Source organism: Arachis ipaensis, chromosome B6 (assembly GCF_059453495.1).
Source record: "Arachis ipaensis isolate K30076 ecotype BB chromosome B6, ASM5945349v1, whole genome shotgun sequence".
Classification (NCBI taxonomy): Eukaryota; Viridiplantae; Streptophyta; class Magnoliopsida; order Fabales; family Fabaceae; genus Arachis; species Arachis ipaensis.
In genome coordinates this window covers 135,385,414-135,457,502 of record NC_142441.1, presented here as the reverse complement: position 1 = coordinate 135,457,502, position 72,089 = coordinate 135,385,414, and the positions used below count along the sequence as shown (strand labels likewise).

Here is a 72,089-nt window from a genome sequence, read left to right as displayed (position 1 = left end):
AAATTCCACTAATTCTATCATTATACAGTAAGACAGATAAAAGTGCAAGAAGATAGCTTATGAAAGCAGGGAACATGAAAATTCAAGCATTGAACACTCACTGATGATGTATGTACGCTCTAATCTCTCTAGTGTATAGGGTAATCACTCTATCCTTCTCTAATCATGCTCTCTAACTTTTGTTCTTCTCCTAACCAATCAACAACAGTTAATATACCAATGCAAACATCATGAGGTCTTTTCAAGGTTGTAATGGGGCCAAGGTAGGTAGGGATACATGTATGGTCAAGTGAGCTTATAAATTGAATCTTTAATTAACCCAAGCTTCAACCTAACCTATATAACTTGCATAACCTTAGAATTCATACCTAGCTACCCAGAATTCCCCTTTTACATTCCATACTCATGTATCAACTTTTTATTTTAATTTTTATCATATGTGCATTGATCTTTGAATTCTCAATTCAGCATTGGGGTAATTTTGTCTCCTTATTCATTTATTTATAAATTTTTTTTATTTTTTTATTATTATTATTTTTTTTAAATAGAAGCAAAAATAAACATAACTTATCAATGCACATAGATTTTTAATTCTTATAGTTTCACATGAGTAGGTATCCAAATTCCCATTAAATTATCATGACACATTCCCTTAATAACTTTTGTTCCCATAGTTTCCCATACTTAACTAGCACACACAATTCTATCTTAAGCTAACCAAAGATTCAATTTGGGATATACAATTATTTTTCCGCTTAAGGCTAGTAATATGGTGAAATATAGAACAAATGGGATTAGAGGCTCAAAGTGGTTAACAAAGGTAATTGAAAAGGGTAGGCTTAATTTGGATAAGTGAGTTTAAACAAATAATAGCCTCAATCATATGCAAGCATACAAATATACTAAATATTAGACATATAAGATAAAACAAAATATAGATTACAATCATAGAGAAGTAAACACACAAGAATAAAATAATTATGGTTAAATAATGTAACCATGCATAAAGGCTCAAATCTTCACAGGTTGTGTGTTCTTTAGCTCAAACATCATGTTACAAATACAACTTCAAGCAAATTTATCATAAAAATGTTTTTTTAAAAATTAGTGAAATTTTGTTCCAAAGATAGAGTCTTAGAAGAAACTTATTGTCTTTTCAATCAAGTAGAGCATGCATGCAACTAACCTATTACTATGCAATTTATCATATTTTATAAAAGAAAGAAAAACTAACTAAAATATCCTAATTTATTGGTGCTAGGGAAGAGAAATTACCTCCGAAAGTCAAGTACTGATCGACCTCCCCACACTTAAGGCTTTGCACCGTCCTGGTGCCATCTGTCAGGAACAGGGGTGGGCTGGTTGCAGTATCTCCACAGTTGGGACCATCATGGCTCCCTGTGCTGGTAAAAGAAGTGGAGTTCGGGGTGTCTACGTCCTTGAAGTGTCCCTTGAGTAGCTCCTTGAGGTGTTTGAATTGGCGCTCGTTACGGTGCTCTCTTAACTTTGCTTTCTGTTCTTGCCGATCCAATCTTTTGATTATCTGCTGGAGCAGTTCATCTGTTGTAGGTGCTTGTGGTGTTGAAGAAGGAATATCTTCAACCGGAGCAGTGGGAAGGCTTGTAGTGGCTGCTGGAAGTCTGAGGTACTTCCCGTTGGGGACATATTGGTCATCCCGTGGTAGCATGGCTTTGGTGTCTCCAGCTCTGTAGGAAACTCCGGCTGCTGAGACAAGATCTGAGACCAAGGCGGGAAAAGGTAAGTTGCCCACAATTTATACGTGTCCCATGGCATTCCGGATATGTCTTGGTAGATTCAGAGGCTGGTCTGTAAGGATGCACCATAGTAGAACGGCCATGTCTGCAGTGAAGGAGGACTCGTGAGTGCTCAGAAAGACATAATGGGACATGATCTGTACCCATACGCGAGCCTCCAAGGTAAGTGCTGAAGCTGATATTCCCTTAGGGCGGGTACGATGGTATCCGTAGATCCAACGGCTGCCAGGTAGTGCGATAACTCTGAGAACAGCTTCCCAGTCAAATTGGTACATCTGGCGCTTGAGTGCAGCTTCTTGAAAAGCGTCCAATCCTTCTGGAATAGGGGGAAGACTCAAAGCTTGTCGAATAGCCTCTTCTGTAATGGGGACTTGCTTCTGACGGACAAAGACAGACTGCAGGGTAGGCAGGTAGAAGTTAGAGTAGAACTCGACTACCCAAGAAAGATTGACCTGCTTCTATTGTCTCTGTAGGAAACCCAATTGTCTTCGTTCAATTTGCGGCTCAACAAAAGTAGCAATATTGGGCGGGAGGATAAGCAGGTGTTCGTTGTTGTAACTCCTTTCAGCCAGAATAGGAAACATCTGCTCACAGTAGCGATTTGGAAATCGCGCAGTGTCCTTTGCTGGAAAGGCTTTCTCCTTTTCATCAACCTTGATAATACTCTTAACTCTTTTTGTTGAGGGCTTGACTGCAGTTGAAGAAGGCTCTGCCACTAGTGCTCTTTTAGTTCCTCTTCTTACTGGTGGTTTGGGAGTAGCTTTCTCTTTTCCTTTCTTGGTGGCCATCCTGAAAAGGGAAGAGAAAGTAGATTGAATTCAAAGAGATATATAGCAATGAAGAGAATGAAAAAGGATGGTTGTAAATGCATATTAAAAGGTAAATGATGTCAACACATGCTCATGAGTACATGTGAAAGATCATTAATGGAAAATAGTTAGTGCATATGATGACAAGTGAATGCAAGGTGTTTATTGGCATGCCGGCAAAGGGCATGAGTAGCATAGACCAAGCATTACTTTGTAACAAACCATCACGTTTGTATTGACAATTAAATTCAATTAATATAATAGTAAAGGGAATTTGTGAAAAGCAAGCATTGAATAGTAGAATAACATAGAGAAGTGCATAATGCCACATGGGCTTTTTCACAAACACATAGCATGCATGGTGAAGAAGGTATAGAAAGTATTAAAGTGAACATGCAAGCAACCCTTTAAAGAAAATAAAATATAATTGTCAAACAATTTGCAACAATCCACAAGCATATAATGAAAAATAATGACTCAAATAAAATTCTAACACCATGTAAAAAGGAAAGAAGAAGGAAGAAAATAAGAATAATGAAGAAAAAAAAAAGAAAAGAAAATAACATATAAAATAAGAAGAATGATAGAAAAGAGAAGGATGAAGAAGAAGATAAAACCTTGTTAATGGAGGTGAGGGAGAGAGAGTGAAAGGTGAGATAGAAGGAAAAGGGGAGAAGGAAGAGATAAGGAGGGAAAAGAAAAAGTAGGATTTGGAGAAGAAAAAGATATGATAATTGGAAAAATTAGATTGAGCTGTGCGGCGCAAGCGACGCAATCGCATGGGGTACGCGGTCGCGCGACTTGCGCTTAAGGTGAGGGACGCGGTCGCGTCGGTCAGTCTGCGCCAGTGGCGCGAGGGTTGCCTCGCACTCGCACAACTCTCTGTTCAAAATCATTAAATGCCAAATTTTAGGTGACGCGATCGCATGGGGCATGCGATCGGGTGAGTGGGCAGTTTATGGGGTACGACGCGGCCGCGTGGGGCACGCGTTCGCGTGAGGGGGATTGCGCGTCCAGCGCCAGTCCAACACCACTCTAGCACAACTTTCAGCTGTGCACTCTTTCTATGTCGAAAATCAGGGCACGCGGTCGCGTGGGAGGTCATTATGCCCATACGACGCGGACGCGTCGGTGACGCGGTCGCGTGGGCTGATTTGTGCCACTGGCACTCCTCCAGCCACGCTCCAGCATGACTCTCTGTTCGTTTTTATTTTTCTCTCCTCTCCTTGCCACGCGGACGCGTCGCTGATGCGGTCGCGTCGCGTGGTACCTTCCTCTCTCTTTTTTTTTTTTAAATATGCAGATGCAGATGCACGAAAGTACTGATAAAGAGAAGAGTTATTGAATATGAAAAACTAAAAATAAAGAAAAGAACGATCATACCATGGTGGGTTGTCTCCCACCTAGCACTTTACTTTTACGTCCGTAAGTTGGACGCTCCACTAGCTCAATCTTCTGCTATGTGGGAATCTTCCAAGAAGAAGATCTCAAGCTCCTTGTTTTTCTGCATCTTCTCGCCATGGTATAGCTTTAGGCGTTGTCCATTAACTTTGATAAGTTCAGAACTTGAAGGATGACTTAGGTAATAAACTCCGTACGGTTCGGCCTTCTCTACTCTATATGGACCTTCCCATCTGGATCTCAACTTGCCTGGCATGAGCCTCAGACGAGATTTGTAAAGGAGGACTAAATCTCCAGGTTGGAACTATTTCCTCTTGATGTGCTGATCATGTGCAGCCTTCATCTTTTCCTTGTATAGTCTTGAGTTCTCATAAGCTTCTAGGCGAAGGCTTTCCAGTTCTTGCAGTTGCAACTTCCTTTCAGCTCCGGCGTTCTCCATCCCCATGTTGCACTCCTTGACTGCCCAAAAGGCTTTGTGCTCTACCTCAACAGGGAGATGACAAGCTTTTCCATAAACTAAGCGGAACGGGCTCATCCCAATGGGTGTTTTGTATGCTGTTCTGTATGCCCAGAGTGCATCTTGTAGCCTGGTGCTCCAGTCTCTTCTATGAGGTTTGACTATCTTCTGCAAGATACGCTTTATTTCTCTATTTGATACCTCGGCTTGCCCATTGGTCTGAGGATGGTATGATGTTGCAACCTTATGAATTATCCCATGCTTCTTCATTGGTCCTGTTAGTCTCCTGTTACAAAAATGGGTGCCTTGATCGCTCACGATTGCTCGTAGGGATCCAAAGCGACAGATAATATGGTTTCTCACAAAGGAAACAACAGTGTTAGCATCATCAGTGCGGGTAGGAATTGCTTCCACCCATTTGAAAACGTAGTCCACAGCTAATAATATATAAAAATAACCATTAGAATTTGGAAATGGACCCATGAAGTCAATGCCCCAAACATAAAAAATTTCACAGAAAAGTATAATTTGTTGAGGCATCTCATCCCTCCTGGATATATTACCAAATTTTTGGCATGGGGGGCAAGATTTACAAAATTCAGCAGCGTCTCTAAAAAGAGTAGGCCACCAGAATCCACAGTCCAAGATTTTTCTAGCAGTTCTTTGAGGGCCAAAATGTCCTCCACTCTCAGATGAGTGATAGGCCTCTAAGATGGACTGGAATTCTGATTGAGGCACACATCGTCTAATTACCTGATCAGCGCCACATCTCCATAAATATGGGTCATCCCATATATAATATTTAGACTCGCTTTTCAGCTTGTCTCTTTGATGCTTAGAAAAGTTAGGAGGAAATGTGCGGCTAACTAGATAATTAGCTACAGGTGCATACCAGGGAGATACCTCAGATACTGCTTGCAGGTTATCAAATGGAAAATTATCATCTATAGGAGCAGAATCATCCTTAATGTGCTCAAGGCGACTCAAGTGGTCTGCCACTAAATTCTGGTTACCACTCCTATCCTTTATTTCTAAATCAAATTCTTGTAATAGCAGTATCCAACGAATAAGCCTTGGTTTGGACTCCTTTTTAGATAATAGATACTTTAAAGCTGCATGGTCCGAATACACCACTACTCTAGTACCAAGTAAATAAGCTCAGAATTCATCCAGAGCAAAAACAATAGCAAGAAGCTCTTTCTCAGTAGTAGTATAATTGGATTGGGCAGCGTCTAAAGTCTTAGACGCGTAAGCAATAACAAAAGGATCCTTACCTTCGCGCTGAGCCAGCGCTGCTCCTACTGCATGGTTGGAAGCATCGCACATGATTTCAAACGGCTGGCTCCATTCTGGTCCTCTCACAATTGGAGCTTGAGTCAGGGCGGCCTTCAGCTTATCAAACGCTTGCTTGCAATCTTCACTGAACTCGAACTCAATATCCTTCTGTAGTAATCTGGATAAGGGAAGTGCTACCTTACTAAAGTCCTTAATAAATCTCCTGTAAAAACCTGCATGGCCAAGGAACGAACGGACTTCCATCACAGAAGAGGGGTAAGGTAAACTAGAAATAATACTCACCTTTGCTGGGTCTACAGAAATGCCATTATTAGATACTACATGTCCTAATACAATCCCTTGTTTTACCATAAAATGACATTTTTCAAAATTCAATACAAGGTTTGTATTAACACATCTATCTAATACTCTAGATAATCCATCTAAGCAAAGGCTAAAAGAATCACCATAAACGCTAAAATCATCCATAAAAACCTCCATACAGTACTCAATAAGATCAGAGAAAAGACTTATCATACACCTTTGGAAAGTAGCTGGTGCATTGCACAAGCCAAAGGGCATTCTCTTGTAAGCATAAGTCCCAAAAGGACATGTAAAAGTGGTCTTTTCCTGATCCTCAGGAGCTATATGAATCTGAAAATAACCTGTGTAACCATCTAAAAAGTAATAATGTGATTTACCTGACAGGCGATCCAGCATTTGATCAATAAATGGAAGTGGGTAGTGATCCTTACGGGTAGCTTGGTTGAGACACCTGTAATCAATGCAGACTCTCCAAGTATTCTGAACTCTAGTTGCTATGAGCTCTCTGTGTTCATTCTTCACTGTAGTGACTCCAGACTTCTTGGGCACCACTTGTACTGGGCTAACCCATTCACTGTCTGAAATGGGATAGATGATACCTGCTTCCAATAGTCTGGTCACTTCCTTTTTGACAACTTCCAAGATAGTGGGATTCAATCTTCTTTGGGGTTGACGGACAGGTCTTTCTCCCTCTTCTAAAAATATTTTGTGCTCACATACTTGAGGGTTGATGCCTACTATGTCTGCCAAACTCCACCCAATTGCTTTCTTATGCCTCCTCAGTACATCAAGTAGCTGCTCTTCTTGTTGGGAAGTGAGTTCCCGTGCAATGATAACGGGGAACTTCTGCTCATCTTCAAGATAAGCATATTTGAGATGTGGAGTAAGAGGTTTTAATTCCAACTTCTGATCATGGGTAGGCTCTAGATTGTCTGGAGCTTGTGAAAATGCTGAGGTGCCCTCATTGTCAGTCAAGAGGGTTCCCACACTTGGACCTTGTCCAATGTGCTTCTCTTCTAACTCTTCCTTGTGAACTTCAGCTACGGTTTCATCTATGACATCACACTGGAAGATGGAATGATCTTCTGGAGGGTTGTTTATGACTCCATTCAGATTGAAGATTACTATGCGGCCATCTATTTCAAAAGAGTATGTTCCTGAAAAAGCATCCAATTTGAATTTTGATGTCTTCAGGAATGGTCTTCCAAGTAGGATTGATGATGGCTTATCTGAGTCATTATGGGGCATCTCCAAGATATAAAAATCAATGGGGGAATGTAAGCCCTTTAATGTTCACTAAAAAATCTTCAGCAACTCCAGCCACTATAATAATGCTTTTATCTGCTAACACAAAACGAGCTGCCGACCTTTTTAAGGGAGGGAGCCTCAAAATATCATATATAGACAAAGGCATTATACTAACACATGCTCCTAAATCACACATGCAATCATAAATTACTACACCACTAATAGTACAACTAACTATACAAGGACCTGGGTCACTACACTTCTCAGGTAATCCTCCCATTAAAGCAGATATGGAACTACCTAAAGGAATAGTTTCTAATTCATAAATTTTGTCCTTATGTATACATAGATCTTTTAGAAACTTTGCATATTTAGGTACTTGTTGAATAACATCAAAAAAAGGGACGGTTACCTCAACCTTTTTGAATATTTCTACCATTTTGGGATCAGGTTCCAGCTGCTTCCTGGGCTTCCTTGCAAGTTGTGGAAATGGAATAGGAGTGATGTTTTCTACAGTGTCTGCGCCTCTTGGTGATTCCTCCTGTGGTTGGGCTTCTTCTTTTTCAGTTATGTCCTGTATGTCCTCTTCCTCTTCAACATCTTCTATTTCTACGACCTCTTCAGCTGAGGCGTGTTCTGGTGGGCTTGGCTCCTCCTGATTCCTCTTCTGCAGTGTGGTTCTGGACCTTAGGGTGACGGCATTAATGCCCCCCTTCGGATTGGGTAATGGTTGAGAGTGAATTCCAGTGGAACTTGAAGGTTGGTTATTGGAATTTTGCATTGATCCAATCTGTGAGACAAGAGCTTGTAGAGTAGCGGTCAGACCATTTAGGCTGGCATTAATGTTATTTTCCATGGTCTGTTGACTTCGCTCAAAAAATTTTAGTAACTCTTCATTAGGAGATGAAGAAGGGTGAGTAAATTGAGAGGTTTGCTGTTGGGTATTTTGTGGTCCTTGGGACTGCCTCAGGTGAGGTGCTCTGTAAGGTTGGTTCTGCTGCCTGTTGTTGTTATTATTCCACCTCTGATTTCCCTGATTATCTCTGCCTCCTCTATTATTGTTGTCCCTCCAATTCTGGTTAGAATTGTCCTGTCATCCATGGTTATTATTTCCACCTTGATTGTACCCTTGGTTGGGGCGATCATAGAAGTTATGAGTGGATGCCACCATGTTGTCTTCCCGTTGGAGTTGCAGGCATTCATCAGTATAATGACTATAATCAGCACAAATTTCGCAAACTCTCTGTGGGACTAACTGTTGGTTTTGCTGTGGTGAAGGAGGTTGAGCTTGCTGAACTTGTTGTTGATTCAATTGCATCTGCTTCAGCAAGTTGGTCATTTCACAGATACTCTGAGTTAGAGCAGCAGTCTCTCTGCTAGAGGATACTTCTGCAACGGCTTTTAAACGGCCTTTTTTCTGTCTGTGGTTCCTAGTAGATTCAGCTAAGTCGCTGATCAATTGCCATGCTTCATCAGTGGTCTTGTACTTCTTCATAGACCCATTGCTAGCACTTTCCAATGTGGTCTTATCTTGGGGCCTCATACCTTGTGTGATATAGCTGAGCAACACTATCTTGTCGATCATGTGGTGGGGGCATGCTTCCAGAAGATTATTGAAGCACTCCCAGTATTCAAAAAGAGTCTCGTTGTCATCTTGAACAATCGTGGAAATGTCTTTTCTCAGTTTATCAGTGACTTCAGATGGAAAGAATTTCTCCAAAAACTCTTTTCTGAGTGTATCCCAGTTGGATACATTTGCTAGGGGTTGAGTGTAGTACCACTCTCTTGCTTTTCCCTCAAGAGAAAATGGGAAAGCTTTCAGCAGAATTGAAGTTTCATATGTACCATCTCGCCTGACAGTAGAACAGGCTGCCTGAAAATCTCTCAAGTGCTTGATAGGCTCTTGAGCAGGTAAGCCATGAAACTTGGGCATCAAATTGAGCAGTGCGGTCTTTATTTTGAAATCTGTAGCCACTGCTGGGTGATGCGCTTGAAACGGTTGCATTGTAAAATTAGGGGCTCCTTCCTCCTGGATGGTAACTCTCCTAGGTTCTGCCATGTCTTCTGCACGTGAATCAACCGAATCAGTAGAACGGAAGCTGGTTTCTTCCTCAAGTGCACTTTCAGATCCGCCCTCAGAGCGGACTAACTGACGCCGAGCTCGCCTTATTCGTGAAATAGTCCTTTCAATTTCAGGATCGAATATTAGCAAGCGCGGATCAGGAAGTGAACGCGTCATTTGACGAAAAAAATAGGCAGCTCATAGTAGCAAAATAAAATAAAATGCAAATAAATAAATTCTAATTAATAACTTTAGCACTCTATTGCAACTCCCCGGCAACGGCGCCAAAAATTGATGCGGGTAGAAATTAGCGAATTAAAAATTGTTAAAATATATACGTTGCAAGTATAGTTCTTAATTCGCCAGAAATCCGCCTATCAATTTAGAAAGGTGTCACAGAAAATTGAAATTAAAATACTGGGAGTATGAATCCCATGTCGTCTCCCAACGAGTTGCAGAAAAGTGTGCTATTCTATTAATCAGAGGTTTTCAAAAAGATTTGAATTGGGCAAATAGGAATTTAAATTGATGAATTTGAATAATGTAAATAAAAGCCTTGACTGGGAATTGATTAGTTAGAATCCCTATTATTGTTGGAATGCTCTCAGAATTAATTGACAATTAAAGGTTATCCTGTTTAGTTATCCTTCACTAGGTGAAGGAAAGTCAAACAAGTTGGAATGCTACGTCCATTCACAAGTTGCAATCCACTTAATTAAAAGGGATTGGTGTTAGTGATTGGGAGGCAATCCAACTATAAGCCCAATTACAATTTTTCTTTCAAGCCTTCCAACTCAAGGGTTCCTTTCAATCAATTCCCCATCAAGTTAGGGAACTACTCGCTCATTGTGAATGTAAAATTCATAGCATATAAAAAGGAATTAAAGGAAGACATTGTAAATAAAAATTAAAATAGTCAATTAAAAATAAAGATGATCCTTGTATTAAATAATCCTAAGAATATTCCAATGGTAAAATTAAACAAAGCAAAGAACATGGAAGAGTAAACCAAGTAAAGAAAACGAACTAGAATGACGAAGTCTTGATGAGGTAATAACTCTTCTCAGTGTTCCAATGCCAAAAAAAAAGTAAGAGAAACTAAAATCCTAAGAACTATGAATGTGTAGAGAGAAAACCTAGAGGAGGAGTAAAATCTAGACCTAAAAACTAAAACTGTGTAGAATGAATGTTGTTTTTGGTTTCTGCATGTTCTTTGGCTCTAGTCTGCTATTCTGGACCGAAAATTGGGTCAAAATAGGGTCCAAAATCGCCCCCAGCGATTCTGCAAATTATGCAGATCGCGCATGCCACGCGATCGCGTCGCTCATGCGGACGCGTCATTCGCGTTTCGCTTCACCACACGGGCGCGTCGTCCACGCCTCCGCATCGCTCGTGCTTTTCCATTTTGCGCGGTCGCGTCGTTCATGCGGCCGCGTCGCTGCGATTTGATCTTCTTCGCGTGGTCGCGTTGTCCATGCAGCCGCGTCGCTTCTCGCTGGTCATCCCCTCAATTTCTTGTGTTCCTTCCATTTTTGCTAGCTTCCTCTCCAATCTCCAACTCATTCTTGCCTTATAAAGCATGAAACGCTTTACACACAGATCACGGCATCGAATGGAATAAAGGAGAAGTAAAATATATAATTAAAAGTCTCTAGGAAGCAGTTTTCACTCATGTAATAATTTCAGGAAGGAAATATAAATGCATGCTATTTTAATGAATAAGTGGGTTAGGATCATGATAAAACCACACAATTAAACACAATATAAACCATAAAATAGTGGTTTATCACTCAACTCAAAGTTAAGATAAGATAAGATAACTAACTTATCTTATCTAAAAAGGTCACTCTACACCATTATAAATACACTGGAGCACCCAAGTATAACTCATACTCTGATTCTACTAAAAACCTGTTTAATACCCATGCTAACTTAAGCATCGGAGTCTCTTGCAAGTACCCCCCCACCCTCCGGTGACCAAGGATGAGCAGTGCAGCCAGTCCAACAAGTTGGACACGACAGCTCCGGCCGCCACCCACCAGCCGGACACGTCATTTCCGACCAGTACAGAAGATCTCGTCCGAGATCGACCTACAGTTTCAGGTAACCCGCGGAACATTGGCGCCGTTGCCGGGGACCTGGAAGTCATCCCATCACCATGGCGGACGACCATGACAACGACCACGATTCAGATCTAGAGGATAGAACACCGCATAAAAACGCGGACACTACACTGAAAGATACCCCGGAATCTAACGGGGACAAAAACTCATCAAATCCGGGAGTGATAGAAGCGCTTTAAGATCGTTTAAAACAACTTGAAAAAGAAACCCGGCATCAACGAGAAGTCGGGAAGGATCTACAGAGAGAGGTAAGGCGACGTCGAGAATTAGAAGATAAACTTCTAAAACTCGAAGCCGATCTCAAAGCCAAAGCTACTCGATCCACCCCTGAAGATAACTCACGCAAAGATCAAGATCCATTCACTAGGGAAATCATGAAGACCAAAATTCCTAATGACTTTAAAATTCCGGACATGACCTTGTACGATGGCACTACAGATCCCAACCATCACCTCAGCAATTTCAGAAGTAGAATGTACCTCACCGACGCCTCAGATGCAGTTCGTTGCAAAGCTTTTCCAACAACTCTCACAAAGACAGCAATCAGATGGTTCGACAACCTACCTCCAAAGTCCATCTCAAGCTTTGATGACCTAGCCAAAAAGTTCTTGGCCTGATTCTCTATCCAAAAAGACAAAGCTAAGTACACCCCCAGTCTGCTAGGAATCAAGCAAGGAGATTGGGAAAGTCTTCGCAACTACATGGAGAGATTCAACAAAACATGCCTAGACATACAAAGCTTGCCAACAGAGGCCGCCATCATGGGCCTCATCAATGGTATACGAGAGGGACCTTTTAGCCAATCCATATCAAAGAAGTACCCCACATCTCTGGACGAAGTGCAAGAACGAGCGGAGAAATACATTAACATGGAGAAAAATTCTCGACTAGGAGAAACCTCAAAATCCGGATTCACCTACCGGGATAAAGATAAAGAGTCCAAAAAGAAGGAAGATCGACAAGGGAAAAAAATTAAAAAATTACACCCCCCTTTGAGTGTCTCTTGTGGATGTGTACAAGGAAGTCTGCCACACAGAAAAAATTCACCCAGCTTGACCACTCAAAGGCAAAAGAGGAGGAGGAAACCGAAATGAGTATTGTGAATACCATCGTGTCCGTGGACATTCCACCAACGAATGCTTCGATCTAAAAAACGTCATAGAAAAGTTAGTAAGAGGAGGAAAACTAGATCGGTATTTGGCCACCCGAGACGATGAGCAAAGAAAAAGAAGGAGGGACGAAGAGGTCGGGCGAACCGAGCGATCACCTCGTACGCCAGAAAGATATGTTCATATGATACACGGAGGATTTGCAGGAGGAGGAATCTCCAAATCATCCCGCAAAAGATATCTTAAAGAAGTATATCATGTCGAAGGAAAGGAGGAAGCGCCCGACATCCCTGCAATTACGTTCACCAAGGAAGATACATCCGGTATCATCTCGGGACACGACGATCCCATGATCATCACCATCATACTGGCAAACGCCAATCTCTACCGCACATTAATAGACCAAGGGAGCTCCGCCGACATCTTATTCAAAACTGCCTTCGACAAGCTCGGCTTAGAAGAAAAAGAGCTTAGAGCATACCCGAACAGCCTGTTCGGACTGGGAGATACCCCGGTACAACCATTGGGATACGTGCCACTACATACAACTTTCGGAAAAGGAAATCAATCCAGAACACTCAAAATAGACTACCTCGTGGTCGACGTGAGTTCATCCTACAACGCCCTAATAGGTCGGACAACATTAAATCAACTCGGCGCAATTGTTTCAACTCCACATCTATGCATGAAATTCCCAACTACAGAAGGGATAGCTACAATAAAAGCAAATTAGAAGATGGCGAGCCGCTGTTATAACGAAAGTCTAAATCTCAGAGGCAGAGGAGAAGAATTCCACACAATCGAACTTGGTGGAGTTCAGAGGCGAGAAGAACTCCGTCCACAGCCCGAAGGTGAAGTAGAGAAAGTTCAGATCGGAAACACCTCGGACAAAACAACTAATATTGGCACGATCCTAAAAAGAGATGCAAAAGATTCACTGGTACAGTTCTTACGAGATAATGTCGATCTCTTCGCATGGAAAGCTGCAGACATGCCAGGCATAGACCCCAAACTAATGTGCCACAAGTTGGCGGTCTATCCAGGATCTCAGCCGATACAGCAGAGACGAAGAAAACTTGGGCCAGAACGATCTCAAGCTGTGGAAGAATAGGTACAAGCGCTACTGGAGGCAGGATTCATAAGGGAAGTTAAGTAACCACTATGGCTAGCCAACGTCGTCTTGGTGAAAAAATCTAATGGGAAGTGGCGAATGTGCCCCGACTACACCGATATCAACAAGGCCTGCCCAAAAGATCCTTATCCACTCCCAAGTATCGATGCACTGGTAGATGCCTCATCCGGATATAAATACCTCTCGTTTATGGATGCATATTCTGGATACAATCAAATTCCAATGTATCCACCTGATCAGGAAAAAACCTCGTTTCTAACACCAAAAGCAAACTATTGCTACATCGTAATGCCTTTTGGTCTTAAAAATGCGGGGGCAACTTATCAAAGGCTAATGAACAAAGTCTTTTCAGACCATATCGGAAAAATCATGGAAGTCTATGTGGACGACATGTTGATAAAGACACAAAGTGAAGAGACATTATTGTCCGACTTGGTCCAAGTGTTCGACACTATAAGGAAGCATGGCATGCGACTCAATCCTACAAAATGCACCTTTGCAGTAGAAGCTGGCAAGTTCTTGGGTTTTATGCTCACACAAAGAGGAATCGAGGCAAATCTAGATAAATGTCAGGCTATACTCAACATGAAGAGCCCAACTTGTGTCAAAGAGGTACAACAACTCAACGGGAGGTTGGCGGCCTTGTCCAGATTTCTAGCGGGATCAGCAATAAGGTCTCTCCCCTTCTACGCCACTCTAAGGAAAGGAAAAAAGTTTGAATGGACAACAGAGTGTGAGCAAGCCTTTCAGGATTTCAAAAGTCTCCTGGGACAACCACCTATCCTAACTCGACCACGAGGGGAAGAGCCACTCGTATTATACCTCGCGGTAGGAAGTCGGGCAATAGCCTCAGCATTGGTTCGAGAGGACGACAAAGGGCAACAACCTGTATACTTTATTAGTAAAGCACTACAGGGATCCGAGCTGAACTACCAAAAAATAGAAAAATTTGCCTATGCACTCATACTAACATCTCGACGTCTCCGCCCGTACTTCCAAGCTCACACTATTAAGGTTCGGACCAACCAGCCCATAAAAGAGATATTGCAAAAAACAAATCTAGCAGGCAGAATCCTACAATGGGCAGTCAAATTGTCCGAATTCGACCTTCAATACGAAGCTCGGACAGCCATTAAATCACAATACTTAGCCAACTTCATTGCAGAATTTACAGACACCCCGGAGACCCCCATAGAATGGAATATTTATGTGGATGGTTCCTCGAATAAAACTGGAAGCGGCGCAGGTGTGATAATTGAAAGCAACCAAGGAACCCAAATTGAGCTTTCCCTCAAATTTGGGTTCCTTGCCTCAAACAACCAGGCGGAATATGAAGCACTACTAGCTGGTTTGAAGCTGGCTAAGGAGGTTGGAGCTCAAAAACTCATCATCTTCAGCGACTCACAAGTAGTCACCTCTCAAATAACAGGGAGCTACCAAGCCAAAGATCCCACCATGAAAAAGTATTTGGATAAAACCAGGGAACGGCTCGGACAACTCGGGGAATATGAGATCCGCCACATACCCCGCGAACAAAATGTCCGAGCTGATGCACTCTCAAAATTAGCCAGCACCAAACCAGGGGGCAACAATAGAAGCTTCATCCAGGAAATGCTACAGAACCCGTCAATCTCGGAAGAAGGAAAAATCCTAGCCATAACAAGTCAGGATCAAGGATGGATGACTGATGAGAGGACTTTTGCGTGGTCTAGAAATTTGCGTATAAATCCTCGTTGCAAGTATAGTTTCTAAACCTTCAAAAGTTCTTTCATATAAACGTTTTGGTTGTCACAAGTAACAAACCCCTTTGAAATTGATAACCGAGTATTCAAACCTCGGGTCGTCTTCTCAAGGAATTGCAGGGAGGTATGTTCTTATTATTGGTTATGAGTTTGTAAATTGGGGTTTGGAAGTAAGGAGGGAATATGTTATATGACAAGTAAAATAAAATAATAATAATAAAATCTCTTGGCAAGGTATAAGAAATTAGAGGTCCTATCCTAGCTATCCTTATCAATGATGATGAAAATTGAGTCTTAATTCCACTTTGTTAACCTTTACTAAAGCAAAGGAAGGTCAAGGGACAAATTGGTTTGATCTTCGAATCCTATTTATTTCCTAAGAAAAGATTGGGATTATTGAAGTTCAATTCAATTGGCAAGATAACAATTATCAATTATGCTGTTGAATTGGATAACTCCTGAGTTACTGATTTCTTAACCAAAACCAAAAGGGAAAAAGTAATTCTACTGGAATAAAAATGCCTTCAGATGGGAAGCAATAATCATGTAAATAAAAGAAAGCAATAATAACTGAAATACCTCAAATAACATTAATTCAAAGAGTAATATGTAACATAGAATAATTCATAAATAAAATTGGGAAAATAATAAAAAGAACATTGAACCTGGGATTGAAAGTCACTCCTAAAACTAAGAGAAATCCTAAATCCTAATCCTAAGAGATAGGAGAGAACCTCTCTCTCTAAAAACTACATCTAAATCCTAAAATTGTGAATATGAAAGCTTGTTTTATGAATGGATGCATTCCTCCACTTTATAGCCTCTAATTTGTATTTTCTGGGCCGAGAACTGGGTCAGAAACAACCCAGGTTGCGAATTCAAACATGCTGAATTTCCATCACTGCGACGCGGCCGCATGGAGCACGCGGTCGTGTCACCTAGCCTCAGAGAAACTATAGAATATTATATATCAAATCGAAGCTCCGGACGTTAGCTTTCCAACACAACTGGAACCGCGTCATTTGGACCTTTGTAGCTAAAGTTATAGTCGTTTGAGTGCGAGAGGGTCAGGTTGACAACTTTGCAGTTCCTTCAACTTCTTGTATTCCTTCCACTTTTGCATGCTTCCTTTCCATCTTCTGAGCCATTCCTGCCCTGTAATCTCTTGAAAGCACTTAACACACATATCAAGGCATCTAATGGTAATAAGAGAGGATTAATATTAGCAAAGATAAGTCCAAAGAAACATGTTTTCAATTAAAGCACATAATTAGGAAGGCAAATGTAAAACCATGCAAATAGTATGAATAAGTGGGTAAAGAGTAGATAAAAACCACTCAATTGAGCACAAGATAAACCATAAAATAGTGGTTTATCAATGACCCCCATAATTAACTACCTCAAAACAGAAACACTCCCCACAGATGAAAAGGAGGCAAAGAGGTTAAAACGGGAGCCACAACACTACACTATCATAAACAACACCCTATACAAAAGAGGGATTTCAATACCATTATTAAAATGTGTGCCGACCTCCAACACAAGGGAAGTTTTAGAGGAAGTACACAGTGGCATTTGTGGCAATCATCTCGGAGCACAAGCTCTCACCAAAAAAGTACTTCGGGCGGGATTTTATTGGCCAACTCTACAAAAGGAGGCAACAGAGTTTGTAAAGACGTGTCCACCATGTCAAAAACATGCCAACTTTTACATCGCCCCGCCAGAGGAGCTCATCAACGTAACCTCACCTTGGCCATTCGCTAAATGGGGACTCGACCTTCTCGGACCCTTTCCCCAGAGATCGGGACACGTTAAATTCCTCATAGTAGGGGTAGACTATTTCACAAAGTGGATCGAGGCAGAACTCCTAGCTAACGCCACTGCTCAAAGAAGTCAAAAATTCCTATATAGGAACATTGTCACAAAGTTCGGGGTTCCATACTCCATCACCACAGACAATGGCACCCAATTCACAGATGCAGGCTTCAGAAAATTAGTAGCCGACTTGAATATAAAGCACCAGTTCGCCTCTGTCGAACATCCTCAAGCCAATGGACAAGCCGAAGCTGCTAACAAAGTCATATTGGCCGGGCTAAAATGGAGATTACAAGATGCAAAGGGAGCTTGGGCCGAAGAACTTCTACAAGTCCTATGGGCATATCGAACAACGCCACATTCCACCACAAAGGAATCACCCTTCCGATTAGCATACAGAACGGAGGCAATGATCCTGGTAGAGATTGAAGAAGGGTCGCCCAGAGTGGTTCATTACAATGAAGAAGCCAACCCCCAACTTCAAAGGGAAGAACTCGACCTACTTCCTGAAATCCAAGAAAGAGCTCGGATCAGGGAAGAAGCACTAAAATGTCGAATGGCTTCCAGATATAATCAAAAGGTAGTACCAAGAAGTTTCGCTGAGAATGATCTCATCCTAATCCGAAATGACATTGGAACAACTCGACCTGGAGAAGAAAAGCTGGCAGCAAACTGGAAAGGACCCTACCGAGTCATAGAAGTACTTGGGAAGGGCTACTACAGACTGTCCGAACTCGACGGGCGAGAACTTTTTAGGTTGTGGCACGCCTGCAACCTAAAAAGATACTATAGCTAGAGAAGGTAAAAGATCTCATCATAGGATGCACTCTTTTTCCTGAAAAGGTTTTTTAATGAGGCGCCAAATTGAGATCCAGAAATTGTCCGACTCAAAAGGATAAAAACTCTATATGTACATATTTTCATTTTCTTTTAAATAAAATATATTAGACGTTCTACAAAGTTTTCAAGATGCATTAATCTGAAATATTCATCGTCCGATTATAAAGCGACAGATTGGCAGAAAGTGAAGAATAAATTCACTGCACGATCACGATAAAGACCAACAAAGATGAAAACCAAATTCATCTAAAGGTCGACTAAACGAGGATTTAACCCACCTTCTACAAATCGGCAAAGATGAAAACAGAATAATGCAAGAAGTTATCGAAAGTGATCCGGAGAAAGGACCTGACGAGGTCCTGATGGATTGCTAAATAATAACTTAAAAGACTGGCCGACGTTAAGAAGTCGGACCAAGTCAAACCAAGTTATAAGTAAACCCTGGAAAGAGGTCTAGCCAACCCTATAAAAGAGGATTACTTTAACTTAAAAGGGCTCGACATGACGAAGTCGGCCCAAAACATAAAGTTATAGAAGTAATCCCTGAAAGAGACCTGAACAAGGTCCAAGAAAGAGGATTACAAAAGTAACTTAGAAAGGCCCGACATGACGAAGTCGGCCCAAAACATAAAGTTATAGAAGTAATCCCTGAAAGAGACTTGAACAAAGTCCAAGAAAGAGGATTACAAAATAACTTGATCCGACATGACGAAGTCGGCCCAAAACATAAAGTTATAGAAGTAATCCCTGAAAGAGACTTGAACAAAGTCCAAGAAAGAGGATTACAAAATAACTTGATCTGACATGACGAAGTCGGCCCAAAACATAAAAGTTATAAACGTAACCCCTGAAAGAGACCTGAACAAGGTTCAAGAAAGAGGATTACAAAAGTAACTTAAAAGGGCCCGACATGACGAAGTTGACCCACATAAAGTGCGAAGGCTACAAAAAGTAATACTTGGCAGAGACCTCACAAAAGGTCCAAACAAAACAGGATTTTTGTTTGCCTCAAAGGAATCAAAGCCGCAAGCACAAAAGCAACTCAAAGAGATCGAGCAACAAGGCTCCAACACTACCAAAAGCCTAGAAAAAGTGCCTAGACGAGATAAAGATCGACATAATACTAAAGGCGCAAAGTTGTGATAAAAGACAAATTCAAAGGGGCTACCCAAATCAGCCCCAAGAACTTGGAAGCTATTCTTTGTTTTTCAACCTAAAGTTGCTAAACAAGCAACTAAACAAGTGTCAACAGTCAGCAAAATGAAATTTACAAAATAAAGAGTTTACAAGCCCACAAGTCGGGCTATCTACACAATCAAGATAAAAAAGTTCAGTTAAACATCAGAAGTCTTCTCGATAGCATCAGCACGGGGAGAAGGAGGACGAGTCTGAATGGGCACAGCCTCCACGGTCCCATCATCTCGATTCAAGATTTGACAGTCCGGATCGGATACGGGATGACTGGCCTCAACTGAAGGAACTGTAGAAGTTGACACTTTGGCGGCAGGCGCAGGGGGAGGTTCGACATCATCATCATCCGGGTCGTCAGGGACAATCTTACCATCCCTCACAACATTGTCCAGGCTGAAGAGAGAAAGATCGACCTCGGGAGCCAGAATTCGAACCTGCTCCTTCAGGCTCTCATAAGCAGCATTCACGCTGCCGACAAGGTGACCTTAGAGCTCGGAGTAATCAGCTCGGGCAGACTCCAACTCCTCCCTCAGACGCATTACCTCCCGATAGGATGTAACATAGCTATCTTTATGCCTCAATGCCGTGTTCTCGGCCAACCTCACAGAATCCGCCAAGACAAGGGAGCTAGCCTTCTCGCTCTCCAGCTCCTTCTCCAATTTGGTCACTTTCACTTCAAGCTCCTCCTTCAAGCCCTTCATCCGATCAAACTCCTGTTTAGCCTCCTCCATGAAGGCTTTGGTGGCATGAAGAGGAAGATTTTGGGCAGTTCGGTACAAGGCAGCTCCCATGTGCACCATCTTAACACTACTCCGAGTTATAAAGTCCAAATGGCGAAGGAGTGATACATCATCCATAGGGAGGGCACCGTAAGGACCGATCTGCTGATCGACGAACTCGACCGCGTCAAAATCAGGGGCATCAAAGTTGAAAGGCTCAATGGTTTTTTGCTTTTTGTTGGGAAGAGCACCAGAAGTAGCAACAGAGGCTTGGGGAGGATCAATCAAACGAACCCGGGGAGTCGGGATTACCTTCCTCACCCCAGGTGAGCTCGGAACGGCCGGCTTCGACTGAGCCTGGGATGATCCCTCCCCGGCTGCCTTGGCCGAGTCGTTTTTGGCTGCGGTAGCTTTCCTTGCCCTTTTGAAGGCCTTCATAGATTCATTATCCTTAATCATCTCTGCAAGCAAAAAACAACAGTAAGAAATCAATTAACAAATCGGAAAAGAGCTTGCAAACAATATAGGAGCAGATAAAAGAGGAAAATCAAAAAATTAACTACCCAGCTCAGTTCAGAGGAGAGAGGGATTGGTTAAAAATTTCTTTGTGTCGAGATGGGGAGGCTGACCCCAGGTCTCTTCCAGAACAGTCACGAAAGCTTGCTCAGCCTCATCCAACATTTCCCATGAATATCTAGATACCCTCACATCCTTTTGCCATTCCAAGGAAAAGGCAGGCTCGTCATTTTCATCCAGAAAAAATGGCCGAGCTCCTTCAACAGCTCGGACTTTAAAAAAGTAATTTTTAAAATCACGGAAAGATTCATCAAACATAGAGACGACCTTTTTTCCTTGGGAAGCTCGGAAAGAAACCCAAGCGGCTTTCTTCTTAACTACCCCAGGCTTCGTCAAAACAAAGAGATATAAGAAAAGGGATTACGAAGCAGGAATACCGAATCCATGACACAACAATTGAAAGATTTTTATGAAACCCCAGGAATTAGGGTGAAGTTGGGAAGGAGCAACATTACAGGACCATAACAGGTTGGTCTCAAAATCGGTAAAAGGAAGGGTGATACTCATCTGGCCAAAAAAGAAATCGTAAGCATAGAAAAAAAGGGCGATCTCCAGCAACCCGAGTAGAGAAACAAACTCTCTCTTTAGAAGTGGAAGGTACAAGCTCGTAATTCTTTTCCTCACCAACACTACTACAAACCCTATGAAATTGCCTAAGCTGCTGACAAAATTCAGCATCAACCAAAGAAACACACAAAAGAACCATCGAATCCACCCAATCAGCCATGCCCTCAGGGACCTGGGAAGATGTCTCAACAATGTTCTTGCGAGAAGACATGAGGTCAACTAGTCCTACAGCAAGAAGAGAAGAAAATATATTACTAACCCAAAACATCTCGGATAAAAAAACAAAGCATCTCAGAACAGCTCGAACAAGCACGACACGGAGTAATACAAACAAAAGAAAACCCCAGGATCCGCACTAAAGATCCAGGGGCATCCTTTTGGGGGCAAGTTAGGGAGCGAGGACTCAAGGAAACCTACAAGTTTACATCTCCACACGTCCTAACAGGAAGATAACACTCCGAGAGGAAAGCCACGAGTTACAAACCAAAAATCATCAAAATAATTACCTCCCAAAATTCACAATCTCAGACGGAACTAACAAGCAAACAAAGCATCAAGAGGAAGTCAAGAAAATGCACTCCGAACAAAAGGCGAAAATCAAATTATGGGTATCGTCATCCCCTACAAAGGTACAGCAACAAGGAAAGCCACCAAACAGGGCAGAAATCAAGGGGCAATCTTTTGAAATTGTGAGCAAGATACAATTTTTTCAAAAAAACAGCCAGAAGCGACAGTAGAACATGCAAAGCCCTAGGAAGCCTCAAACAGAAATACCAGGAGTAGGCGTAAAAACGAAAAAGAAAGTCAGAGATAACACATTATAGCGACAAGCAAACACAAGATCATAGAAAGGTCCAAGCTTTTTTCGACATACAGTCAAATATCAAAGAGTTACCAAAAAACCAAAGACAAAGCAATGAAAAAGTGAAGAAACTGTAAATGGAACCAACCTGGAAAAAAGCGGAAAGCTTCAGAAGAGTTGAAGATGGAAAGACGGAATCGCCGGCAAAATCGCTGAGTGATGCCGCAACGCAAGAAAAGGCAAAATGTAGGTGAAAAACCCGTAGTGAGAGAACGGAGGGAGAAGTTACAAAGAAAAATGAAGGAGAGAAACCGTTTCTGATTGCAAAATTCAAAGTAAAAGCCAAGGGAAACGGGGCAATTAATACCAATTAATGAAGGTATTAAACCCTCACACGTTCCCAAGAACAAAGCGCTGATATAAAAAGCACGCGCTTTTAGAGGAAAACGTTCCACATTCAAAAAATGTTCTACAAAGAAAGGAATCGACAAAATGCTCGAGTTCAGCTTCACTAGAAAAAGATCGAAGTCAAAGATTCAACCTCAAAGCAGAAAGACCGAGCTCAAGCAGAGGCACTGTTCATACCCTGGGTCGAGCTATCTGATCCGGGATGTTCAGTAATAAAGCGACTGACCTCTTCAGGTCAGGCTATCCGACCTCTTCTCAAAGAGGTCGGTCGAATCGACAAGAAAGCCCAGTAAGGGGCCCAAATAGAGGAACACCACCCAAATCCAAAGGCAGTCCAAGCCTGTAGAGATAAAGGCGGTTCCCTTAAAAGATAAGCTGACCTCAACTCAAAGATAAGATAAGATAAGATAACTAACTTATCTTATCTAAAAAGGTCACTCTATACCATTATAAATACACTGGAGCACCCAGGTATAACTCATACTCTGATTCTACTAAAAACCTATTTAATACCCATGCTAACTTAAGCATCGGAGTCTCTTGCAGGTACCCCCCACCCTCCGGTGACCAAGGATCAGCAATGCAGCCAGTCCAACAAGTCAGACACGACAGCTCCGGCCGCCACCCACCAGCCGGACACGTCATCTCCGACCAGTACAGAAGATCTCGTCTGAGATCGACCTACAGTTTCAGGTAACCCGCGGAACAGAGCTCATATAAATACAAATAACAAAAATTTTATAAATAATATAATAACATGCATAAAGAATAAAGTTGGTAAAAGATAAATAAATGTTTAGTATTTATGGATAAAAACCCGTTAAAAAAACGCAAAAACTAAAAATTATTACTTGTTGTAAACGTAATTTTGGTAACAAAATCACTCCTACGTTTATAAAAAAAATTTGCCAAACCAAAAATTAAAACTTTTACAAAACTTAAACATACTTCTTTTCTTCTAACGCATTTGCCAAATACATCCTTTATAGTCCAATTTAATGCAGCCCACAATTATCCATATTTGTGACCCATTCTAGATGGCCCATATTATCATGAAAGACTACTACAGGACACTCCTAAAATTGTTGATCATGTGTTTCTGGGTAGCGGGAACAATAAGTGTACTCCCCACAAAATTTTCGTAGTACAATTGTCATTGACTAAAAGTCCGCTCAATTTATCCCATCCGTTTTATTTAAGAGAAAGTATTGGAACCAATATTAATTGTATATAATGTGTACAATAAATTAAAAAAAATTAAAATTAAAATTAAAAATTAGATCATTAATTAATTATTTAATTTTAAATTTTAAAATTTTAAAATTAAGATTAGTATTTAAATTTATTCACACGCTATGTACGGTTATTTCTAATCTTATCGTAATCTCTAATATACGTTCAAAACTCACCGTCATCTTCTACGGTTCTCACCTCGCGTCACTGAATTTCTCGCCAGTCATACCGAGGCCGCCGCATCCTCCCACCGACACCGTCCTTACCTTCGCTGGTCAGCCCGATGCGCCTCGCCCTCCGACACTCACTCTAACATTGCTGTCGCTGTTTTCGTGCCTCTCTTCCGAAGCGGCTTCGCTTTCTCCCATTTTTTCAAGCCTCTTCTCATACCACCATGCTCTTCTTTTTCTTCGGATCCAAGCATGGTTGGCTTCTTTCATGATTTGAGCCTTATGCTTCACAACAGTGCCGTTTTTGTCATGAATAGTCCTTCAAAATTATGTTTCATCACAATAATAGTTTCTTCTATTTATTCATCTTCTTCTATTTTAATGGTCAATTTAGGATGGTCATTTTAGTAGGTATACGGATGGTTATTTTATTTTTATGTAGATAATTATTTTGATTGGATTGAGTTTAGTTATATATAATTAAAATATATTAGATGTTCAATTCATTTTGTATGCAGATGATTATTTTTATCCTTAAGTGGATGGTTATTTTTATTAAGGGTGAGTGGCTTGTGGCAAGGCAAGTAGCGACGGTGAAATGGGTTGATTATTGATGAAGGTGGGGTGGTCGCCGGTTAAAAAAGAAGAGAGTATTGGAAGATTTCAGATGGTTATTTTTTTGAAATAACTAACTGGATTTTTTAAAAATTTAAAATTTGAAATTGGAGAATTTTAAATTTGAAATTTGATGTGAAATAACTGAATAAGAGTTTTTAAATTTATTATTTCGTGGGTAATTTTCATTTTTAACTCATATTGGATTAAATAAGCAGCTCATTGTACACATTGTACAAATACCCAATTAGCTCTCTAGCGAAACTCTTTATTTAATCATTTAATGGACGGCTTATAAAAGTGGAATAACTTAGTTGGCACCGGATTCAATGGTCCCAAAAAGTTTGGATCATTAAGTGGTCCCATAACAAAACATATTTTTTAAATTTTTCAATAACGCCTAAATAGTCCGTTTCTAATTTTAATTATAAATTAATTTCATATATTTTATTTAATTATAAAAATTATTTTTATTTTATAAATTATTATTTTATCATTCATCTATTCTGTTTATTAATAATAAAAAAGTAAAACAATAACAATAACGAATTAGATCGTAATAATTTTTTGGTGATTCCAATCGATTAAAAGTTTATCTTTGATCCATTACATTCGTCGAGAATTTTGAAATCGTGTTTCTTAGAAAATCAATCGATTGGATTAACAAAACAATCGATTGAATTTCAGGTTTCCCATAACTCAATCGATTGGGTAATATGAAAATTTATAAACCATTAGTCACGGCGCGATTCAAAATTTATAAAAACGATATGAAAATTGAGAATGGCTCGATTCAAAATTCAATTGATTGGATTATCCTACCAATTGATTGAATGCAGAAAAAAACTTATTTACGTCACATTTCAATTGATTGAATAATCATACCAATCAATTGAATTGGAATATACTATTAGTCACGTACAAAATTCAATCGATTGTATTATTATATCAATCGATTAAACTTTCATATATCATTTTAATAGCGGTCTTCAATCGATTGGGTAATATAAACAATCGATTGAATTATAAAAAACCTACATTCTAGTCATCGTTCAGTCGATTGGATAATATGACCAATCGATTGATTTTTGCGAAAACCATACTGCCTTACAACTTTCAATCAATTGTTTTGTGGTAACTTGAAGTCCAATCGATTGATTTTTGCGAAAACCATACTGCCTTACAACTTTCAATCAATTGTTTTGTGGTAACTTGAAGTCCAATCGATTGAGTTATGGGAAACCTAAAATTCAATCGATTGTTTTGTTAATCCAATCGATTGATTTTCTAAAAAAAACGATTTCAAAATCCTCGGCGGATGTAATAGATCAAAGATAAACTTTTAATCGATTGGGATTGCCAAAAAGTTATTACGATCAATGGAAGATCTAATTCGTTATTGTTTTTATTTTTTATTATTAATAAACATAATAGATGAATGATAAAATAATAATTTATAAAATAAAAAATATTTTTATGATTAAATAAAATATATCGGGTTAATTTATAATTAAAATTAGAAACGGAATATTTAGCAGTTATTGAAAAACTTAAAAAATATGTTTAGTTATAGGACTATTTAATGGTCCAAATGTTCTGGGACCATCGAATCCTTTGCCAACTTAGTTGCAGCAAAGTGTATTAGAACATATGAAAAACTTTCCAATAAAATTAACTTGGGTAAAGCCCTATGTATAATCCTGTTTTAGTCTTTAAGATTTAAAGTGTCCTATTTAAATCTAAAAAAGTTTCATTTAGTTTCAATGTAGTCCCACCATTAGGTCAAAATTAAATAATTAATGAAATCTCCTCTATGACAGCAATACAAGAACAAGGTTGATAATATGGAGAATAAGTACAAGCTTTAGAGGTACAAAATCAACCATGGATGCATCAATACATTTATTTATCATTTTCTTTAGTTTCTATAGAAAATATTTTATTTAAATTATAAGAAAAATAATAAATAAATATATTGATGAATACACGTTGATTTTGTGCCTTTAGAGTTTGTATTTATTCTCCAAATTATCGACCTTGTTCTTGTACTGCTGTTATATAGGATATTTCGTTAATTTTTTAACTTTGACTTCACGATCAAACTACATTGAAGTTAAATGAAATTTTTTTGGATTCAAATATGACACTTTAAACTTTAAGGATCAAAACAAAATTACTCCCAAAATGTACGGACCAATTTAATACTTTACCCAATTAACTTTGATTTTCAAGAAAAATAGTCTCGGTGTAATTAAAGTATCAAAACATTAATTTCGTTTATGAATAAAATTATAACTGTTACGGTAGGTAACCAGAGATTAATGGGCTGGTTGGCCGAATCGTCTGAGGGAGGAAGCCTTTGTCAGGGTTTGCGCCTTGGGGGCCTCCGTCCGACTTATGAGTATGAGTGAATGGGGGGTGGTACCTGCAAAGACACTCTAATGCCTAAGTCAGCAAAGGGGTTAGCAGGTCTAGAGAGTATTGGGACTTAGAGATACCTGAGGGGTGTCAGTGTATTTATAGTGGTAAGCCAATAACCACCGTTGGAGTAGTGCCACTTTTCTAGGGTGTTAACTGTCCTTTTATCTTAGAAAAGTTAGGATATGGCTCGTGAAGTGGTTAGAGAGATTCTAGGGGCAGTTACTCATTCAAATGAGTGCTTATCTGCCAGTTAATCCTCGTTCCCGACTTCTTTAGAGCAAGTCGTGACTAGTTCCGACTTCGTAGTGGCTAATCTGGTGAAAGGTGAGGCCAACCCTTTGGGTTGGGCCTTTTTATTGGGATCCTGGGCCTTATTCGTTGGGCCAGGGTATGAACAGTGCCCCTACTCGAGCCCAATCTCTCTTTAAGATTTGGGTTCGAGTATACTACTCGGGGTTGTAGCCGACTTGTTGGGAGACCGACGTGATGTTCCGAAACCGACGTGACTTTTTGTGACCTTTTGGTTCTGACAGTTACGTCTAATCAAGCGTCGTGTCCGTTAGGGATGTGCATAGGGATTGATGGTCTTGGTAACGGTGCATTTTCATTAATGACTGCCCCGCTTTTACCATTGTGCCCCTAACGTACTTATAAATACTTTCCCTCTCTTTCATTGCTTCGTTTCTGCGATTTTTCAAATTTTCCCTTCATTCGTTCGTGCTGCATTGTTGCATCCTCGAAGGCTTTTCATTTCCTTCAACCCTCATTTTCGGATAAAGGTTGGTTCTTTTTATAACGTGCTTTTCCATTTGCATGCCTTCATTTTATAGATAGGTTGGTTTGTAGACTTCAGTTCCGTACTTCCTCCTTTAGAGACCGTGTTTTTTATTTTTCCTTTTCTTTTTCCCTTGTAGGTTTTTGCTACCTTTTTAAGAAAAAGAAATGGCTTCCGTAGATATCCTTTCTCAATGGGTTGATGTCACGGTCCTAGGGGAGGAACCCTCGGTCGATACTGAGTTTATCACCAACCTTCGCACTCATCACAGAATTTGTACTTCTGAGGATGACGAGCCGAAGTATGAATTGGTAGTCCCGGGTCCTGAAGGCCGGGTTTGCTTTGGGAGAGTCAATGAGGCGGCCCCTCATTTTTTCTTTATGTATGAGTGCATGATCACCCGTTTGGGTGTTTTTCTTCCTTTTTCAAACTTTGAGATATCTGTTTTGCATCACTGCCGAGTTGCCCCTACCCAGCTTCACCCCAATTCTTGGGGTTTTTTGAAAATTTACCAATTTATTAGCCAGGTTTTGGAGTTTCCGACTTCTTTGAAGATTTTTTTCTATCTCTTCCATATGACCAAACCCTTCAGTGGGCTAAACAATAAGCAACAATGGGTGTCTTTCCGAGCCATACAGGGTCGGAGAGTTTTTACCCTTTTTGATGAATCCTTCCATGACTTTAAAAATTATTTTTTCAAAGTTCAAGCCGTAGAGGGTCACCATCCCTTCTTTCTGAATGACAATTCTTCTCCCCGATTTCCTTTATACTGGCTGAAGGCCTCCCCCTGCGAGAAATATGGTCTGGATGACCTGGATGAGGTAGAGGCAGCCATTGTGGGGTTCCTCCGAGAAGTGTGGGGGAGGGCCCCATACTTGGACACAAAAAAGTTTCTCCAGGGGTCTCCGACCTTTGTCCAGGCACAGCTAGGTAGCTTTTATTTGTTTGTTAGATTTCCGACTTGTCTGACTGACTTATCCGATTTGTCTGATCTATCTGTTATTGTTCTTTCAGAGATGGCAAAAGCAAACGCTCAGGAGTCTTACCAAAGGGTCCAGGAGGCTAAAGCAAGGTCTCGTGCCAGGACTGGTGGCGTCAGGGCGGTTATCTCTCCTCCTCCTCCTCCTCGGAACGTTGGGACTCCCTCTCAGCCTATTGTAATTTCTTCTTCAACTTTCTCTCAGCCACCCCCCTCTGCTCGACCTTCTCCTGAACCAGAGAATAAGAAGCGCAAGACTTTAGAGTCTGGCTCTTCTGGTGAGGTGAAGGCGGATGCTCTTGCATTCGTCCGAAAGAACATCTATCCCAATGTTCGTATAAGCATGGATGATGTTTCTGTTCGGCGCCACCTTACCACTCTGGTTGAGGAGAGCCTTAAGGCGGCGGGGGTTTGTGGCAAACTCTTAAATATTTTCGAGAAGGCTCCTCTCAGCTCTTTAGGGATGACCTCGAGGGTCGAAGAGCTGGAAGGAAGGCTTCTCATATATCAGGAGCATGAGGGGAAGTTGAAGGAGGAAGTCGCCAGGCTGAGGGAGGAGAGAGATAACTTTCGGGAGAGGGAGAGGAAGTTGCAGGCCCAATGCAACATGGAGGTTGGTTTGAGGAAGACAGCACAGGATAGCTATCAAAGTTGTTTGATGATCTTGTGTCTGTGAAGAATGATCTGCTGAATTCTCGGAAGGCATACGCCGAGTTGGAGGACTCTATTGCTGATGGCGCAGAGGAGGCTTGGAGGATCTTTAGGGAGCAGGTCGGAGTTATTGCTCCTGACTTGGACCTCTCTCCTTTAGATTCCGATAAGGTTGTCATCGATGGTGCCATTGTGGATCCCCCTGTCCCCGAGATTATTTCCGAGTCAGATTTGAAGACTCGGGGGCAAAGGATTATAGAGTCTCCTCCTCGCCCTAAGGATGCCCCGAGTTCCTCCACAGTTCCTCCGACTTCCTCTTCATCTCCTATGGATGCCTCTCTTCCCGGTCCTGGTGCCTCTGGTGGTGGTGATCTGTCTACTGCTCTTGCAAAAAAGTAATTTGTTGGCTATTTGGGGGCCCGGCCTGTGGGTCCCCTTCTTTTTTAAACTCTTTATTTATTTTTGGTAGCGTTTGAACAATATTTTGGCCTTTTAAGGCCGTAAACAAAACATTTTATAATACCCTTTTTGGATAAGGGTCTAAGTTACCTTATGCGTGCATACTTTTCTGATTGCGATTTTTTCGAATTCCCCTTGATCTTTTCTGGAAAACCTTTTCTCTGGCTTTTTTGTCTTTCCGAGCCTTTTTAAGGATCTTTAGGACAGCCTTTTAATCTTTTCTTGGGTTTTTTTTTTCACCTCTCTTTTGTTATTCCTAGTACTCAATTTCGTTTTATTGAGTTTTTATGACTTAGGCTATTTTCGCGATTCATTTCTGTTTTACTCGGTTTCTCATTCCGACTTATAAGTCGGGATGTTTTCGAGTTTATTATGATCAACTTGTATAACCTCTTTACGCCGACTTGTTCCTCGTCGTTTCATCCTGACGACCATCTAGGTCGGTCATGGGATTTTTACGTTTTGTCGAGTTTAAGTCGGCGCGTTTCGTAGAAAGGAACAGAAAATAATAAAAAAAGAATTTATAAGAGATATTTGTAAGATGAAAAGATCTTTATTAGTTGGGGGGGGGGGGGGTACTTCATTGCTACTAAGGGTTTTTGATAGTCTATTTCCCTTAGCCCCTACTATGATGCCTCGTTAAAAACCCTTCTTCAGAAAAAACCCTTTGGCTCTGGGGAAAAAATCATGAAGTTGGGAAAAGAGTACATCAGGGAGTAGAGTTCGCTTTTAGCTATAGTACCTTTTCATATTACAAGCATGCCACGACCTTGGTAACTCGGTGCCGTCCAAGTCGGTCACCTTATAATAGCCTTTTCCTAAGATCTCATTGATTTTGTATGGTCCCTTCCAATTTGCAACGAGTTTTCCTTCTCCTGATTTGTTGACTCCAATGTCATTTCTGATCAGGACCAAGTCGCTTAGGGTGAATGTTCTTCGGATGACTTTTTTGTTGTATCTTGTAGCCATCCTTTGCTTCAATGCTGCCTCTCTTATCTGGGCTTCTTCTCGGACTTCGGGGAGCAAGTCGAGCTCCTCCTTGTGCCCCTGTATATTCCCGATCTCGTCATGGAGAATCACTCTTGGGCTTTGCTCGCTGACTTCTATTGGGATCATGGCTTCTACCCCATAAACTAGTCGGAAGGGAGTTTCTCCAGTGGCGGATTGGGGTGTCGTCCTGTAGGCCCATAGCACTTGGGGGAGCTCTTCGGCCCAAGCTCCTTTTGCATCTTGTAATCTCTTCTTTAGCCCTGCCAGTATGACTTTGTTGGCCGCCTCGGCTTGCCCATTGGCTTGCGGGTGCTCCACCGAGGTGAACTGGTGTTTGATTTTCATACTGGCTACTAGGCTTCTAAAGGTGGAGTCGGTGAACTGGGTTCCATTATCTGTAGTAATGGAATGAGGTATCCCATACCTTGTGATGATATTTTTATAGAGGAACCTCCGACTTCTTTGTGCGGTGATGGTGGCCAATGGCTCTGCTTCTATCCACTTTGTGAAGTAATCTATTCCCACGATCAGGTATCTGACTTGTCCTAGCGCCTGGGGAAAAGGACCTAACAAATCCATTCCCCACTTTGCAAAAGGCCATGGAGAAGTGATACTGATGAGCTCCTCTGGTGGGGCCACATGGAAATTTGCATGCATCTGGCATGGTTGGCATTTTTTCACAAATTCTGTGGCATCTTTCTGCAAGGTCGGCCAGTAGAATCCTGCTCGGATTACTTTCCTGGCTAGTGATCTCGCTCCGAGATGATTTCTGCAGATCCCACTGTGGATTTCTTCTAACACTTCGGTGGTTCTTGAGGTCGGTACACATTTTAATAATGGTGTTGATATCCCCCTTCTGTAGAGGATATTTCTCACCAGAGTGTAATGTTGTGCTTCCCTTCGGATCTTCTTAGCCTCCTTGAGGAGGATGTCGAATTTCATGTATTCGACCAAGGGGTTCATCCATCCGAGGTTTAATCCGGCTACCTCAAGTACCTCTTGTTTGTCTTTTTCTTTTACTACGGAGGGTTTCTGGAGAGTTTCCTGGATCAGGCTTCTGTTATTCTCTCCTGGTTTGGTACTTGCTAACTTGGATAGGGCGTCTGCTCTGCTATTTAGATCCCGAGTTATATGTTTGACCTCGATTTCTGCAAAGCGCCCAAGATGTTCCAGAGTTTTTTCCAAGTACTTTTTCATATTTTGGTCCTTCGCCTGATACTCTCCACTTATCTGGGAGGTTACCACTTGCGAGTCGCTGTATATCATCACTTTTGTAGCACCGACTTCTTCCGCCAGCTTCAATCCAGCAATCAGAGCTTCATACTCTGCCTGATTATTTGAAGCTGGGAATTCAAATTTGAGGGAAACTTCTATCTGGGTTTCCCTTTCATCCACCAATATTATGCCTGCACCGCTTCCTATTTTGTTCGAGGATCCATCTACATAGAGTTCCCATGTAGTTGGTTTTTTCTCTTGGTCTCCTGCGTATTCTGCGATGAAGTCGGTGAGGCACTGGGCTTTAATCGCCGTCCGAGCTTCATACTTCAGGTCGAACTCGGAGAGCTCTATTGCCCATTGAACCATTCTCCCTGCAACATCCGTCTTTTGGAGGATTTGCTTCATGGGTTGGTTCGTGCGGACTCTTATTGTGTGAGCTTGAAAGTAAGGCCGTAGTCTTCGTGAGGCTACTACTAAGGAGTAGGCAAACTTCTCCAGTTTGTGGTACCTTAGTTCAGGGCCTTGTAGAACTTTACTGATGAAATATACTGGGTGCTGTCCAATCTCGTCTTCTCTGATCAGGGCCGATGAGACGGCCTTGTCTGCTACAGATAAGTATAGGACGAGGTCTTCCCCAGCTATAGGTCGGGTCAAAATAGGAGGTTGGCTTAAGAATCTTTTGAACTCCTGAAACGCCTCCTCGCATTCAGGAGTCCATTCAAACTGACATCCCTTTCTCAATAAGGAGAACAGTGGGAGGGATTTTAGCGCCGATCCTGCCAAAAATATGGAAAGGGCTGCAAGTCGGCCATTCAGCTGTTGGACCTCTCTTAAACAAGTCGGGCTTTTCATCTCTAGGATAGCTCTACACTTGTCGGGATTAGCTTCAATCCCTCTCTGTGTTAGCATAAACCCTAGGAATTTTCCTGCCTCTACCGCGAAGGCGCACTTTGCAGGATTTAGTCTCATCCCGCGCAACCTTATGGTGTCAAGGACTTGTGAGAGGTCAGACAGGAGGTCGACTTCTTTCTTGGTCTTTACCAGCATATCGTCGACGTATACTTCCATTAGGCTCCCTAGGTGAGAGGCAAACACCTTATTCATCAACCTCTGATATGTGGCCCCTGCATTTTTCAATCCGAATGGCATGACCACGTAGCGAAAATTAGCTCTGGGCGTGATGAATGATGTTTTCTCCTGGTCTGGCTCAAACATCGGGATTTGGTTATACCCCGAGTAGGCGTCCATGAACGACAAGTACTGATGCCCCGAGCTGGAGTCTACTAGGGTGTCAATGCTTGGCAGTGGATAAGGGTCCTTGGGACATGCCTTATTTAAGTCGGTGTAGTCGACACACGTTCTCCATTTGCCATTTTGTTTTTTGACTAGCACTACATTGGCTAGCCATGTTGGGTACTTGACTTCTCTAATGAAGCCGGCTTCTAGGAGCGCTTGTACTTGCTCCTCTACTATTAGGGCTCGCTCTGGGCCGAGCTTGCGTCTTCTCTGTTGTACAGGTCGGGACCCCGGGTAAACCGAGAGCTTATGGGACATGAGCTCGGGGTCTATCCCAGGCATGTCGGAGGCCTTCCAGGCGAAGAGATCGGAGTTATCTCTTAGGAGTTTAGTCAACCCTTGTTTTAGGGTTTCCCCTAGGTTGGCCCCTATATGAGTATTTTTTTTCCCTCCTCTTCGCCGACCTGTATCTCCTCGGTTTTTCCTCCCGGTTGTGGACGCAGCTCCTCTCTAGCCCTTGCGCCTCCGAGCTCTACTGTGTGAACTTCTCGGCTTTTTCCTCTCAGGTTTAGGCTTTCATTGTAGCATTTCCTTGCCAATTTCTGATCTCCCCTTACCGTTGCTATCCCCGCTGAAGTCGGGAATTTCATACAAAGGTGAGGGGTGGATACCACCGCTCCGAGTCGATTAAGGGTAGTCCTGCCAATTAAAGCATTATATGCTGACCCTACATCGATGACTATGAAGTCTATGCTCAGAGTTTTTGATTTTTTTCCTTTTCCAAAGGTGGTGTGGAGGGGCAAAAACCCTAGTGGCTTTATTGGCGTGTCGCCTAGTCCATATAAGGTGTCGGGGTAGGCTCTTAATTCTTTCTCATCCAACCCTAGTTTGTCGAAAGCGGGCTTAAAAAGAATGTCCGCTGAGCTTCCTTGGTCTACTAGGGTTCTGTGGAGATGAGCATTTGCTAGGATCATAGTTATTACCACTGGATCATCGTGTCCAGGGATTATTCCTTGCCCATCTTCATTTGTGAATGAAATGGTAGGGAGGTCGGATGACTCTCCTCCGACCTGGTAGACTCTCTTGAGATGTCTTTTGCGAGAGGATTTGGTGAGTCCCCCTTCCGCGAACCCTCCTGAGATCATATGGATATGTCTCTCCGGAGTCTGCGGTGGTGGGTCTCTTCTATCCATATCGTCTCGCTTTCTCTTCCCATGACTGTCCGACCTTTCTATGAGATATCTGTCGAGCCGACCTTCCCTAGCCAGCTTTTCTATCACATTTTTAAGGTCGTAGCAGTCGTTTGTGGAGTGACCATATATTTTATGGTACTCACAGTAGTCGCTGAGGCTCCCCCCTTTTTTATTTTTAATGGGTCTGGGGGGTGGTAGCCTTTCAGTATTACAAATCTCTCTGTATACGTCCACTATAGAGACCTTTAGAGGAGTATAAGAGTGATATTTTCTTGGTCTATCGAGGCCGAGTTCTTCTTTCTTTTTGGTTTCCCTCTCTCTTTCTTTTGTTGAGGGAGGGTGCCCAGGTCGCCAACTCAGGTCTCTTAACTTAGCATTTTCCTCCATATTGATGTACTTTTCAGCTCTTTCCTGTACATCACTTAGAGAGATGGGATGTCTTTTGGATATGGACTGTGAGAAGGGACTTTCTCTGAGCCCATTGACTAGCCCCATTATGACTGCCTCGGTGGGCAGGTCTTGAATCTCTAAACATGCTTTGTTGAACCTTTCCATATAGGCTCGTAAGGATTCTCCGACCTCCTGTTTTATTCCCAGGAGGCTTGGTGCATGTTTAACTTTGTCTTTCTGGATAGAGAACCTCATCAAGAATTTCCTTGAGAGGTCTTCAAAACTGGTGACCGACCTCGGGGGGAGGCTGTCAAACCACTTCATCGCTGCTTTTGACAAGGTTGTCGGAAAAGCTTTGCATCGCGTAGCATCGGAAGCGTCAGCCAGATACATCCGACTTTTAAAGTTGCTCAGATGATGCTTTGGATCAGTGGTTCCGTCGTAGAGGTCCATATCGGGGCTTCTAAAGTTTCTCGGAACTTTTGCCCTCATTATGTCCTCACTAAAAGGATCTTCCCCTCCTAGGGGGGACTCTTCTCTACTATCACGGGAGTTCCGACCTTTGAGGGAGGATTCTAGCTTTAAGAGTTTTTCCTCTAACTCTTTTCGTTTATCCATCTCCTCTCTTAGGCGCTTTTCTATCTTCTTTTGTCGCTCCCGTTCCTGTTCTAGCTGTTCCAAACGATTTTGGTGAATATGGACTAACCCCATGAGCTCAGTTGAATGGGACTGTCCGTCCTTCTCTGACTCACGGCCTTCTGAGGAATTCACCTTCGGGGTTTTGACTCCGGAGGTTCCTTCTTTGTGTTGATCGTTGGTTTCCTGATGGAGGGTTAGGTCCGCGTCACTATTTCTGGTGTCCAGATTCTCTTGTTCAGAATCTGTTTCCACATGACCCTCCTCAGGGGATCCGTCCGCCATCACTGGTTGATCTCTCGGGTCCCCGGCAACGGCGCCAATGTTACGGTAGGTAACCGGAGATTAATGGGCTGGATGGCGCTGGTTGGCTCAATCGTCTAAGGGAGGAAGCCTTTGTCAGGGTTTGCGCCTTGGGGGCCTCCGTCCGACTTATGAGTATGAGTGAATGGGGGGTGGTACCTGCAAAGACACTCCAATGCCTAAGTCAGCAAAGGGGTTAGCAGGTCTAGAGAGTATTGGGACTTAGAGATACCTGAGGGGTGTCAGTGTATTTATAGTGGTAAGCCAATAACCACCGTTGGAGTAGTGCCACTTTTCTAGGGTGTTAACCGTCCCTTTATCTTAGGGAAGTTAGGATATGGCTCGTGAAGTTGTTAGAGAGATTCTAGGGGCAGTTACTCATTCAAATGAGTGCTTATCTGCCAGTTAATCCTCGTTCCCGACTTCTTTAGAGCAAGTCGTGACTAGTTCCGACTTCGTAGTGGCTAATCTGGTGAAAGGTGAGGCCAACCCTTTGGGTTGGGCCTTTTTATTGGGATCCTGGGCCTTTTTCGTTGGGCCAGGGTATGAACAATAACTATTCTAAAACTTTTAAAAGTAAAAATAATAATTTATTCATCTAAGAGATTGCGGGTTCGAGTCTTCCTATTTTTAGTAAAAAAAAATTAATAAGTTACTCATTTTTAATAGATATAAAATTAAATTATAAATAAATTTATCAGCATTATAAAATAAATAAAAATAATAATTTGCTCGATTTAATTTACTCATAAAACGTTTACATCACAACACATGCAAATTTTCAAAAATATACTTACATAATGGATTGTCAAAAGTGAAGAGAATTTATATCCTAGAATTATACAAGTAATTACTTCCTTTCAAAGAGTAATATATATCTATGAGATAATCATTCTTCTGGCTAAATTTATACTTACAATATGGCTGACATATATAAAAATCACAGTGATGCATTTGTAGATTTACATTATAGAATAAGAAATTTTGTCTCCTGTAGTCGTATATCCATCATAAATTCTACTGCTTCCTGACACCATTTGATCATCTGTCACGTTCGGTTGCACTAAATGCTGCATAAAAAAAAAGTGAGAAATAAAATACGTTGCAGGTTTCATAATGGATTTAAAAATTAAAAGCATATAAATAGTGTATTATGTTCAGGAATAAGTCAAGGTTATTTATGACTTGCTACTCCATCCATGCATTATCAAGTAAGTGTCCCATTTTAAATGCACACATAAATTAAAAAAATTATTAAAAAATATTGAAATTCCAAAAAAATCTTAACATTATAATGTTAATAATATTAAGAACATTTAATAAGATTGAGAAAATGTATTATACTTGAATCGAAAAATCTCAAAAAATAAGAATTTTTAGTCAAAAATTGCCAAAACTTATTAGTTTTAGCTTTATTTAATATACTTTGTAATAAATAAATACAAAATAAGACATTTAAATTATTTAACTTTTTTTTTGTCTTCTTAATATTATCGTACATGAATAAGGATAGCAGATGGTGAAAAAAAAAATAACCAATATTTTCTAAATGGATAGTTATTTGTAATAAAGTAGAATTCTGAAATTGCACACTTAATCTATATGCACGAGAGTATTTACTAAGACCAACATTAAGGGAAAAATATTTCCTGAACAAAGGCAGTTTGAAAATGTAGTCCGTTTCTTCCAGTACGTATATGTAATCCATTATAAAACCATATGCAATATGCCAATATCAATTGCAAATATATAGTTTATGCATGGAGCTTGTATAGTTTTAAGAAACTAACCAGGAAGAACATTGAGCAGTACCACATTTTGAACAAACAAAGCCTATAAGGAAGTGCTAGATTTTTTGTTGTAGTGATTCAATCTGTATTCCACGTTTCAGGAGAGATCGATAAGCTGTACTTCGAGACCATTCGTCGATTTCACTAGCGCGTAGAACTGGCAAAGGGTGTGACAGTTGCCTTGTTTGTGCATTCCTTGACAACAGGGACAAAAAAAAAGAGAAAAAGTTTAAGTTTAGCTTCCAAATAAGAACATTCCCAAGATTCCAGTGTTGTATGCAGAAAGCTACACACCTTATGTACCACCCAACAGGGCTGGAAGCAGCTTTTTCATAAGAGCGAGCTTGCTCCAAGAATGCATCGACATTTAGTTGATCAGCCATAGATGGGCATCCACCAGCTAATTTCATGAGGACAGAGATGACTACCTCTTGTAGGATACCAAAAATTAATTTTTATAATTAAATCAATGTACAATATAGAAAGTTAGAATCTACTAAGCACCTACACTTTTTTTATTTGTTGTGTCTTTGTGTCGAACACGACACTCATGAATACTCGTCTGACACGTATGTCTTTTGTGTCTTAAATCTTAATAAAAAATAAAAAATTTTTCTCCAGACATGCATATACCTAATACTATCACATGTTAGTGTGTCTAGTCTTATTCTTAACATATATTCTTGAAATGAGTTTAGAAATAGTATATATTATTAGTTATTAAAACAACAAATATTTAAATATTTTATATAATTAAAAAAACATTAAAAATAATAAAAAATTAATTTATATTTTTATATCAATAAAATACCAAAATATTATTACAATTTATCTAAAAAATATTTTATATTTTATATATATGCTGTATTTCCGTGTCTTATAAGAATTTTAAATTCGTGTGTCTGCGTGTCCTATGTCGTGTCGTGTCCCATGTCATGTGTCCGTATGTTAGAATTAAACCAATATATATATATATATATAGATTATGATGTTTGCCAATAGAATACCTTAGGGTCCTGAGCAACAAGTAGAGCTGCTCGATCACAAGTCAACTCAGCAGCTCGTAGCCACCGGAATAACTGCTCCTCCATAGTCCGAGCTATCATACCTCCAATGCCTACAACAAAGGACGAGCTTGAAAGTAGGCATCATATTCAATGTTTCGTGATTGTTAACTTATTACTCAATTGGTAAAAAGAATGAAATGGTCACATGGATTTTTTACCCTACTTCATTTAGGACGGGTTGGACTACTTGTGTCTCCCCAACTTTTATCATCTGACACAGTTAACTACTTGACCGGAAGATATAAAATAATTTGGGATTAGAAACTAGAAAATGTTGGGCGTACTCCAAATTCTCCAATGAATTCAAATTCTACTAATATTTATGACAAATCAGAATATAAACAATATAAATAATAATACATGTGTTTGTGCTTGTGTATCACAATTTATCAAAAACTGAAACAAGACACTGTTTCACATACCAGGTACAGTATAAGCTCCGAGGGTTAGAATATTTGCATATGTAAGCCACACTCCATGATCACATTTTAGGTGACCCAACTCATGAGCCAAAACAGCCTGTTGAAATAAGCCGATGGCGAGTTAATAGCATTTTTTGAACCACAACATCGGAAACGATTGACAAGCATAATTTTAACATTTTTGATCAAGCATATTGGAAAAGAAGAAATATATTATCATGTAAAACACAAACCCTTGAAGTATAACTTCCTACTACATCCCGTTACTCGTAAGTCATAGCCCACATAGATTAAGGGGAAGAATTTTACGGATGCTACACTAGTTAATAAAATTGGCAAAATAGCTTTTACAAAAGAAGATGCATGCAAAGATAATTTAGGTGAGTTTGACTGGCTAATGCTGGTGCAAAGGTTGAGTAGGACTTCAATGTTCTAAACCTTTCTTTAACAAGCTTTTGCAATTTCCATCATTCTATGTTACTACATGTCATTTCTAATTTTCAGGTTTGCCTGCTTAGTTCATGAGATGTATAGTTCAGCAGGTACTTAGAGGTTAAATCTGTCTCCCCTTTTTCCAAGTTATTTCTCTCATGTTCTGTTTCTAGAAAAAGTCCTCTTTAGTTCCTAGAAATGAATGTTGTAATACGAATGACTACTTTTTAATTCATGTAATGAATAGTTCATTGAAGAGTTTGGAAGGTGAACTATGGGAGAAACTGTGGTGGATTCAAAGGTCAAAGCATCTTGTTTTTCTACTTTTCATGATCGATATGAAAATTAATTAACTTTACTTTGTAACTATAATATTTTCAATGAATATAAATGTAAATAAAAAAAGATGTGAAAAAAAAAAGAAAAAAAATATAATATAACCTGCAACTCTGCTCTTGTCAAGAGCTCCACAAGGCTAGTGTGAATAACAACAAATGGTCGTTTGCCACTTATAGCTAATGTGTATGCATTCGGCACAGGACTTTGACGAACATATAGATCAGGGGCATCAACATTTAATATTTGTGCAGCTTCAACCATCAAGTGGTGAAGATCAGGAAGCTGAGATAACAAGAGATATTGTTAGTTATTCAACTTTTAATAACAACTTTGCTGGCAGCATAATTGAAATTACTTCTTGATCCAAGTTGCATAATAAAGAATGAACTCCTTATAACAAGTATATTATGTCATGCAGCCACACTCTGCAAATTCATAACTATCATATGTTAAATGCAAAAACTTCATTGCTCCTATATTTAATCGGAATTATCATTCCTAAGTTGGTAATTGCAAGAGGAACTAGTTAAATTGTTTCAAGAATGGTTACTCAAATGTGCTTGCATATACAAGCATAGAATTAATGGAATGAACACTGGCTCTTCAGTTGTGAGGAAGAAAAGTAATGGAGTTCATGCAAAATAAGTCACCGCTGTGGCAACATGCATGTGATTTTTATGTACAAGGCCATTAGCGAACTTGTGCTGTGTGTATACATGCTTGCACATTTGCATCTTTGTTTGTTTTCCTTTTGCATAAACTAATTGTGTGTTACAACAAAACCTAGCATTTCCACTGAGATCAAGCACCATAGAGCATGTATATTTTATCTAATATATTGCCTTCCAGCCAAGTGTGTTTACTGAGTACAAGCTGAACAAAATGTTTGTTTTTCTAAGTGTTCGGGATACCTGATTTTTGGAAACAAGGACAGATGTCCCTATATTCTCTAGGAGCATGACCTGCTCTGCGACACTTCCTGCAATTCATTTTAAGGGAGAACATTCTAAGATGTCATTGAATATAAGGAACTTGCGTGAAACATAAAGCAATGTCTTTGAAAGCATCATATACAGATGGCCATTAAGATCTGAAAAGCATGTATAAATTCATAATTAGTACAGCAAAAAGTGGTTGGTTTTGGTGCCAGGTGAGCCCAATAATTCATCATTGATCAAATCAACAACAACATAACTACACCTTTCACGTGCAATCATGCACACATGGGGAGTCCTTGCTGTTAGAGATAAACAAAACTAGTATTGTATTCCATCTAAGAAGCAACTCAAGCCTAGATCACCCAATGTTAATGGTTCTGCGAAAAGTGAAAAGTTTTGGTGGGTATCCATGCATGGAAATATTGAGAATGACGTTTTCTTACAAGTAGAACAGTTTAGCCAATGACAATTGCATAAGGGGAAAGATTTATAGCCTTGAATCTTGCCCTTAGGCATCATTTGGTAAAACTGTTTCGAGAGGTGCTTTGTATTTGTAAAAAAAAAAAAAAATTATGTGCTTGTACTTGTAGTTTTAAAAGATTAAGGGTGTTTTTGAGAACAAGTTGATTTGTGCTTATCAAAATAAAAATCTAATATAATCTCATATTAATAAATATTCAAATTTACCCTTAGTTATATTATTAATGTGAAATTTCATTCACGATAAAAGATTCTCCCACTATTTATGTCTATCATAATCATTTTAAATTTTAAAAACTATTTTACCAAATACAATTGTTGTTGTTTGTAGTTTCTAAAAGTAATTTTTAGTTTGGTTTACCAAAAACTGGTATTACAGGTTTTAGAAAGCTATCTGTCAAAAACCAACTTTGATAAGCTATTTGTGAAAAGGAAAAATTTTACCAAAGCAAGCCTAAATACAGACAATTTGAACCATTCAGGGAAGGAGTTATACGGGGGAACAAGTTTTATCCAATGGCCCAACTACATGTGGCAGAAAACTTGTGAAGGTTATGTGATTTTGTGTATACATCTTATGCCATATATCAGCTACATGAGTTGTGCCGGTGAGATGCACACGGCTAGTGTTTGTCAGCTTAGTGTATGAGGTAGAAGTGAGTATATATATATATATATATATATAGAGAGAGAGAGAGAGAGAGAGAGAGAGTAATCATGTAAACAAAGCATTCTAACGGGAACACAGCTTGCAATTGAGAAATACAAAGATTCATGAAAAATCAAAAGCTTAATCAACAGAATCAATGAAATACAACACTAAACTGCATCACTTAGGATCCCAATTCACAGGGGATACTTCAATTTTAATATATTTATTACCTAGAAGTGCTTTCCCCAATTCATTTAATCCTGGAATCGCTCTCAGTATCAGCGTGTTCTGGAGATTGAAAGCAAAATAAGAAAAAAAAAAAACATGAGTGCATGAAAAAAATTAAGCGCTGAAAAAGTTCCGAACGAGTTCTCAGAAAAAAAAAATGAAAAGGTTCAGAAGCCACAGACAGACCTGTTTATCAAGAGGGTGGCGAAATTCATCGGCGTCGAGATCTCGAAAGGCAAGAGCCGAACCTGCTCTGCACAGCGTTAATCCAAGTTTCTTGTTCTTTCCGACTCGTCCGAACCTGAATTTGTCCGAGGCTAAAAAACTGAAAGAAAGAGAATTGGGTTTGTGGAGGAGGCAGTGCGCGGAAAAAGTTACCGAAGCCATTGAAGAATAATAGTAATAATAATAGTAAGAAGAAGCAGAAGCAGAAGCGCAGATTAGCTTAGTAATGGTGTTTCTGATGTTGTGAGGAGGAATGGGTGCGCAGTGCACACAGCGTTGATGATTGTTTCTTAATGTATAGGTGGTTGTGGCCCCAGCCGGCAACCTATGGTACCTGTTTCGCGCCACTTCATTTTCTGTTGACTTTGTGGGAAGATTAACTAACTAAATGTGTGCTCACTTGGTTGTCTTGCATTAAGATATTTTGATTTTTGAGTAGTTTTTTTTTTCCTTTCCCTTTTTAAATAATATTTTGAGGTGTTTTATACGAACAATTTTAATAGGAGAAATATTAAGAAATTAATATTTTTAATATAAAATAAAAATAATTTGATAGTATTACTTTAAATATAAAATAAAAATAATAAAAAATATTGGTCATCTAAAATTTCTTTTTTAATAAAGTTAGTGTTGATTTTTTTTCTTTTGTATCATCCAAAATAGAAAAATTAGATAAAAAATATTTTTAAAATTAATTATTAAATTATTTATTATATATTTGTATATATTTATATATATTGATTTATGTATTTTTAATTAAATAATTAATAATTAAAATAATCAAATTTATTTATAATAATATAAAAAATTATGAGATGCTAAATCGTATTTTTCTATGCTAACAGGGATTGATTTTTGATAGATGTAATGTTATCCTAAAAAATCCAAGTTAATTGAATTGAATTGGATTATCGGTATATATTTGTATTTTGAATATCTTGAATGCTTGATAATCGAGGACAAGTAGAGAAGTGCATTCGAATAAAAAAAATTGTTTAAAAAAGAATGGGAACAAACAAAAATTAATTGAAGAGTGTTTATCATGAAATTTAAAGCAAGTGATAAGGGACTGTGAAGTATTTGAACAGGATATTTGAACTCTTTTTACAGGGATCGGAAATCTTCTAAGTATGCCTGTGCTTACTAAATTTCTATAAAAGGAAAGATCGTCCAAATTATAAATTAGGATTCAAGTATTCAACCACTTGGTAATAATTTTGTACAAAATCTTTGTAAATCAATTTATTTCTTTTGTCTAATCAATTTATCAATCTATTTATAACTACTCCAAGAAAGAAAACACATTATTTCAAATAATTGGCTGTTATTTTGATTTTTAAATAAAATATTAATTATTTTTTATTAATAATCATCGTTATATTTTTTTTCTTACTTATCTCAAACAATTAGTTTCAGTTAGTTAGTAAAATAATAAAATAAGATTGAATTTAACAAAAATAATAATTTTTAATTTTTAATTTTAAAATTATGAATGATAATCCAAGAAAATAAAAGTAGTTAGAAAATAATTATCCTAAAAGATTATTATCCTAATTAAGCTAAAAAAGATAATTCGGTTAATTAATATCCAATTAAGATCCAATTACCTTCCCTGTCTTAAAGTAATGTCACTTTGGAAAAAAAAAATTAGTATACAATTAAGATTCAGTACCAAATTTTACTAGGAACTCTTGTATATATATATATATATATAAGTAAGCAGAAAGCAACAAGATTAATTCTCAGTTTGATTCTTATTTCTATTAGAGAAAGTTTCTTATATTTCTGATAAACGAACTTGAAGCATCAAACCAGTTCTCAATTTCATCATCATGACGTCGCCATTTGGTTTTTTCTGGGAAGTGTCATCTCCCTCATTGTTGCAAGAACAGGAGGCTGATTTGCAACTTTATCTAACTCACATGAGAGATAAAACAGCAGATTACTTCATTCTCAAGGTACGAGTTAGGCATCAAACATGCTGGACTACTGATCCTCAACAACCACAATCACATGATCCAGTGTTAGGAGCCATTGATACGTTTGCATGTCACAGCTCAATTCTAATGCAAGCGCAAGAATTTCTTCAAAACGGTTCATCACACATGCAATTGCATTTTCCTGATGCTGTTATACCAAATGTCTTGATTCATCAGATGATGCCAGATGTTATATCCTACGCGGAAGCCATAATTCAAACTCGTCGTTCCGGATTCCTCTACGAAAGACCTGATTTTCGTTTGTTCAGTTTGAATTTGGACATTATTATCCAGAATTCGTTATTGTTTGTTGATGACTACGACGACATTATCACCGACTTCATCATTGAAGAGTCCATGGAAAATACTAATATTAAGATGGTTCCTACTTCCAAGAATGCCATTGATTCTCTCGAGGAAGTGAAGCTTGAAAAGAATAACAATGCAACAGAGAGGTGCAGTATTTGTCTATCTGAATTTGATTACGGTGATGATGCAGAACAAGTTTTATCAATGCCTTGTAAGCATGTGTATCATCAAGAATGCATCATCCACTGGCTCAAGACTAGTCATTTATGCCCTTTATGTCGCTATCCGATGCCAACAGATTAGATCGTCAAAAATGTAAATAAAAATTGAAATTAGTTACTTGATTCTTCTGTGTAGTTTGGTTCTAGTTCATAATGTGAATAGTATTATGCATTTAATCATGAAAAAAAATTAGTTAGTTGATTCTGTGTAATTTGGATGTAATTCATCATGTGAATAATATTATGCATTTTGTGTGGAGTTCTCTTTCCCAATTTTTTTTCTTTTTTATATTGTTTTCTGTTTTAATTTTCTAAGCAGCTTTATTGAAAAAGAAAAACCTTATTTTTGTTTGTTAAAGAAAGAAAGGATTCGGAATTAGAATAAGAATTTCTTTTTGTACAGAATAGAATAAGAACTTTCGCTGTTGACCATAATGTGGAACAATTCAGTTAAAATAATTTAAAAAATTATAAAAGCGACAAGGGAAATAGGGGTTGAGGAGGTGTGGCACAGGGTGCTTTGCCAAGGGATGAGGGGCGGATGTTTCGTGTTCTGACGGTCTGGGTGAGGGTTTTTTGCGATGTGATTTTTTTTTAATTTTAATTTTTTGTGTGAATGCGGGAGAGGATTCTTCGTTATCTGCGTGTTTCTGGGCAGATGTTTCGTGTTCTGGCCTTGAGTTTCTTGATTTGAAATGGGTAAGAGAGCACTCACAATCTTCGTTAAATTTGGATGTGACGTGTGTCTTCACAATCATTTGTTAAGTTGCCAGTTGGCACTAGAATGTAAAGGTTTGACTCATAAAAAACTAACGAGTTGAAGTCAAATGACGTGCATATATAATTATATATGTATGATAAGAATCAGTGATGAACTTGGTCCCTATGTATCTTCCCCTCTTGGTTTGTGTCCAGTCTAGTAAAAAGCTATGAGACATTAGAATAGAAGCAACCGTGTTAAACACTGAAATAGCTGACCCACTATAATCACCCAGAGCCACTCTTCTAATGTGAACTGATGCAGGCTGCGGTTCTCTATTTATTGGCTTGCAAGCAAAACATTAACTAATGGAGGTTGCAGTTGTGGCCTCACATATTCAATGGTTGAGACGCCACTGACAGACGACTACGGAAAAATGGACCGTAAAGCTATGCAGATGAGCATGTAAGGAATTGGACAGAGGCAGGGGATGCAAACCATGTGATTTGTGGTAGTTATAGCTATAGGTGCTAACTTTTCATAACAATTTAAGGGGAAAAAAGGAAAGAAATCGCCACTGATTCTTGTAGGAAGGAGGAAATTATAATATTCAAGATTGCGCATCTGGTAACCTGCAAAGATGCAGGAAGTGATTCCTAACCGTGTAAGTTGTAACCATCTGCAGTGATTTTTTAAGTACCTGAGTTTGTTAGTATTTTCCTTTTATACTAGTTCTATTAACTTCCTTTATGTGATAATTTTTCAGATGAATGGCCAAAAATAAATTATTTTATTCATTAACGTATGAGAAAGAGTCGCTTTACATTTTACTGGGAAGTGGCTTTGATATTGAAGGGGGTCAAGACTAAAAAAAATATATATATTGAAGAGGCTGAGTGTCTGGAGGCATTAACATGTGGGAAAAGATGGTGACAGTATGTGAGAAGTGCTAAGGGTTTTGAGGAGTGTTAGGCGTCAGTAACTTTTGTAATTTGTAGCCATCAAATAGCCATCAATAATAATTTTAATGGTGTGAGATTTTATCCAATTTTTTTACTGATTATATGCTGGCCAAAATTTGAAAAAGTTACTAGTCCCTACTTTTCCAAAGGTTTTTACGGCAAAAAGGGTGAAAGTATCGGCATAGATTGTTTCTGGTGAAGAAATTTACCTCAACCAACTATTCTGACCAAGAAAACGACCTTCCCCAAGATAATAATACTAATGGGCTAATGGCAGTCCAATTCCTGTAAGCACAGATGGACCTAGACAAAATTGGGTGCACTGGCCGCTCCGACCTAGACAAACCTTAAACCCATAACAACCAGCCCATTTCATGCTTATCACGCAAAATTGGTATCTATCTCGCACCAAAATATACAAGAAATATTATTTCACTTGCAAAAAAAAAATAAATAAATAAATAAATAACACATTAAATCAAATACTCACAAAAAAATAATGCTTGCCCACTATTACATAAGTTTCAACGCTAACTAAAATCGCCTTTTGGTTATGTATTCTAAGAGTATTTAATGATAAAATTTATGTGCATATTTTTAAGAGTATTTTTTAATATATATTTTTTTAAATTTAATTTATTATAATTTCTATCAATTAATTAATTATAATTCAAATTTTTCTTTTTATCAAAGATAGGAGACTCGAACCTGCAACCTCTTAATTGAGTATGGGGAGACTATGCCATTTGAGCTATAACTCATTGGCTAATTGTAATTCAAATTGAATGATTATTTTGTTAAGAAATTATTATTTCTTAATCTATTTATAGGTAATACATATATTAATTATAATTACAAATTAAACTATTTCACATTAAATAACTTATATAACGATGATCTTATTTATTATCATAAATATTGAATTAAATAAGTCATTATTATTTTTTATTTGAAATTAAATGCTATTTTATTTGGATTTTAGAGTTTAATAAATGCTATACTCATATGTAAATAGTGATTTAGGATTTTAGTCCCCAACGCATCAAAGTCGCTTCCGTAGCTCTTTTGGAGTTGTGATTCAGTCCTATAAAAAATACAAAAGGCTTTGGTTGAAGAAGACAAAAAACCAAAACTTTCTCAATTATACTCACGAATTCAGATACGTTTTCACCAATGTTCTGAAAACCGAATTGGACCGATCGGTTCGACCGGGTTAACAAAAAATCGGTCTTTCAACTGATCCGGTTGGCATGAAAAACCGCCTGACAAAAAACCGGCCGAACAGGCAATAAACCGACGAACCAGTGAAACCGGACGATTTTTTAACGGTTTTAAAATTTTAATTAAAAAAAAAGAAATTCAGCATATAAAAGGCTACCTCCTCAGATCCCCTCCCTCACACAAACCCTAACGGCCTAACCCACAACCTCTCTCTCTCTCTCTCTCTCTCTCTCTCTCTCTCTCTCTCTCTCTCTCTCTCTCTCTCAGCCACCACAAGCAGCAGCCACCACCTCTACCGCCGCTGAACTCTTCTCGTCAGCTAAAAGGTGTTGTCACCTCACGGTAGTGACAGACAGAGTGTCAAATCGAAGCCCTTGTCTGTCGATCCTCTTCTCCTCCACGTCGTCGCCTCTGGACTTGCATGTCAAAGCTCGTGGCTATCTTCTACTATTCTCTACGTCGTCGTCGTCGTCGTGGACTTGCAGATCGAGGATCTGTCAGTTTGAATCCTATCGCCGTCTCTGTCTCGCCGTTCTACCCTCCTCGGCAGTTGAGTTTCGTTCCTCCCCCGTCTCTGTCTCGCCTATCTCTGAGTTTTATGATTCTGAATTTCTGTTTTTATATGATTCTGGAACCGAAAATGTTTAGGATTATGAGTATGCACTGCTGAAATCTATGTTTGCTTCAGTTTATGTTTGTTCATTTGTTTATTTTATTGATGGAGTTATTGTGATTATTGAGTTGCTATTTTCTGATGATTGGGTTGCAATTTTTTTCTGTTTTTTTTTTTCTGAGTTAGGGTTATTGGTGGTGTGATTTGCTGAATTTGGATTGAGTGTATGTGGATTGTGAGTGCATCTGAATTTCAATTATTTTGTGATTGAGTGGCTGAATTTTCTGATACTTTTGAATTCTCTGGCTTGTTTGTATTTGGACTGTGTGGATTTATTTTAGGTATTTATGCTAATTATTTTATTAGAATTTAAGAGTTAATTAAAAATTTTTAATATTTAAAATTGTTTATGCTGATTATTGTTCATGTTATTATTTTATTTGAATATTTAAAATTATATATTAAATTTTTAATAATTTTATTGTATATTAAACTAAACCGATCTAACTACGGTTCGATTCCGATTGAACCATTAAATCAGTTATTTGACCGGTTTGATGACCGGTTCGATTTTCGCAACCTTAGTTTTCACGTTCTCAGCTATCTTTCTTAAAAATTTAACATGAATGATTTTGGAATTAAAGAATCCTAAAATTTTTAACATATTTAACTATACTATTTTTTTTCTTAAATAAATTCAAATTTTTTATATTTTATTTATGAAATAGAAATGGGAGAATGTGCACAAATATATAATGTGACACCAACTCACCATTCAAATAGTGCATAAAGACCTAAATGGTAGATGTTACTTTATGCATGTATACAAAAATAGTTGTAATCATAATATTCGGAGCTTAATAAAGCAGGTTGCTATTACTTTTTATATATGACTCAAATGGGATGAAAATACCATTTTTCAGTATTTGAAGTTATAGCTTGCATTAGCAGGTAATCGGTTAAATAAAATGTGTCTAGAATAGAGAATATATAAGATGAGAGGCATTCGTACCTTAACTCTATGGGACCTATTTGGTTGCAAGAAGTTATTTACAAATTCTTCAGATCTTTCTGAGTATGAAGTTAGAATACGTTAGATGATAAATTAAAAAGGAGAAAAAAAGAGAGATAAAGGTTAAGGATTATTTTAAACCTGAATAGCATGTCCTATATGTTGACCATTATCATTTGAAACTTTTCTTGCATTTGAAGACATGTTAAAAAAAATAACAAAAAATATCAGAATTTTATTACAGAATTCTTTCATCTTCTCATAAAATTATAAGACTGAAAAAATAGGACAAATAAAATAACAAAATATAAAGTGCTCTTTTATACTTTAATTATTGATACAACGTCAAAATCATGTTATTATTATCTTAATCTTATATTCATTTTCTGCTGTTAATGAGTTGACGTGGCATGTTTTCGAAAGTATTTTATAATTTATTTTGTTTAGTTATTTAAATTCAATTAATTATAACTAATTAACTAAATTAATAATTAATTTATTTAGTTATCCAAATATTACATAATTTAATTTAATTTATTTAGTATCATATATTGATTGGTAATATAATTATAAACAGGATAAGAGTATTTAATTTAATTTATTTATTATTAATTATATGATTGATAACATAATAATATATATGAAAAAATATGATTTTAAATATTGTGCCCTTGGTGTCATATAGGGGTGCACATGGGTCGGGTGAAGCCGGGTTTGATGTGACCCAGACCCGACCCGAAATATACACCGGGTCTATTTATTAGACCCGAACCCGACCCTAGACCCGATGAAACCAATACACTTTCGGGCCATAATTATACCGGGTGAAAACCGGGCCGTTAACATTACATTACGTTGATACCTTCTTGTAAGCTAGCATGTAAAAATATCCAAATTTCCAAGACTCCAACCATTATTTAACATGGTAAAATTCACTTAGAAAAATATAACAAAAACCAACCCTTCTTTAAAATTAAAGCATAACCACAATCAATACTAAAGCAAAACCACAATCAATACTAATATTGTCTAATAATACCAAATATTTAAATCAATACAAATAACACAATATTATGCATTAGTCTAAAGTCTTATGCATTCTAAACATAAAACATTAACTTATAGTCTTATAATGACTAATAAAACAAAATATTAAGGTTTACAATACTTAAATTCCACATAAGAATAGTCATGATTCATCACTAATAACACAAAATATTAATTGTGTATGATGACCGGGCCACCGGGCCGACTTCGGGTGACCCGAGCTATGGCCCGGACCCGACCCGAAATAATGACCGGGTCTATTTTTGAGACCCTTACCCGACCCTAAACCCGATGAAATCACACCAAATTAGCCCCTAAAGTGTTCGGGATCGGGCCGGGCCTTCGGGCCGGGCCGGATCTGTGGTTATGCAAAAGGATCAATGGATCCTATTCCAGTATAATGAAAAACTGACAGATGATTAGCCATGCAGTGACAGCGCATTGGACCATTTTCACTGAGAGGACAGGATGTAGCCATTGACAACGGTGACGCCTAACATACAGCTTGCCATAGAAAGGAGTATGAATGATTGGATGAAGACAATAGGAAAGCAGAGGTTCAGGAGGAATAAACATCTTCATACGCTTATCTAAAACTCTCACCAATGAATTACATAAGTATCTCTATCTTTATTTTACGTTTTATTTATATTTTAATTATATTTTAATTATCAAATATCCATAACCATATGAATCTGCCTGACTGAGATTAGCAAGATGACCATAGCTTGCTTCAAGCCGACAATCTCCGTGGGATCGACCCTTACTCACGTAAGGTTTATTACTTGGACGACCCAGTGCACTTGCTGGTTAGTTGTGCGAAGTTGTGACAAAGAACTAAGATTATGAACGTGCGTATTAAGCTTTTAGCGCTGTTACCAAGGAATGAACCGTCACGATTTTCGCGCACCAAGTTTTTGGCGCCGTTGCCGGGGATTGTTCGAGTTTGGACAACTGACGGTTCATCTTGTTGCTCAGATTAGGTAATTTTATTTTATTTTTAAGCTTTTTATTTCTTATTTTCGAAAATAATACAAAATTTTTTTTTCTTTTTCATTTTTTCCAAAATAATTTTCGAAAATCTAAAAAAATTATAAAATCATAAATCAAAAATAATTTTTGTGTTTCTTGTTTGAGTCTGGAGTCAAATTTTAAATTTGGTGTCAATTGCATGTTTTTAAAATCTGTGCATTTTTCGAAAACTCATGCATGTGTTCTTCATGATCTTCAAATTGTTCTTGACAAGTCTTCTTGTTTGATCTTCATATTTTCTTGTTTTGTGTCTTTTGTTATTTTTCATATGCATTTTTGCATTCATAGTGTCTAAACATGAAAAATCTCTAAGTCTTGATGTTCATCTTGATCTTCAAAGTATTCTTGGTGTTCATCTTGACATTCAAAGTGTTCTTGCATGCATTAGTTGTTTTGATTCATAATTTCTATGTTTTGTGTCAATTTTGTGTTTTCACTTTCATCATTAAGAATTCAAAAAAAAAAAATCTTTTCCTCTTTTTCTCATAAATTTTCGAAAATTTGAGTTGACTTTTTCAAAAATTTTTAAAATTTAGTTGTTTCTTATGAGTCGAATCAAATTTTCAATTTAAAAATTCTATCTTTTTCAAATCTTTTTCAAAAATCAAATCTTTTTCATTTTTTTCTTTCATAATTTCGAAAATTTCAAATTGATTTTCAAAATCTTTTTCTTATTTTTATTTCATATTTTCAAAATTAATGCTAACAATTAATGTGATTGATTCAAAATTTTTAAGTTTGTTACTTGCCTAGTAAGAAAGGTTCAATCTTTAAACTCTAGACTCATATCTTTTTAGTTTCTTGTTAGTCAAGTAATCAACTTTAATTTCAAAATCAAATCTTTTTAAATTTCTTTTTCAAATCTTTTTTCAATTTAAGTTTCAATCACATCTTTTTCAAAATTTAAATTCAAAATCTTTTCTATTTTCTTATCTCTACAAAATTTAATTTTCAAATCTTTTTCAATTAACCACTTAACTTTTTGTTTGATTCTTATCTTTTTCAAAACTACCTAACTAACTCTCTCTCTCTAATTTTCGAAAATCCCTTCCCTCTTTTTCAAAATTCCTTTTTAAATTAACTAATTATTTTAAATTAAATTTAATTTGATTCAATTTTTCTTTCTTAATTTTCGAACTTTAATTTTTATTTTTTATTTTAAATTCAATTTAAAATCAAAAATACTTTTATTTTAATTTATTTAATTTTCGAATTTTTCTTCTCCTCATCTCTTTCTAATTATTTATTCATCTACTAACACCCCTCTTTCACCCAAGAATTCGAACTCATTCCTCTCCCTTGTGTTTGGATTCTTATCTTTTCCTTCCTCCATTCTTCTCTTCTTATACTTACATAAGGAATCTCTATACTGTGACATAGAGGATTCCAAATTTTCTTTTCTGTTTTCTTCTTTTTCATATGAGCAGGAACAAGGATAAGAATATTCTTGTTGAAGCTGATCCTAAACCTGAAGGGACTCTGAAGAGGAAGCTAAGGGAAGCTAAAGCACAACTCTCTGGAGAAAATCTGACTGAAATTTTCGAAAAAGAATGAGACATGGCCGAAAATAATAACAATGCAAGGAAGATGCTTGGTGACTTTACTGCACCTAATTCCAATTTACATGAAAGAAGCATCTCAATCCCTGCCATTGGAGCAAAAAATTTTGAGCTGAAACCTCAATTAGTTTCACTGATGCAACAGAATTGCAAGTTTTATGGACTTCCATCCGAAGATCCCTTTCAGTTCTTAACTGAATTCTTACAAATCTATGATACTGTTAAGACCAATGGGGTTGATCCCGAGGTCTACAAGCTTATACTTTTCCCGTTTGCTGTAAGAGACAGAGCTAGAATATGGTTGGACTCTCAACCTAAAGACAGCCTGAACTCTTGGGATAAGCTGGTCACGGCTTTCTTAGCCAAGTTCTTTCCTCCTCAAAAGCTTAGTAAGCTTAGAGTGGATGTTCAAACCTTCAGACAAAAAGAAGGTGAATCCCTCTATGAAGCTTGGGAGAGATACAAGGAACTGACCAAAAAGTGTCCTTCTGACATGCTTTCAGAATGGACCATCCTGGATATATTCTATGATGGTCTGTCTGAATTATCAAAGATGTCATTGGACCATTCTGCAGGTGGATCCATTCACCTAAAGAAAACGCCTGCAGAAGCTCAAGAACTCATTGACATGGTTGCAAATAACCAGTTCATGTATACTTCTGAAAGGAATCCTGTGAGTAATGGGACGCCTCAGAGGAAGGGAATTCTTGAAATTGATACTCTGAATGCCATATTGGCTCAGAATAAAATATTGACTCAGCAAGTCAATATGATCTCTCAGAGTCTGAATGGATTGAAGGAATCATCCAACAGTACTAAAGAGGCATCTTCTGAAGAAGAACCTTATGATCCTGAGAACCCTGCAATAGCAGAGGTGAATTACATGGATGAACCCTATGGAAACACCTATAATCCTTCATGGAGAAATCATCCAAATTTCTCATGGAAGGATCAACAAAAGCCTCAACAAGGCTTTAATAATGGTAGAAGAAACAGGTTTAGCAATAGCAAACCTTTTCCATCATCCACTCAGCAACAGACAGAGAATTTTGAGCAGAATCCCTCTAGCTTAGCAAATATAGTCTCTGATCTATCTAAGGCCACTGTAAGTTTCATGAATGAAACAAGGTCCTCCATTAGAAATTTGGAGGCACAAGTGGGCCAGCTGAGTAAAAGAATCATTAAAACTCCTCCTAGTACTCTCCCAAGCAATACAGAAGAGAATCCAAAAAGAGAGTGCAAGGCCATTACCTTACTTGGTGTGGCCGAACCCAAAAAGGAGGAGGAGGACGTGAATCCTAGTGAGGAAGACCTCCTAGGACGTCTAGTGACCAATAAGGAGTTTCCCTTCGAGGAACCAAAGGAATCTGAGGCTCAATTAGAGACCATAGAGATTCCATTGAACCTCCTTCTGCCCTTCATGAGCTCTGATGAGTATTCGTCCTCTGAAGAGGATGAAGAAATTACTGAAGAGCAAGTTGCTAAGTACCTTAGTGCAATCATGAAGCTGAATGCCAAATTATTTGGTAATGAGACTTGGGAAGATGAACCTCCCTTGCTCACCAATGAACTGAATGCATTGGATAGGCAGAAATTACCGCAAAAGAAACAGGATCCTGGCAAATTTTTAATACCTTGTACCATAGGCACCATGACCTTTGAGAAGGCTCTGTGTGACCTGTGGTCAGGAATAAACTTAATGCCACTCTCTGTAATGGAGAAACTTGGGATCTTTGAGGTGCAAGCTGCCAGAATCTCATTAGAGATGGCAGACAACTCAAGAAAACAGGCTTATGGACAAGTAGAGGAAGTGTTAGTAAAGGTTGAAGGCCTTTACATCCCTGCTGACTTCATAATCCTAGACACTGGGAAGGAAGAGGATGAATCCATCATCCTTGGAAGACCCTTCCTAGCCACAGCAAGAGCTGTGATTGATGTGGACAGAGAAGAACTAGTCCTTCAACTGAATGTGGACAACCTTGTGTTAAAACTCAAGGATCTCCTTCTATAACCATGAAGAGGAAGCATGAAAAGCTTTTCTCACTGCAGAGTTAACCAAAGCCCCCACAGTCAAACTCTAAGTTTGGTGTTGGGAGGCCACAACCAAACTCTAAGTTTGGTGTTGAACCCCCACAGTCAAACTCTAAGTTTGGTGTTGGGAGGTCCCAACAATGCTCTGAACATCTGTGAGGCTCCATGAGAGCTCACTGTCAAGCTATTGACGTTAAAGAAACGCTTATTGGGAGGCAACCCAATGTTATTTAATTATATCTATTTTATTTTTCTTTTGTTATTTCGTGTTTTATTAGGTTGATGATCATGTGGAGTCACAAAAACTACTGAAAAAATCAAAAACAGAATGAAAAATAGCACACCCTGGAGGAGGAGTAGTCTGGCGTTTAAACGCCAGAAACAAGCATCTACATGGCGTTAAACGCCAGAAACAGGCTACATTTGGGCGTTTAACGCCAGAAATAGGCAGCAGTCTGGCGTTAAATGCCAGGATTGCACAGCGAGGGCATTTTACACGCCTAATTGAAGCAGGGATGTTAAGTCCTTGGCCCACTGGATCTGTGACCCCACAGGATCCCCACCACCTTCTTCTCTCCTCTTCACACCTTTTCATAACTCTCTTCCCCAAATAACTTCCACCAATCGCCTCCATTACTCCTCCAAAACCATCATACAACCCACCTACACCCACCCACTCAAATTCAAACCATCACTCCTTCCTTTTCACACATCATAACCACCTAAAACCCTCCTTGGCCAAATACACCTTCTCCCTCCATCTCCTCCATTTTCTTTTTCTTCTACTACTTTCTTTCTTCTTTTGCTCGGGGACGAGCAAACCTTTTAAGTTTGGTGTGGAAACAGCATTGCTTTTTTGTTTTTCCATAACTACTAATGCCTCAAAGGATGCACTTTTCTCCACAGAACTATTGGGAGCAAATCAACACCTCCCTAAGAGAATTAAGTTCTAATATGGGACAACTAAGGATGGAGCACCAAGAGCACTCCATCATCCTCCATGAGATTAGAGAAGATCAAAGAGCTATGAGGGAGGAGCAACAAAGACAAGGAAGAGACATAGAGGAGCTCAAGAGCACCATTGGTTCTTCAAGAAGAGGAAGACGCCACCCTCACTAAGGTGGACCCGTTCCTTACTCTCCTTGTTCTTATTTTCCTGTTTTTCGTTTACTATGCTTTATGTTTTATTTATGTTTGTGTCTTTACTATATGATCATTAGTGTTTAAGTGTCTATGTCTTAAAGCTATGAATGTCCTATGAATCCATCACCTCTCTTAAAATGAAAACTGTTCTAAAAACAAAAGAACAAGAAGTACATGGTTTTGAATTCATCCTTGAAACTAGTTTAATTATTTTGATGTGGTGACAATACTTCTTGTTTTCTGAATGAATGCTTGAACAGTGCATATGTCTTTTGATATTGTGGTTTATGAATGTTAAATATGTTGGCTCTTGAAAGAATGATAAAAAAGGAGACATGTTATTTGATAATCTGAAAAATCATAAAAATGATTCTTGAAGCAAGAAAAAGCAGTGAATACAAAAGCTTGCAGAAAATAAAAGAGAAGAGAAAAGAAAAATGGCGAAAAAAAAAGAGAAAGAAAAAGAAAAAAGCAAGCAGAAAAAGTCAAAAGCTCTTTAAACCAAAAGGCAAGAGCAAAAAGCCAATAGCCCTTAAAACCAAAAGGCAAAGGTAAAAAGGATCCATTGCTTTGAGCATCAGTGGATAGGAGGGCCTAAAGGAATAAAATCCTGGCCTAAGCGGCTAAACCAAGCTGTCCCTAACCATGTGCTTGTGGCGTGAAGGTGTCAAGTGAAAACTTGAGATTGAGCGGTTAAAGTCGAGGTCCAAAGCAAAAGAAGAGTGTGCTTAAGAACCCTGGACACCTCTAATTGGGGACTTTAGCAAAGCTGAGTCACAATCTGAAAAGGTTCACCCAGTTATGTGTCTGTGGCATTTATGTATCCGGTGGTAATACTGGAAAACAAAGTGCTTAGGGCCACGGCCAAGACTCATAAAGTAGTTGTGTTCAAGAATCAACATACTGAACAAGGAGAATCAATAACACTATCTGAATTCTGAGTTTCTATAGATGCCAATCATTCTGAACTTCAATGGATAAAGTGAGATGCCAAAACTATTCAAGAGGCAAAAAACTACTAGTCTCGCTCATCTAATTGGAGCTAAGTTTTATTGATATTTTGGAATTTATAGTATATTCTCTTCTTTTTATCCTATTTGATTTTCAGTTGCTTGGGGACAAGTAACAATTTAAGTTTGGTGTTGTGATGAGTGGATAATTTATACGCTTTTTGGCATTGTTTTTACATAGTTTTCAATATAATTTGATTAGTTTTTAGTATATTTTTATTAGTTTTTAATTAAAAATCACATTTCTGGACTTTACTATGAGTTTGTGTGTTTTTCTGTGATTTCAGGTAATTTCTTGCTGAAATTGAGGGACTTGAGCAAAAATCAGATTCAGAGGTTGAAGAAGGACTGCAGATGTTGCTGGATTCTGACCTCCCTGCACTCAAAGTAAATTTTATGGAGCTACAGAACTTCAAATGGCGCTCTCTTAACTGCGTTGGAAAGTAGACATCCAGGGCTTTCCAGCAATATATAATAGTCCATACTTTGCTCGAGTTTAGACGACGCAAACTGGCGTTCAACGCCAGTTCCATGTTGCACTCTGGAGTTAAACGCTAGAAATAGGTTGCAAAGTGGAGTTAAACGCCAGAAATAGGTTATAAACTGGCGTTCAACTCCAAGAGAAGCCTCTACACGTGTAAAGCTCAATGCTCAGGCCAAGCACACACCAAGTGGGCCCCGGAAGTGGATTTCTGCATCAATTACTCATTTCTGTAAACCCTAGTAACTAGTCTGATATAAATAGGATCTTTTGCTATTGTATTAGACATCTTTGATTATTTTTATGCTATCTTAGACCTTTAAGGGGGCTGGCCACTCGGCCATGCCTGGACCTTGTTCTTATATATTTTCAACGGTAGAGTTTCTACACACCATAGATTAAGGTGTGGAGCTCTGCTGTTCCTCATGAATTAATACAAAGTACTATTGTTTTTCTATTCAATTCAAGCTTATTCCGATTCTAAGATATTCATTCGCACTTCAATATGAATGTGATGATCGTGACAGTCATCATCATTCCCAACCTATGAACGCGTGCCTGACAATCACTTCCGTTCTACCTTAGATTGAATGAATATCTCTGGGATTCCTTAATCAGAGTCTTCGTGGTATAAGTTAGAATCCATGGACGGCCATTCTTGAGATCTGAAAAGTCTAAACCTTGTCTGTGGTATTCCGAGTAGGATCTGGGAAGGGATGGCTGCGACGAGCTTCAAACTCGCGAGTTCTGGGCGTAGTGACAGACGCAAAAGGATCAATGGATCCTATTCCAGTATAATCGAGAACCGATAGATGATTAGCCATGCAGTGACAGCGCATTGGACCATTTTCACTGAGAGGACAGGATGTAGCCATTGACAACGGTGACGCCTAACATACAACTTGCCATAGAAAGGAGTATGAATGATTGGATGAAGACAATAGGAAAGCAGAGGTTCAGGAGGAATAAGCATCTTCATACGCTTATCTGAAACTCTCACCAATGAATTACATAAGTATCTCTATCTTTATTTTACGTTTTATTTATATTTTAATTATATTTTAATTATCAAATATCCATAACCATATGAATCTGCCTGACTGAGATTAGCAAGATGACCATAGCTTGCTTCAAGCCGACAATCTCCGTGGGATCAACCCTTACTCACGTAAGGTTTATTACTTGGACGACCCAGTGCACTTGCTGGTTAGTTGTGTGAAGTTGTGACAAAGAACTAAGATTATAAACGTGCGTATTAAGCTTTTAGCGCCGTTACCAAGGAATGAACCGTCACGATTTCCGCGCACCACTCCTTATAAATTGCCTTTGGAAAGGGTGCAAGATCGAAGACACTAAGTATCGATTACATCGTCATTGATGTAAACTCAGTGTACAACGCCTTGATAGGTCAGACCACCTTGATTACGGCTGTTGTCTCAACACCTCACCGTTGTATGAAGTTTTCTGCAGCAGAAGGAATTGCTACTATTAAAGGAGACCAAAAGCTAGCACATAAGTACTACAATAAAAGCCTTAATTTAAAAGGCAGTCCTGAAAGCAAAGAGGTCAACACAATTGAACTAGGTGGAATTCGAACTCGAGGAAAACTACATCCTTAACTTGGAGGTAATGTAGAAGAGGTGCAAATCAAAGATCACCCAGACAAAACAATAAATATCGGAGCTAACCTGGAGGAAAGTCTAAAGGAACAGCTTGTCGAACTACTAAGAAAAAATTCCGACATTTTCGCCTGGAAGGCCTCCGATATGTCTGGCGTAGATCCTGACCTGATGTCCCATAAACTCGCAGTGTACCCGGGCTCCCGACCTATTCAACAAAAACATCGAAAGCTCGGACCAGAAAGGACACAGGTCGTAGAAGAGCAAGTGCAAGCCTTGTTGGAAGCAGGGTTCATAAATGAGGTAAAATATCCGTTGTGTCTAGCTAATGTCGTTTTAGTGAAAAAAAAAAAACGCAAAGTGGAGGATGTGTATAGACTACACCGACATCAATAAAGCTTGCCCCAAGGACCCATATCCTCTCTCTAGCATTGATGCTCTAGTAGACTTAGCCTCAGGCTACCGATATCTATCTTTTATGGACGCTTACTCGGGATATAATCAAATCCTAATGTACAAACCAGACTAAGAAAAGACCTCGTTCATAACTCCAAAAGTTAACTATTGCTATATAGTAATGCCTTTTGGGTTAAAGAACGCAGGGGCTACTTATCAGTGACTAATGAACAAAGTATTTTTCTCTCACATGGGAAAACTCATGGAGGTGTACATAGATGACATCTCGTCATAACCAAAGAGAACACAACATTGCTGTTCAATCTCTCCGAGGTGTTTTCCACAATAAGGAAGCATGAAATGAGATTAAACCCCTCAAAGTGCACCTTCGTAGTAGAAGAAGGAAAGTTCCTGGGCTTCATGTTAACCCAAAGAGGTATAGAAGCAAATCCAGACAAATGTCAGGCTATACTCAACATGAAGAGCCCGACTTGTATTAAAGAGGTCGAACAACTAAATGGAAGGTTGATAGCTATATCCATATTCCTAGCCAAATCAGCTCTGAAATCACTACCCCTATACTCAATCTTAAGAAAAGAGAAGCAATTCGAGTGGACCTCAAAATGTGAGCAAGCCTTTCAGAACTTCAAAGCATTTCTAAGACAGCCCCTTATACTTACCCGACCTATCAAAGAGGAAGAGTTCGTGCTATACTTGGCAATAGGAAGCGGAGCTATAGCTTCAGCCTTGATCCGAGAAGATAAAAAGGGGCAGCAACATATCTATTTCATCAGCAAAGCCCTACAAGATGTAGAGTTGAACTATCAAAAGATAGAGAAGTTTGCTTATTCCCTTATCCTCACATCTCAGCTTAAAGACTCCGACCTTATTTCCAGGCTCACACCATCAAATTTCGCACTAATCAACCAATGAAATACATTTTACAAAAGACAGACTTGGCAGGACGGATGCTACCATGGGCTGTGGAACTGTCCGAGTTCGACCTAAAGTACGAAGCTTGGACAGCAATCAAGTCATAATACCTCACTGACTTCATCGCTAAATACACTGAAAGCCCAGGGGATCCAGCAACATAGAGCCTATACATAGATGGGTCATCAAACAAAGCTACAAGTGGAGCGGGTGAAATTTTGAAAAGCGACCAAGGAACTTGTATAGAACTCTCCCTAAGGTTTAAGTTCCCTGTGTAAACCCCGTTAAATTAATAAATAATTAGTCAATAAATTAATTTTTAATAAAAAAATTAGAAATGCGAATATTATATTAAATTAGAATAGAGCTCGTCAAAACGAGAATTTTGACACTAATTTCAAGAAATCTGGCCTAAAATTGGACCGAACGGACCAGACCGGTTGAACCGGACCTAAACCAAGCCTGTGGGCCCAATCGGCCCATCACTTAAATGAGCCAAGGGCTCTTCTTCCTCCTCACTTCAGAATGCGTTGAAGGCAATAAGCAGGGGAGAAGGAGAAAAGAAATTTCCTAACCCTTACGATAATTCAAATCACCGTAACTCCTCCATCCGAGTTCCGATCGCCGCACCGTTTTTGGCCACGTGACCACCGCGTCGAACTCTACGATTCTACTGGAACAATTTTATAGGTAATTTGCTTATTCACTCTCAGCCTCTTCTTCCCCAATTTTTGAAAAAATCATGTGGAGTTGTTGAATTTCCTTGTTTTGATGTTTTAGGATCCAATTAGCTTGAGGAAAACGTTCACTCTTGCTTATATGAAGCTTGGGTAAGGTGAGGATATTATAATTCTATCTAAATATTCTGAATTTGTGATTTGGATATTAAATTGGGTGTATATATGTTATGAATGTGTATTAGGTTGTGAATAAATAATTGGAGCTTGAAATTGTGGATATCAGAACTTGGAGGAAGTTGTTTTATTGAACTTTTGGGGGCTGTGTTTATTTTAGTAAGTTACCTTGGACAATGCGCAAAAAATCGGCCAATGTATGGTTTAAGTTTCTTACATTAATATATAATGTTCTGTGAAAACTTAGACTAGATGACCATATGATAAGTTGGAATGTATGTGTATATTATTGTTTAGTATCTTGCTGTTAAGAATGTATTGGTATGGTGCTGTTGATTAGTTGATGGCTTGGCAAATTGTTAATTATTGATTTGAGGATATAAGTATATAGGCTTAGGATTTGTGAGTTATGGTTTTGGTTGTAGGATTCGGCATGTGTATATGTAATTATTGTTGGTATGAGATATGACTTTTATGGTGGTTGTTATGTTGATGAAGAAGAATATATTGTGTTAGCAAGTGTAGGTCTGGTGATCAATAGCATGAGATTTGTTTTGAATGAGAATGAGGTTTAGAAAGTTTGCAAAATTTTAGTTTTGGACCGAATTTCGGCGAGCTATAACTTGGCATCTGCAACCCCAAATTGATTTCAAGTGGTTTTAAATGAGAATTGGGTTCGTGAAGTTTATGCCGTTCGAAGAACAGAAGAAAAACGATTTAAAACGATTAAGTTATGCACGTTGGAAGTTTTGGTGTGAAATATGTAAAATTATGTAGCTTTCTGGTTGATCAGTTTTTTTTTTTGAAAAAACGTACATCCACACGTATGCGTGGTCGCATGGAACTTTTGACTGTGCGCACGCGAGTGATCCCATGCGTACGCATAATGGCTCAGCAAGCATGTCCACGCATACACATAATTTAACAAAGCATGTCCACGCGTATGAAATGACTAAAATAGTCATGTGATTCCAAATTTTTTACATCAAGTACAAACTAATTTAATAAAGAATGAGAGTACGTAGGAGTACAGACGGAACTTGAAAAAATGTTTAAAGAGGCCAAAAATTTCAATAAAAAAATATATAATAGCATTTATATTAAAATAAAATTTATAAATATAATTATTTTATTTTTAAATTTATTATTAATATGTAGGAATACATATGGTTAAGATTAACAAAAAAATAAATTTGAGTTTGATTAATAAAAAATTTTGTTTAGGTTAATAAGCCAAATTAATTTTAAATAAAAAATCAGTGTTAAAAAAATCCGTTTTTACATGAAAAAAATTAGTTTTTGGACATAAAAATCTATTTTTATTTAGAAAACTAATTTTTTTTATCTAAAAACTGATTTTTCTTTTCAAAAAACTGATTTTCTTTAAATTATATAAAATCAATTACAACTTATAAATTATTTTTTAGTATTTTAAAATATCAATTTTACTTTTGATAATATTTATCTTTCAAAAGTTTTAAGATTAATTATTTTTATTATTATTTTTATTACAAATCAAATAATATAATAAAAGGTTAAAATGGTATTGAAATAAAAACGATAAGAAAAAAAGAATTATCCACCCCAATAAAAAATTCTACAAAAAGGAGAGAGTACCTGAAAAAGAAAGAGATAGAGAAATAGTAAGAGGAAGAAAGTACTTCTCAAGGACAGCGCAATAAGAAAAATAAGAAGGAATAATAGTGAAATAATAAAAAATATCTATGGATAAAAAGAAAAATAAAATTTATAAAAAAATTCGTATCCACTCTTTAAAATTTTGTGTCTATCATTGTTTTTTATAAAAAAATAAACACAAAAATATAAAAAACTGTCTCAAACATAATATATTCAGTGTCCATATCTCTACTTTCAAACACTTTAAATATGTGTTGTGCATTTGTCTGTATCCTATTTCCAAAACCAAATACTATTGTATAGGTGGTTGTGGCCACAGCCGGTCACCTATGGACTATGGTACCTGTTTCGCGCCACTTCATTTTCTGTTGACTTTGTGGGAAGATTAACTAACTAAATGTGTGCTCACTTAGTTGTCTTGCATTAAGATATTTTGATTTTTGAGTAGGCTTTTATTTTCCTTTTTAAATAATATTTTGAGGTGTTTTAAACGAACAATTTTAATAGAAAAAATATTAAGAAATTAATATTTTAATATGAAATAAAAATAATAAAAAATATTGATCATCTAAAATTTTTTTTAATAAAGTTAGTGTAGATTTTTTTTTCTTTTGTATCATCTAAAATAAAAAAATTAGATAAAAAATATTTTTAAAATTAATTATCAAATTAATTATTATATATTTGTATATATTTATATATATTGATTTATGTATTTTTTTAATTAAATAATTAATAATTAAAATAATCAAATTTATTTGTAATAACATAAAAAATTATGAGATGCTAAATCGTATTTTTCTATGCTAACAGGGATTGATTTTTGATAGATTTAATGTTATCCTAAAATATCCAAGTTAATTGAATTGAATTGGATTATCGGTATATATTTGTATTTTGAATATCTTGATAATCGAGAATAAGTAGGCCAATGAGTAATAGTTCAAATGGCATAGACTCCCCATGCTTAATTAAGAGGTTGCGGGTTTGAGTCTCCTATTTTTTCAAATTTTAGCCAATGAGTTATAGCTCAAATGACATAGACTCCCCATACTCAATTAAGAGGTTGCGGGTTCGAGTATTCATATCTTCGGTAAAAAAAAAAAAAATCGAGGATAAGTAGAGAAGTCCGTTACAAAAAAAAAATTGTTTAAAAAAGAATAGGAACAAACAAAAATTAATTGAAGAGTGTTTATCATGAGATTTGAAGCAAGTGATAAGGGATTATGAAGCATTTAAACAGGATATGTTTGAACTCGTTTTACAGGGATCGAAAATCTTCTAAGTATGCCTGTGCTTACTAAATACTAAAGTTCTATAAAATGAAAGATCGTCCAAATTATAAATTAGGATTCAAGTATTCAACCACTCGATAATAATTTTGTACAAAATCTTTGTAAATCAATTTATTTCTTTTGTCTAATCAATTTATCAATCTATTTATAACTACTCCAAGAAAGAAAACACATTATTTCAAATAATTGGCAGTTATTTTGATTTTTAAATAATATAAATATTAATTTTTTTTTTATAAATAATGATCGATATATTTTTTTTCTTACTTATCTCAAACAATTAGTTTCAGTTAGTTAGTAAAAAAATAAAATAAGATTGAATTTAACAAAAATAATAAATTTTAATTTTTAATTTTTAAATTACGAATGATAATCCAAGAAAATAAAAGTAGTTAGAAAATCATATAAAATAATTATCCTAAAAGATTATTCTCCTAATTAAACTAAAAAAGATAGTTCGGTCAATTAATATACAATTAAGATCCAATTACCTTCCCTCTCTTAAAGTAATGTCACTTTGGAAAAAAAAAAAATTAGTGTCCAATTAAGATCCAGTACCAAATTTTACTAGGAACTCTTGTATATATAAGTAAGCAGAAAGCAACAAGATTAATTCTCAGTTTGATTCTTATTTCTATTAGAGAAAGTTTCTTATATTTCTGATAAACGAACTTGAAGCATCAAACCAGTTCTCAATTTCATCATCATGACGTCGCCATTTGGTTTTTCCTGGGAAGTGTCATCTCCCGCATTGTTCCAAGAATCGGAGGCAGATTTGGAACTTTATCTAACACTCATCGGAGATAAAATAGCAGATTACTTCATTCTGAAGGTACGAGTTAGGCATCAAACGTGCTGGACTACTCATCATCAACAACCACAATCACATTATCCAGTGTTAGGAGCCATTGATACGTTTGAATGTGACAGCTCAATTCTAATGCATGCTCAAGAATTCCTTCAAAACGGTTCATCACACATGCAATTGCATTTTCCTGATGATGTTATACCAAATGTCTTGATTCATCACATGATGCCAGATGTCATATCCTACGCGGAAGCCACAATTCAAACTCGTCGTTCCGGATTTCTCTACGAAAGACCTTATTTTCGTTTCTTCAGTTTGAATTTGGACATTATTATCCAGAATTCGTTTGTGTTTGTTGATGATGACTACGGCGACATTATCACCGACTTCATCGTTGAAGAGTCCATGGGAGATACTAATATTAAGATGGTTCCTACTTCGAAGAGTGCCATTGATTCTCTTGAGGAAGTGAAGCTTGAAAAGAATAACAATGCAACAGAGAGGTGCAGTATTTGTCTAACTGAATTTGATTACGGTGATGATGCAGAACAAGTATTATCAATGCCTTGTAAGCATGTGTATCATCAAGAATGCATCATCCACTGGCTCAAGACTAGTCATTTATGCCCTTTATGTCGCTATCCGATGCCAACAAATTAGATCGTCAAAAATGTAAATAAAAATTGAAATTAGTTACTTGATTCTTCTGTGTAGTTTGGTTCTAGTTCATAATGTGAATAATATTTGCATTTAATCATGAAAAAAATTAGTTAGTTGATTCTGTGTAATTTGGTTGTAATTCATCATGTGAATAATATTATGCATTTTGTGTGGAGTTCTCTTTACCAATTTTTTTTTTCTTTTTTATATTGTATTCTGTTTTAATTTTCTAAGCAGCTTTATTGAACAAGAAAAACCTTATTTTTGTTTGTTAAAGAAAGAAAGGATTTGGAATTAGAATAAGAATTCCTTTTTGGACAGAATAGAATAAGAATTTTCGCAGATTTTTTATTTAAATATATAAAATAAAAGCATTAATTATCGAAATAAATAAATTTAAAAGTAATGCTTTTATTTACCGAAAATTATATTTTTTATTTAAATTTATTTATTTCCGTAATTAATATTTTTATTTTATTTATTTAAATAAAAAATCCAATTTTCGCGGTTGACCATAATGTGAAAAAATTCAGTTAAAATAATTTAAAAAATTATAAAAGCGACGAGGGAAATAGGGGAGGAGGAGGTGTGGCACAAGGTGCTTTGCCAAGGGATGAGGGGCAGATGCTTCGTGTTCTGGCCTTCTGGGTTAGGTTTTCTTGCGATGTGATTTTTTTTTTTTAATTTTTACTTTTTGTGTGAATGCGGGAGAGGATTCTTCGTTATCTGCGTGTTTCTGGGCAGATGTTTCGTGTTCTGGCCTTGAGTTCTTGATTTGAAATGGGTAAGACAACACTCACAATCTTCGTTAAATTTGAATGTGACGTGTGTCTTCACAATCATTTGTTAAGTTGCCAGTTGGCACTAGATAATGTAAAGTTTTGACTTTTGACTCATAAAAAACTAACGAGTTGAAGTCGAATAACATGCATATATGTATGATAAGAATCAGTGAAAGTACACTTAGCTTGGTTGAATGGTTACTTCATTCTTCTGTGTCAGGAATTGAATTCCGCCTTCTGCACGAAGCACCTGATCGGTCGGGAATTGAATTCCGGAACAACCTTGCTTTGCTGCCGCCGGTGGCGGATACCCTGGGAAACTCCGAGTCTCTGATCACCAACCACCTTTCTTCGAATGGTGCCGCCAAAACTGCACGTCTCGCTCAAACACCGCTTCCCCCGTTCACTCTTCTCAACCATTCCTCCTAGTCTCTCTCTCCTCGCCGACCAATGCACCACAATACACCACCTCAAACAAGTCCGCGCCCAGGCCTCTAGCCCCAATCCCCATCACTCTCTCTGCCTTCACATCTCCATGAGGAAGCTAGGCGCTATTCCCGGGAAACACACCTTCCCCTTTCTCCTTAAAGCCTGCTCTAACATTCCCTCCCTGCCATCCTGTACCCAGGTTCACACACACGTGCTGAAATTCGGGATGTGCTTAGATTCCCACGTGGCCAATGGTGTTACTCTGTCTCCGGTGATTTTACCCGTGCACGCCATATGATTGATGAAATGCCGGCCAGGAGTTTGAGTCAATGGACAACGATGGTTTGTGGGTATGCTCAGAATCAATGTTATGATGAGGCTTTGGGGCTTTTTGATGAGATGATTGGAGATGGATTGGAGCCCAATGCTGCGATGCTGGCTTCGGTGTTATCGGCTTGTGCTCGGGAGGGGTATCTTGAGCTTGGGCAGAGGATTCATGAGTTCATGAAGATGAAGGGGTTTGAAGGGGAAGTGATTCTTGGGACGGCGTTGGTTTACATGTATGCAGAGAATGGAGAGATTGTTATGGCTCGGAAGTTGTTTGATGAAATGACTGAGAGAAATGTTGTTACTTGGAATGTGATGATCTCTGGGTTGGCTGCTCAGGGACATGTTGAAGATGCTCTTGGTCTCTTTGAGAAGCTGAAGGAGGAGCAACTTGTCATCCCGAACGATGTAACTTTCTTAGGGGTTTTGTCGGCTTGTTGCCATGCTGGCTTGATTGATGTTGGTCGTGAAATCTTTTATTCCATGAAAAATGTGTATGGGGTTGACCCGAAGATTGAACATTAGGGGTGCATGGTGGATCTTCTTGGGAAAGAGGGTAAGTTGATAGAGGCAGAGGAACTGGTAAAGCAATGCCTTGGAAGCCTGATATTGTTATTTTAGGAGCTTTGTTGGCAGCTTGCAAAAATAATGGAAATACCAAGGTTGCTAAAAGAGTCGTAAAAGAAATTCTTACTCTGGAACCTCATAATCATGGTGTTCATGTTGCTATGTTGAATATATATGCAGAGGCTGGACAATGGAATGAAGTTTTGAGACTGAGGAAGGTTATGAAAGAAGAAAGACTAAAGAAAACTCCAGGGTGGAGCCTTGTTTCTACTTAATTGAGCATTGTACAAAAGATTTCGTTTTTTCAATTGTCATAATTAACAAAAAGAGTAGACTTAAAGTTGCTCAAATGTGCCTGATTAAATCTAAATCACTTCTATTTGAACTGTTTCTGCTACTGGGAAGGACAAAATTAGTTGAGGTGGTTGCCGAAAAGGTGGTGTTGCAGTACTACTTATTAATGTCCGATGATCGCATCCTAGTCGCAAGAACATAAGCACTGCTTTAGGTTTTTCAAACGAGTTTCTTCTTTGAAAAGTGTCATCCAAAATGGAATTGCTAATATTAAAATTTTGGATGGGGTTATGCTTTGGTATGCTAATGTTAACATTACTGAACGGTTGTGGGATTCAGATAACATAGAACGTTTTCAGACAAACAAGGACCTCCTATGCTCCTATTAGGAGAAAGATGCCATGACGTGAACACTTAAACAGGCCTTGATCATGTCCAAGGGGTGTTAATGAATAATGAATGCAGAGGGTGAACAGTGTGGTAACAGCTATTTCATTCATAAAACTTGGTATTTTCAAGAGTTTTTAAGATGAAAGATCACTCGAGTGTTGGTCTAGAGTGTTTCTCGATAAAAGTTAGTCTCCCTAGGAAAACAGCGATGAACTTGGTCCCGATGTATCTTCCCCTCTTGGTTTGTGTCCAGTCTAGTAAAGAGCTATGAGACATTAAAATAGAAGCAACTGTGTTAAACACTGAAGTAGCTGACTCACTATAATCACCCAGAGCTACTCTTCTAATGTGAACTGATGCAGGCTGCGGCTCTCTATTTATTGGCTTACAAGCAAAACATTAACTAATGGAGGTTGCAGTTGTGGTGGCCTAACATATTCAATGGTTGACACGCCACTGACAGACGACTACGGAAAAAATGGACCGTAAAGCTACGCAGATGAGAATGTAAGGAACTGGACAGAGGCAGGGGATGCAAACCATGTGATTTGTGGTAGTTATGGTTATGGCTATAGGTGCTTACTTTTCATAACAATTTAAAGGGAAAAAAAAGGAAAGAAATCGCCACTGATTCTTTTAGGAAGGGGGAAATTATAATATTCAAGATTGCGCATCTGTAACCTGCAAAGATGCAGGAAGTGATTCCTAACCGTGTAAGTTGTAACCATCTGCAGTGATTTTTTAAGTGCCAGAGTTTGTTAGTGTTTTCCTTTTATAGTTCTATTAACTTCCTTTATGTGATCATTTTTCAGATGAATGGCCAAAACTAAATTATTTTATTCATTAACATATGAAAAAGAGTCTACTTACATCTTACTGGGAGGTGGCTTTGATATTGAAGAGGGTCAAGACTAAAAAAAATATATATTGAAGGGGGTGAGTGTCTGGGAGGCATTAACATGTGGGAAAAGGTGGTGACAGTATGTGAGAAGTGCCAAGGGTTTTTACGGCAAAAAGGGTGAATGTAGCGGCATAGATTGTTTCTGGTGAAGAAATTTACCTCTTAACCAACTACTCTGACCAAGAAAACGATCTTCCCCAAGATAATAATACTAAACGGCAGTCCAATCCCTGTAAGCACAGATGGACATGGCATGGCCAAAATTGGGTGCACTGGCCGCTCCGACATAGACAAACCGAAAAAGATTTTTTTAACTAATATTTTTTTTAAAATTTTTTATAAAATAAAAGTGATTTTATATTTGGATATCTCATGTAAAATTTTTTTTTTATTTATCAATTATGTTTGAGTATAATAAGATAAAAATATTTTATTGTTCATTTATTATATAAAATTTTTTTAAATTTTTTAAAAAAATGTAAATTATAACTTCTAAAAAAATGTTTATTTGATTTTTCTAGTATTTTTATTTTTATTATTACAAATTTGTCAAACATACAAAATTAAAAGAAAAAAGGGATTTTTTTTTTATTTTTTTAAACATTAATGCATTAAATCAAATACTCACCAAAAAATAATCCTTGTCCACTGTTACATACGTTTCAACACTAACTAAAATCGCCTTTGCAGCAGAGGTAGCATCGTAAAATAAATTGCATTTGGTTATGTATTCTATTATATAAAATTTGAATTTATGTATTTAATGATAAAATTGATGTGATATACTTTTAAGAGTATTTTTTAATATATTTTTTTAATTTATTAAATTTAATTCATTATAATAAATTATTATATTAATTAATTAATTTTATTAGATATTTAAATATAGAGAAATTACCTAAATCAGTCCTCAAGGATTTTAGAATTGGACATTTTAGTCCCCAAAAAAATTAATACACACATCAATCCCTAAGATTTTACTCCGGCAGACAAATCAATCCCCATGTTATTTTTCGGTAGAGTAATTACTCAAATCAGTCCCCAAAGATTTTAAAAACGGACATTTTAGTCCCCAAGAAAAACTAATGTATAAATCAATCCGTAACGTTTCTGTCTGTTAGATATAATAGTCCTCCATCCAAAAACAAAATAAAATAAAATTATTATTACTATTAATTACACAATAATATTATACTATATTTTTTGGACAAAAATAATGATAAATTTATTCATTAAATTCTTATATATATATAGTCACTCAATAATAATAATAATAATAATATTAGAGATTATTTTACAAGAAATTTAAGGTTAAAATCATTTGATATTTTTGTATTTAATATTATCAAAAGACGTCCTATGTAAAAAAAAAATATTTGTATTAAAAAATGTGTATTAGAAAATATGTATTAAAAAAAATATTTTAATTTGGATTTATATTAAATACATATTTTTTTAATGCAAACATATTTTTTAAAATAGTACATCTTTTGATTATATTAAATACAAAAATATCAAATAGTTTAATCTTAAATTTCTTATAAAATAATCTCTAATAATTTTATTGATTATTATTATTATTATTATTATTATTATTATTATTATTATTATTATTATTATTATTATTATTATTATTATTATTATTATTATTATTATTATTATTATTATTATTATTATACCATAATTTTTTGTATTTTCTAAAAAAAACCAATGATAAATTTATTCATTAGATTCTTTTATATATATATATATATATATATATATATAGTCACTCAATAATAATAATAATAATAATAATAATAATAATAATAATAATAATCAATAAAATTATTAGAGATTATTTTACAAGAAATTTAAGGTTAAAACTATTTGATATTTTTGTATTTAATATAATCAAAAGATGTACTATTTTAAAAAATATGTTTGTATTAAAAAAATGTATTTAATATAAATCTAAATTAAAATATTTTCTTTTAATACATATTTTTTAATACAAACATATTTTTTTTACATAGTACATCTTTTAATTATATTAAATACAAAAATATCAAATAGTTTTAACCTTGAATTTTTTGTAGAATAATTTTTATTATTATTATTATTGTTATTGTTGTTGTTGTTGTTGTTGTTGTTATTATTATTATTATTGAGTGGCTATATATATATATATATCTATTATTTTTGTCCAAAAAATATAAAAAATATAGTATAGTATTATTATACAATTAATAATAATAATAATTATTTTATTTTATTTTATTTTTGGACGGAGGACTATTATGTCTAACAGAGAGAAACTTTGGGAATTGATTTGTACATTAAATTTTTTTAGGGACTAAAATGTCCATTTTTAAAATCTTTGGGGACTGATCTGGGTAATTAGTTTGTCAAAAAATGAACTGGGGACTAATTTGTCTGCCGGAGTAAAACCTTGGGATTGATTTGTGTATTAATTTTTTTTTAGGACTAAAATGTCCGATTTTAAATCTTTGGGGACTGATTTGGGTAATTACTCTTTAAATATCACACTATTTATTATAATTTCTATCACTTAATTAATTGTAGTTCAAATTGAATGATTATTTTGTTAAAAAATTATTATTTTTATTTATAGACAATACTTATATTAATTATAATTGTAAATTAAACTATTTCACAT

General features: G+C 37.5%; 4 protein-coding genes, 1 long non-coding RNA gene, 1 other non-coding gene and 1 pseudogene across 6 annotated transcripts; 5 read left to right on the top strand and 2 right to left on the bottom strand.

Moving 5' to 3' along the window:
• Positions 1 to 27,969: 27,969 nt before the first annotated feature.
• On the top strand, positions 27,970 to 29,618 carry LOC148562842 (uncharacterized). The gene is made up of 3 exons (XM_088491021.1): positions 27,970 to 28,519; positions 28,604 to 28,977; positions 29,247 to 29,618. Exons 1-3 carry the CDS (start codon positions 27,970 to 27,972, stop codon positions 29,616 to 29,618), a joined length of 1,296 nt encoding a protein of 431 aa, XP_088347147.1.
• A 6,767-nt stretch (positions 29,619 to 36,385) lies between these two features.
• LOC107605021 (Peptidase family M48 family protein) lies at positions 36,386 to 42,623 on the bottom strand. Its single transcript, XM_016306755.3, has 9 exons — positions 42,179 to 42,623; positions 41,995 to 42,052; positions 40,606 to 40,673; positions 39,797 to 39,976; positions 38,924 to 39,020; positions 38,442 to 38,551; positions 37,729 to 37,862; positions 37,435 to 37,629; positions 36,386 to 36,714 (listed from the first exon to the last, which is right to left on the bottom strand). Exons 1-8 carry the CDS (start codon positions 42,377 to 42,379, stop codon positions 37,491 to 37,493), a joined length of 987 nt encoding a protein of 328 aa, XP_016162241.1. The 5' UTR covers positions 42,380 to 42,623; the 3' UTR covers positions 36,386 to 36,714; positions 37,435 to 37,490.
• Positions 42,624 to 44,049: 1,426 nt separating this feature from the next.
• On the top strand, positions 44,050 to 44,808 carry LOC107647423 (uncharacterized). The gene has a single exon (XM_016351498.1). It carries the CDS (start codon positions 44,050 to 44,052, stop codon positions 44,806 to 44,808), a length of 759 nt encoding a protein of 252 aa, XP_016206984.1.
• Positions 44,809 to 45,595: 787 nt separating this feature from the next.
• On the top strand, positions 45,596 to 46,474 carry LOC148562841 (uncharacterized). The gene is made up of 2 exons (XR_015886240.1): positions 45,596 to 46,090; positions 46,193 to 46,474. It is a non-coding gene; the product is annotated as an uncharacterized LOC148562841 (long non-coding RNA).
• A 6,789-nt stretch (positions 46,475 to 53,263) lies between these two features.
• Positions 53,264 to 53,371, bottom strand: LOC148562840 (small nucleolar RNA R71). Its single transcript, XR_015886699.1, has one exon. It is a non-coding gene; the product is annotated as a small nucleolar RNA R71 (small nucleolar RNA).
• An 11,607-nt stretch (positions 53,372 to 64,978) lies between these two features.
• On the top strand, positions 64,979 to 65,740 carry LOC107647422 (uncharacterized). Its single transcript, XM_016351497.1, has one exon. The coding sequence runs from the start codon at positions 64,979 to 64,981 to the stop codon at positions 65,738 to 65,740; it is 762 nt and encodes a 253-aa protein (XP_016206983.1).
• A 985-nt stretch (positions 65,741 to 66,725) lies between these two features.
• Positions 66,726 to 68,195, top strand: LOC107648410 (pentatricopeptide repeat-containing protein At5g56310-like; annotated as a pseudogene).
• Positions 68,196 to 72,089: the final 3,894 nt, after the last annotated feature.

Bases quoted from the DNA above. Each gene is read 5' to 3' on its own strand.
- LOC107605021 (XM_016306755.3), bottom strand. From the start codon at position 42,379: ATGGCTTCGGTAACTTTTTCCGCGCACTGCCTCCTCCACAAACCCAAT. The intron at 42,053-42,178 runs GTCTGTCTGTGG...TTCAATCTCCAG, and splicing joins GCCACCCTCTTGATAAACAG to AACACGCTGATACTGAGAGC. The intron at 40,674-41,994 runs GTAATAAATATA...AATGAATTGCAG, and splicing joins ATTGGGGAAAGCACTTCTAG to GAAGTGTCGCAGAGCAGGTC.
- LOC107647423 (XM_016351498.1), top strand. From the start codon at position 44,050: ATGACGTCGCCATTTGGTTTTTTCTGGGAAGTGTCATCTCCCTCATTG.
- LOC107647422 (XM_016351497.1), top strand. From the start codon at position 64,979: ATGACGTCGCCATTTGGTTTTTCCTGGGAAGTGTCATCTCCCGCATTG.
- LOC148562842 (XM_088491021.1), top strand. From the start codon at position 27,970: ATGTATGAGTGCATGATCACCCGTTTGGGTGTTTTTCTTCCTTTTTCA. The intron at 28,520-28,603 runs GTAGCTTTTATT...TTGTTCTTTCAG, and splicing joins CTTTGTCCAGGCACAGCTAG to AGATGGCAAAAGCAAACGCT. The intron at 28,978-29,246 runs GTTTGTGGCAAA...GTGTCTGTGAAG, and splicing joins AGAGCCTTAAGGCGGCGGGG to AATGATCTGCTGAATTCTCG.